This window comes from Protopterus annectens, chromosome 2.part0 (assembly GCF_019279795.1).
Source record: "Protopterus annectens isolate FY-2018-M chromosome 2.part0, PAN1.0, whole genome shotgun sequence".
In the NCBI taxonomy this organism is placed as follows: Eukaryota; Metazoa; Chordata; order Ceratodontiformes; family Protopteridae; genus Protopterus; species Protopterus annectens.
In genome coordinates, this window is record NC_056728.1 from 283,702,147 (window position 1) to 283,774,235 (window position 72,089).

Below are 72,089 nucleotides of genomic sequence, written 5' to 3' on the forward strand. Positions count from 1 at the left end.
TGCTATGTTGTGTTAGCAGACATGTGCATAGCACATGCAACCACACACATGCATGATGTGTCATGCACAGTGCTGACCGTGGAGATAGTAATGGCTAATGTGTATACCTTTGTGTAATGCCTTTACAGGTACGCCTGGCGGTCGCAAGGCCAAGGGTCTGTTGCAGGTAAGTCTGTTGCCAGTCAAACGCATGTTCTGCTGTATTGATATTCCCCATGTGTCTAGGCATGACATGCTCACCTGTGTGTGCCCCCGCCATGGTATACAGCTCGCACCACCCGACATACACACCACCCATGTACAGTAGATACACCCGCTATCGTAGAGTGGTATGACACCACACAACCAATTGGTGTGTTACGTGCATTCAGCTATGCATACAATGGTGTAGGTGTTACACAATGGCTGCATGTGTAGTATGCATTGGTATGCCAGTGCAGTATGGACACAGTACCACAGAGTGAGCTGTGATCTGGCCAGAGCACAGGTGTTACCAATGTGACCCATGCCCCTGCATCGGTGCACACGTGACATGGCGCATGCCATGTCCCATGCACGTGGATGTCTGGCTGCAGCATTGTCACACCATGATATGACCTATGCACAACATAGCAGACATACACACTGTCAGCATATCCAGAGAATGTGACATGCCACACTAGTATGGGTGTATGTCACATGGGCCACCACAGGGCCGTGTGCACAATGTCTACCACACACAATTGTCAATGAGTCAGACAGACAAGGCCATGGTTGATACCTACAGGCATGTTGCCACACAGCACATCCACAGTGGGTACTCACCATTGCACCCTGTACACACATAGTGGGTTCATCAATGTAGTGGACCCCCTGGACATCTGATGTAGTACACCAGTGACATGACATTCCTCTCCACAGCTACTACAGGTGCCTCCAATGTCCACCATATATGTGCTGCTGAGCAGCTGAACTGGCTTACAGACATGGCAATGTAATGCGCCCAGGTCACGCATCGCACAGACACATAGCTGTGTCCTGCTACTGTGCAGTGGCACAGAGCCCGCACCACACACCGTACAGCTATGCACACAGCTCACAGCAACGCATCTACACAGACATCACTGTTACACATACATTGTATCTGTACACTGTACACATAACACTGCACCATGACAGCCATCATGATGTGGTGCATGCGGTGGGACACCATCTTCACATCGCCCACATGATACCGCACATGTTTGCGGGCTACATTACCTACTGTTGGCAGGCATGGGTGGTCCCAACTGGCCCGCCGTCACACGGTGTATCACGCTGATGCATGCAAACTACCATGAATGTGTGTACTGCATGCCTACTAAATGACACCTGCCTGTTGTACTGTCCCCACCAGGGCAGTGTACATACTGCCACTATGAATGTCTGGTCTGCATTCACTGGTCTGTGTTGTGTGAATGCTGCATGCCACCTGCATAATCACATGCATGCTGTGTGTGTGTGTGTGTGTGTGTGTGTGTGTGTGTGTGTGTGTGTGTGTGTGTGTGTGTGTGTGTGTGTGTGTGTGTGTGTGTGTGTGTGTGTGTGTCTGTATTGTAACCGATGGTATGTCTTTGTATTGACAGGTGCTGTAGGTTCGCTCCTCCCGCGTCAATCTGATGCTAGTGTCCCCACAGATACTACTGGTGATGAGCATGTGCATGAGGCACAGGCAGGGTCGCCACAGGCAGAGACTGTGCCACTGGAGAACATCACACATACGTCCCTTTCATCCCTGCACACGGTTCAGATGCCGACACATACCCCATCACCGCTGCCCATAGATGACGGTCAGTCAGCCTGTTGTCCCCGAGCAGGAATGTGTGGTGGCTGCAGAAGGTGTGGGGACACACGATGTTGCCAGTGTAAGGACTGGTGCAGTGCCATGCAGGCATGTGGCAGGTGCTGCCCGTAGGGGAGCACCGCTAGACATACACCTGCCGTCCAGGTGCAGCAGCTGGTATAACCAGACGATGTTCCAGACTGTAATGGCGGCGCAGGCACGCGCCGAACGGCAGAACCAGGAGGGGCAGAGGCTGCAGAGGTCCGCAATCCGCACTTAAATGACAGCATCCAGGCATTGGCGAATGCACAACAGCATCTTGCCGATGTTCTGGATAGGAGATTGGGCGATATGGCTGGTCTCATCGACCGAGGCTTGGCCATCCTTGAGCGCGGCGCAGTCCGTGCAGGAACACCAGGTAGGTGAGGCATAGGGCACGCGTGCCAGCAACACCACCTGCTGCAGGTCAGCGCAGCGTGCCACCTCCCATGCCCACACAGACAGTGATGGTAGCAGTAGCACTGCAGCTGCTACCACACCATCCACACCAGGACAGAGCAGGCCACGTGGACGTGGCCCTGACGGCCCCGTGGGCACGCTTCCAGCGGACATGTGACATCGGAGAGTGGACAGTCTGTACCTCCACCCGGTCGCGTCTGCGCGACCCCAGGCAGGCGCTGGTCACTTCGCCGCCGCAGACACAGTGAGCCGTAACACCTGCACTGTACAGTCAGGGCTGCCAAGCATACCCCGTGTAGGCATCACAGATGACTGAACTGTGTACACACACACCCACACACAGCAGACACAACTGTAGGGCTCCACCACACCCACATGCAATCTACATAGTCATGCCCACTCAATGCACTGGCCCTTACACACACACATGATGTCATCCATTGGTACAGCCCATGCCTGTGGCACACATATCACCCTGTGCAAATGATTAAGTCTCTGCCAAGATAACTGTGAGCCACACCATCAATGCACGGTTAAGCTGACATATTATGATGCACAGGGTGGACACGATAGTGAGAGGTGTATGTGATACCTGTGTCCGCATAGTACGTGCTGTGTATGTTGTGGTGTGTGTGTATGGCTGGTGACAGGTGTGTATGTGATGTGTGTTGTGCACGGACATCATGCAGCAGACATACCATGCAGGACAGGTGCAGCATTCATTGATATGTGTACACAGTATGTGTGGTGGTTACATGTGTAGCACCATGTCGGTGCAGTTAACCCGTATGATACTGATGGTGTACTTGCACGGGCCTACTGGGAGCACTGTAATTAGTTCCCCACGTAGTCGTGGTGTACCCACAGGCATGTCTGGCAAAATCAGCATAGCACAGTTACCCACATCTGGCATGGACCCCTACATAGGTACATAGGCACACATGAACGTGACAGGATATGTGCCCTACGACATGTGTGGACCTAGCATGACTGTGTGTGGCATCTAACACCCCTCAGGATGGGGATGCCATATCCATCAGTCCCCAGTCCCTGGTCTAGCAGTGACACACAGAGGTTGACTGGCGATAACTATAGTCACACATCCACACGCCAGTAGCAGTCCTGGACAAAGGCAGTCAGGGCCTTTCCTTCACATGGCCTGGCACTCCTCCCCATGTTGTAGTGTGTGTCTGGCCGTTACCCTGTTCCCCAGCACGTCCCACTCATCTTTGGGTTGAGGTGTCTGACAGTCGCTTCTGTGCCCATGTTCGCATGGGGCCTGGGAGGTGGAATGTGCCCATGTCACCCAGGTCAGACATGGCCGTGTATGTCGGGCACAGATCACCACGGAGCAGCTGTGCTGTGCAGATCCACAGCCAGTGTCCCCTTGGCCGCACCTTGTGACACATGTCCTAGCACCATCATCCCCGCCTTGTGGAACGCTTATGTCCTTCCGAGTGCTGCAGGCGTCAGGTTAGCTACAGGCCACATGTGCCATTGTACGCAGTCATTGCACTGGTGTGTGATGTGTACAGGGGTACAATGAACACCCCTGATGTGGTTGCCATTCCATCCAGACCAGGAGGCCACAATGGAATGTCTTCACACCCACATTGCCATTGTGTGTGTTGACAGAGGTTGCCAACAGGTGTGGTAGCCATTACCCTGAACATGTCCACCATCTTTAATGGCATACCTACATGTGACATTGGGACGAACATGTTCTTCACACTGGGTAGGGCTGCACCTTCTCTGGCATTTGGTAGCAGGCCATGGCTCTGGCACCAGTCAGCCATGTCTATGACGCCCTAGGTGGATGTTCGTGTAACATGGGGTGCTGGGTATGTCGGCGCGTAGTCATCTGCATACCTTGTCTGCTACAATCCCCCTATGATTGCATGCACATTGGAAGGTCGGATGCCATATGGCAGGGTGCACAGGAGTGAGCCCTGTGGGCCTCCACTGGGTCCAGATATGAGTGTGACAAAGCACCTTCAGCACCAACCCTGTGTGGTGTGACCTCCAACCTGTGTGAGAAGCATCGGGTGACATATGTCCCCACATGTATGCTGGCGAGCCTTTACATGGGTCCCATGTGTAGTGTGCTCTGAACGCTCCCACCAGGTCATGGTACTGTGTGCAAACCCACATATCCCCATCAATGGCCTTGGTGAACACTCCAGACTGGACAAGCAGGTTCGGGAGGCAGGATCCGCCCTTGACTATGTAGTTGTGGGTATGTTCCGCATTGGCTGTACACCGCTATCTGTAACCATGACCACCTGTATGGACCTCCACACAGCTTTGCAGACAACACTTGTCAAGCGATAGGGTGTGGCTGTTGACAGTCCATAGGAGCACTACCCTGGCATAGTGGGACCACAGATGCCATATGGCATCCATTGGGGACATAGCCCATAGTAAGGCTAACATGACACAGTGGCCGCATGTGTGGGCCGAGGGCCTCAAAGAGGATGGGTAGCACACAGCCAGGGAAACCATCGGTGCCCATTGCTGACGTGTCAAACGCCATAGAGATATGGGATCACCCCAGGCCATATGACATGTTTGGGAGGATACACTCTGGTGGGATGGATATGTTCCCTGTTGGGGATGTATGCATGGAACATGTCCTGTGGTATGCAGACAATGTCTGTGGGTGCAGTGACTGTTGTACCATTCTGGACCATTTCCAGGCAGGTCTGTGTGCCCCAACCATGTCCTTACCACAGTTAGGGAAGGCCCTGTGGTTGTCTCATGTGCCCTCTGCAGTACCACTCCCACGAGCGGACCTGGATGTTGGTATGTGGGGCCGTATGGTGACGCCGGTATGAATGGGTGATGGTTTCCCTGGTACTGTCATTGCCCTGCCATGTAGTAGCTCCAACTGTTGATGTACAGGTAGTCAGTGGCTGCGTCCACCACGCCATGTGCCTGCCTGTGGTGGACAAGGCCCTGATGCCATCATGTTTGCCTGTTGCAGACATCGATGTGGGTGAGCCGGGAAGGCATTCGTAGGCTTCCGTCTGGCCTCTGTTCAACATTGGCATGGAGGACATGTAGCGTACCACACCGTACATATGATGTGTGTGGTGTTCTGAGTAGAGGTCAACACTGAGGACCCCATGCTGGTGTTGGTTACAGTGAGTGGATGACCAGTGGATCCACTATACGGTCTTGCATCACCATTGAGGGCTGTACATCCTGTGTGGCGCATATCCTCACCATGCGTGATGGGCAGAACTGTCAGACATCCCCCCCCCTGGTATGTATGGTGCATGGCTGTTTAACAGTGGCCAGGTGTGTGAACACCTGGGACTGCTGGTGTACTGTGTTGTGCCATGGGTAATGTTCCCAGGCTATGTATGGGTGGTTCATGTCACCCAAACGGTGCTGTTGTGAGAGCATGCCCACTCACCAGTGTCCTCAGGACATCTGTGAAGGTATCCTGTGTTTGTGAGGGTTGTCTGTAGCATGCAACAAACTGTAGGCCAGTCCTACACATGGTTAATTGCACCTACATATTCCCCGCAGCAACAACAACGCCTGTGGCATGACCGGTTACTGTTGTGTGGCCGGACACACAGGATGGTCCGCATTGCGCCACCCATGCCGGCGCACCATGTGTATGCATGTCTGATCTGTGCCGACTCTAAGTGTCTGAGCATGCCCAGTAGGCAGCTGTGTAGATAGACACACAGCACAGTGCACACCGCAGCCGCCTGCAGTAATACCGGTGCATGCCTCTTTCCCCACGAACGGCCACGCCTGTGGCATGGCCAGGTTTCTGTTGTGTGGCTGGACACACACGACGGTCCACATTACGCCACCCATGCCGCCGCAACATGTGTATGCATGTCTGCCCTGTGCCGAGTCTAAGTGTCTGAGCATGCCCAGTATGCAGTGATGTACTGATCAGTAGTTACTTGTTATTCTCGACTGCAGCACTAACGCAGTTAGTGTACGGCGACCTGGGATGGTAACAGACTGCGTGACTCGCGACTCTGTCCGAACACCCGAGGGCGATTGCCTTTGCAAATGATACCACTCACGAGGGGTATGCCTCCTGACAGCGCCTGCTCAGTAAACTCGTAGCTGCTCTGTAAATGCTTCATACTGTAGTGTGTTCATGTAGATAGGCGAGGTTCGCCCCCGCCCCTTCCGTGTGTGTGTGTGTGTGTGTGTGTGTGTGTGAGTGTATCCATCTGCCTCTGCGACTGCTTATGCTTTTAGACGCCCGCAACACATGCCTTGGCTATTGCCAACTATTGTCTTGCGGGTGCCGCCAGCAGCCTACAAGTATGCCTGTGACAGCTCTGTTTAGCAAACTCGGTAGCTGCTCTGTAAATGCTTCATACAGTAGTGTGTTCATGTAGATAGTCGAGGTTCGCCCCCGCCCTTCCATGTGTGTGTGTTTCCAGCTGCCTCTGCGACTGATGATGCTTTTAGACGCCTGCAACACATGCCTTGGCTATTGCCAACTATTGTCTTGCGGTTGACGCCAGCAGCCTACAAGTATGCCTGTGACAGCGCCTGTTTAGCAAACTCGGTAGCGCTCTGTAAATGCTTCATACAGTAGTGTGTTCATGTAGATAGTCGAGGTTCGCCCCGCCCCTTCCGCGTGTGTGTGTGTGTGTGTTTCCAGCTGCCTCTGCGACTGATTATGCTTTTAGACGCCCGCAACACATGCCTTGGCTATTGCCAACTATTGTCTTGGCGGGTGACGCCAGCAGCCTACAAGTATGCCTGTGACAGCCTGTTTAGCAAACTCGGTAGCTGCTCTGTAAATGCTTCATACAGTAGTGTGTTCATGTGGATAGTCGAGGTTCGCTCCCCGCCCTTCCGTGTGTGTGTGTCTCTGTGTGTGTGTGTTTCCAGCCGCGCCTGCGACTGATTATGCTTTTAGATGCTCCGCAACACATGCCTTGGCTATTGCCACCTATTGTCTTGGCGGCTGACGCCAGCAGCCTACAAGTATGCCTGTGACAGCGCCTGTTTAGCAAACTCGCTGCTCTGTAAATGCTTCATACAGTAGTGTGTTCATGTAGATAGTCGTAGGTTCGCCCCCGCCCTTCCGTGGTGCGTGTGTGTGTGTGTTTCCAGCTGCCTCTGCGACTGATTATGCTTTTAGACGCCCGCAACACATGCCTTGGCTATTTCCAACCATTGTCTTGCGGGTGACGGCACCAGCCAACAAGTATGCCCGTGACAGCGCCCGGTTTAGCAAACTCGTAGCGCTCTGTAAATGCTTCATACAGTAGTGTGTTCATGTGGATAGTCGAGGTTCGCTCCCCGCCCCTTCCGTGTGTGTGTCTCTGTGTGTGTGTGTTTCCAGCCGCGCCTGCGACTGATTATGCTTTTAGACGCCCGCAACACATGCCTTGGCTATTGCCACCTATTGTCTTGGCGGCTGACGCCAGCAGCCTACAAGTATGCCTGTGACAGCGCTCTGTTTAGCAAACTCGTAGCTGCTCTGTAAATGCTTCATACAGTAGTGTGTTCATGTAGATAGTCATAGGTTCGCCCCCGCCCCTTCCGTGTGTGTGTGTTTGTGTTCCCAGCTGCCTCTGCGACCGATTATGCTTTTAGACGCCCGCAACACATGCCTTGGCTATTGCCAACTATTGTCTTACGGGTGACGCCAGCAGCCTACAAGTATGCCTGTGACAGCTCTGTTTAGCAAACTCGGTAGCACGCTCTGTAAATGCTTCATACAGTAGTGTGTTCATGTGCATAGTCGTAGGTTCCCTCCCCGTCCCTTCCGTGTGTGTGTGTCTCTGTGTGTGTGTGTTTCCAGCCGCGTCTGCGACTGATTATGCTTTTAGACGCCCGCAACACATGCCTTGGCTATTGCCACCTATTGTCTTGCGGCTGACGCCAGCAGCCTACAAGTATGCCTGTGACAGCGCCTGTTTAGCAAACTCGGTAGCTGCTCTGTAAATGCTTCATACAGTAGTGTGTTCATGTGGATAGTCGAGGTTCGCTCCCGCCCCTTCCGTGTGTGTGTGTCTGTGTGTGTGTGTTTCCAGCTGCCTCTGCGACTGATTATGCTTTTAGACGCCCGCAACACATGCCTTGGCTATTGCCACCTATTGTCTTGCGGCTGACGTCAGCAGCCTACAAGTATGCCTGTGACAGCGCCCTGTTTAGCAAACTGGGTAGCGCGTTCTGTAAATGCTTCATACAGTAGTGTGTTCATGTAGATAGTCGTAGGTTCGTCCCTGTCCGTTCCGTGTGCGTGTGTGTGTGTGTTTCCAGCTGCCTCTGCGACTGATTATGCTTTTAGACGCTCCGCAACACATGCCTTGGCTATTGCCAACTATTGTCTTGCGGGTGACGCCAGCAGCCTACAAGTATGCCTGTGACAGCGCCTGTTTAGCAAACTCGGTAGCGCTCTGTAAATGCTTCATACAGTAGTGTGTTCATGTGGATAGTCGAGGTTCGCCCCCGCCCCTTCCGTGTGTGTATGTGTGTGTGTGTGTTTCCAGCTGCCCCTGCGACTGATTATGCTTTTAGACGCTTCGCAACACATGCCTTGGCTATTTCCAAATATTGTCTTGCGGGTGACGTCAGCAGCCTACATGTATGCCTTCGACAGCCACGCCAGTTAACTCGGTAGCGTTGTGTGATTGATTCATACTGTACTGAGTTCATGTAAATAGGCGAGGTTCATCTCCGCCCCTTCCGTGTGTGTGTGTTTCCGTTGCTTTCGACCATACATCTGAATAAGCAAATTGTTACAGTGTTCACAATCAACAGTGTGATATTTAAAATCATGTTAGGACTCACATTGTTGTTTGTGAACATTCGTAGACATAGCATATTTCCTGCACACGCTAGGAAACAACGAAAACGTTGTATGTTTTCATGAACTGTTCAAATGTTATGAAGACTTGTGTTGTGTCGAACTACGGTGACTATTCCTGCTGCAGGTTTCCGGTTTGTTTGTGTTGCATAGTACAATATCATGTAATACGTGTGTTCATAGTATGCTTTCTGTGATGTTGACATGTGTGTGTTTCGTTAGCAGTTCGTCTCTGCTTTCTATGCTGTGGCTACATCCCCATTGCTCGCATAGAAAGTGACAAATGGAAGTGTAAGGGTGGACATTTAAAGCCTGGATACTTCCATGTTATATGTAAGTCTCACGGGGCCAACGGGTGATAGCGCATACATGTCTATGAAGTACCTTTGGATACCATATGCGACCTGTCGTGGACGAAATGTTTATGTTGACTGTTCCATCTACCTATGTGTGACATTGTTTGGGGCCATAGGGTGCCAGCAAGTCTTCCCTGTTCATTGGGTGTTTGCCATGGTGTATTGACATCAATCCTATTAATTCACCGAAGGATGTCTTTCTTTGGTGTCAACGCCATAGTTTGACCATCCTATGTCATTCCCAGCAGACGGGAGATTGTGCCATTGGTATCTTTACACAGGTGACCCATCTGTTCCACTGTATGGAAGCGCAGATCCCCATAGATGTGCTGGCACATGGTGTTGTGTACGCCGGTATCTGCCCAGCGGTCTTTCTTTGAATGGGGTGTGTGTACTGTACACCGTATCTGTATTCCCTGGGTTATGCCTTGCAACAGCTGTGGGATTCCCCCAGGTTTGCAGCTATGGGTGCCATCTTGGCCGACGCTTGTCCATCCATGGGAACTGCCTACTGGACACTAGTATCGGGCTGTCAACATTTCACAGCTGCATTCTCCATTTCCGTGGATGATCGGTATTAGTATTGCGGAGTAACGATATGCCATGGCCACGCCCCGCACACGGGCGGACGATGAATCATCTGCCAATCCACACCGACACCCATATATGCATACCCACGATCCCATGTCTGAAACCGTCGACAGTACCCCTTGCACACCCTTCATGTGTGCGGAAATGGGATGTGGACGTACGTGTATGGATGCAGCAGCCTGGGGAGTCCTATTCATATGTCCTGCATTTCATGGACGGCTGTCATCACCCTTGAAGACACCTGTGGTGCACATATCTACCTGTGCCGTAGTCACGGCTGTCACCTCTTCCGGTTCACACTATGTTGCTCACACTCACTTAAGGAGTATTATTTGGGTCCTGCAATGGACACCGATGTGCATATGTAAAGTTTAGGACATGTTGGACTGTGTCCATTCGGCCAGTGGGTTTGACTGCCGCCGATGTTCCCATTCCCGGATGTCTGTCCGCCTACCCATATTATGTAGTGCTACGTAACCCGTGTCCTTCCACAATTTACCCATAGGGTGTTACTGTAGTCCTGCAGGTTGGCAACAGCTTTACATAATCCTCACAGGTACCATTGTGAACTATCCGCCACTGAATTGTCAGTATAACACAGCCGGTACATGTAGAACCTATGTATTCATGACAGTATGTCGGTTATGTGTGTGAACTCCATATTTTAGCGATAGTATGGCCTTCCTAGTTGACGCTGTTGGTGTGCCATTAATATGTGTTCCACAGGTCGCAGGTATGTTCCGCCGAGTGGAGGCGGGTGATCCCCACATACTGGATAGCACCTTCGCTGCTGTGTACGCTGGGATTCGCATGGCAGGATGGATGTCTACGGGGTGTATGTACTGCTGTTTCCATCTTTATGTCCTGTGTCATGCCCTACTACGGCTGTGTGATTCCACCAGGCTTGCTATTATGGGTGCCATCTTGTCCGTGACGCTTGTCCATCCTTGGGAAATGCCTACTGACACTGATGTAGGGCTGAACACATTTCACACATGCCTTTAGCATTACCCTATGGGTGCTTTGCATCCTTACTGGGGACTAAGGCACGCCCTGTACCCGCAGCCCTCCCACGGGCGGACAACGGATTATCAGCCAAACAACACCGAGACCCATTTTGCATACCCAGGATACCAGGGCTGCAACCCCCCACGGTACGCATGACACATCCTTCATGTGTGCGGAACTGGGATATGGACGCACATGTATGGACACGGCAGTCTGGGGACCTCTGTTCATATGTCCTGCATGTCATGGGCAGGTATCATCAACCTTAAACACGCTGGTGGTGCATATGTCTAGCGGTGCCGTAGTCACGGTATGTACTCGGATTGGCTTTTTCGGGCGCATACTGGCAAAAAAGTCAGAATTTTTGGAGTCCTACAATGGACACCGATGTGCATTTGTAAAGTGTAGAACGTGTTTGACTGTCCCCATCTGGCCAGTGGTATTGACTGCCGCTGTATGTTCCCCAGTCGTGGATGTCTGCTTGACTACCCATCGTTTGTATGACATGGCCTATCTATATCCACGTGCCAATATGCGTAAATACTGCAAACCTTGCGTCCTGCCCATCTTCATAAACGACATTATGGAACATATATCGGCTGAAACAGACACTGTCAAATACGATAGACTCCACAGTGAAAGGATACTGAGCTCTCTCAACTACTAACATGGGGCACCGTCGGAGTACGGATGTCATGACATAGCCGTCCCTAATTCACTTCCTTCAGAGTCGGTTTGAAGCGAATTAATCAATAAACCTGCTCATAGTTAGGTGGACAGTGCTCCAAGTCTTGATTATAACGTGACATATACATATCAGTGTTGCATACCTTACTTCATGGAAACAATAATACGGCAACAATGTGTTAATATATCTACAATATTGGTAAATACAATCAGTATCCGGACACATAGTTGATAATTGGTGAGAGGGCACCTTAGAATGTAGTGTGTTGATCAGGTTATTGTATATCGATGTGTATATTAGTAGCATTACGATAACAAAGCATGGAATCAATAGGTACTATTTAAGCATATATTTGACAATTATGAATGTAAACGTGTGGAGGAGACATCCGTAACCTTCCCTGGTTCCACTGGATCACACACGCACACGCATACCTCGCATGTCCGGATTGTGGTTACGCACGCCGCTATGCATATCCGTATTCCGCTTATATATGTTTACAGTGTCTGTGTGGTTACGTGTTTCGCTACTTGTGACTATTCCGTAACATATGTCTGATCCGTTGACGGACGTGTGCAGAAAGCACTTACAGCTTTATATATGTAACAGTCTTTGCAGCATGGACGCTTTACGCATACGCACATCTATATGTTCTATAGTCATAATTCCAACGTGACTGCAGTCACGCTTGACTCTTACTGTGACCAGTGCACGTTAGCTGTTCGTTGTCATTAATATGCATACCCGTGGTACCTATGTACATTTACATATCACCCCCCCCGCACACACGCACGTCACTCCATTCTCCTGCTGGGAAAGGTGCGGTACTGCATGTTGAACATTCCTAATTCCCCTCGCCATGGCCCAGGATGCATATGTCGTCACCACAGGGCTGTTCAGATGACAGCTGCTTATATCCCATATGCATACAGGCCTTCGATTGTCAGGGTGTTGCTGTGGTGCTTTGGGTTTGGTCTTGGCCGCCCACTGTACGGGACCGCCCTGACCCTGTACGAATGTTAGATGAGTCACATGGGCACGTTTTGTCCGTGTCCATGGTACCATGTCACGCCCCCAATTAGTCTTAACCGTGGGCCGATTGGCCGGTGTATCCGTTGTAGATCTCGTTATACTAATTGCACACGGGCTGATCGAACTAACCTACTGCCATTACTAACCCTCCGTATGTATGGCCTGTGTCGCAATATTACAAGGGTTTAACATTGCGTGACGACTTTCACTGAGCCACAGACATGTCCATTGCTTTGTTTGGCCCGGTTCGCTGTGCTACACATTTAACATGGCGTAACAGGTTGAACAGCTCAGACACGAGGACATCGGGTTGTCCATCGTTGTCTATTATTGAATGTCTCTGTGGAGTTTGTTTCACAAAGCGACACATTGTCGGCATTGTTAACGGACATCTCGCGCTGCAGTACGTCCGCTAACGACGCCGGGTGACGATGTCTGCCTTTGGCCGCGAACAGGCATTATGCTGTTCCATTATGTCTGGGGATATATGGTTTCCTTCCCTACGTAGATGATGTGCCATACTAGCAATGACCGTAGCGATGACCCGCCAGCGTCTGGGTGTGGGTACTGCTGTATTACCCACGGAAGAGTGGCCTTAGGGTAAGTGGTGACCTAGGCAGAGGTTGCCACCGACACGCCACCCGCTACCCTCCTGGTCTACCTACACCAAATAGAGTCTGGAAAGGTGCCCCGAGTAGAGCAACACCCTAGACGGCTACCTACTTGGCCTATGCCTAAGGCCGGCTATGTGTGTGGTCCCTTGGGCATCGGACTCGGGAACGTGGCACGCCTGCCGTTGGTATGTCCAGCATTACCCACATCCAGCCCCAAGGCAGTCAACACAACATCCATGGGTCCACATGGTGTCCCAGCTGTGCACTCGGGAACTCTATGGGGAATTTAACCCACACGGACAGCTGTGTAATCCTAGCCTCACCTCAGGATGCATCTGAGTAGTAGCACAGGGCGACTGTAGTCACACTCCACATAGATGGTGCCTCCACTGACCCTGGGTATTACCATACCATTAGTTTGACAAGCCTTATCTGCAAAGCCATGGAGATGGATCATAATGGGACACATAGATGAGGACATAGGGGACCGCATACTTTGGATACAACCCAGTTTAGCTTGGTCATAGTCAGATCATGCCCTTTACACGTGTTTCACTTTGTAGAATCAGTCACCAAGGCCATTGCTGAGGGTAAACCAGTCCATACAGCCTACCTCAACCCGGCAGAGGCCGACACAATACCCCTCGGTATACTTGATAAACCCATCATCTTGAATGTAAATCCATACATCGCCATATGGGTTGCAAACGGCTAGGTCACAGAACACACATGGCCATAGTTGCTGGCGCCATGTCATACTCACAGCCAGTCACAGGTGGTGTCCCATGGGGCTCAGTCCTGGGTCCACTATTTCCAGCATCTACGTTTCCAATGTACACGCACACACAGGGGGGTTATGGGTGACAATGTTTGCATACGACTGCAAACCGGATGCCAAGGTCAGACACACATCTGACACAGATATCCTTCAGGAGTGCCTCACAGATGTGGATAAGTGGTACCAGAGACATGTCCTACAGCTAAATGCCAGGAAATGCATAGGCATACCCTTCGGGATGAACAAGGTTACCCCGAGCTACCATATAGGTGGCAGTCCACTGAACACGGAGGGGGTTACCAGTGATCTGGGGACACGTGTTGTTAACCGTTCGTTAGACACACATGTTGCTAACATAGTTGGGTAGACCTTCCACATTGCCCACATCATCATGAAGGGATTCACATCTAGATCAGGGGAGGTCATTGTCCCCTTGTACTCATCACTCAATAGACCTATGATTGGGTACAATGCCCCGTTCAGAATGTATCTGACCCAACACCTGCAGCAGCTGGAAAGGCACCAACAGTTCTTCGACAAACGGATGCAGGGTCTCAGGTATATGTGTTATACTGACCGACTGAAAGGATTCCAGCTGTATACAGTTGCATACCACTTGCCCAGAGGTGACCCGTGCCTGGCATGCGGCTAGGTCGAACCCAGATCTGATGACTATGCTTCACGTAAATAAGGTAGATCCTCAGAACCACAAGGGCAGCTGACGACACCTTGACACTGTCATTAATCGAACGTGTTGTTGGGACGGATTCATCACCCAGACACTCACTATGCTGTGGAACGACATCCCAGTACATGTGAGGGCAAGCACCTCGCTGGCCTTCTGTTAGTATTTACACATGGATGTCTGGATTGATTTATTTCTGTAACCTTCTAAATGAATGTTACATTAGCACATTGTGAATCTTTACATTTCGTTGGTCTATTTTACAGTAGTCATATTCATACGGTTTATGTGTATATATTATGGTTCATTCATATTACTAGGTGTCTGCAGTTCTGTTAATATATTGGCACAATCCGTAGGACATATACATGTAGCTTTATAAGTCAGACAATTGGAAAACATTTTGTGTTGGTTCATGTTTCATATATGAACTTATATTTGCATTTTCCGATGAAGACTGTACCTTCAAGCAATGTCTGTTGTCCTCACTGTGTGGGATGTCTATTACAAGTAAGGTTTGTACTATTGTCTGCCTTTAAGGCATGTAATTAGTACCTAGCACATCTAATGTACCAACCAATTAATGCTTGTAAATGTAGTAGGTTGGACTACATTGTATGTAGTCTGAATAAGTCTGCTTATGAAGCAGACGGCGTGCTCCAATAGACTATGGTGACTGCCTTTAATTCTTGGTGTGCTCTGGTTGGTCACTGACGGTCCCTACAGTACCTCGTCTTTGCTTTGGACTTCATCGGCTGGTTGTCTGTGTTTCTTGTATGGGGAATGTCAACTGTAGTCCCTATGTGTATGACTTGTGTAATGCTTTACTACGGCAGTGTAATTCCACTGGGTTTGCATTTATGTGTGCCATCTTAGTCATACGCTTGTCCATCCATGTGAATTGCCTACTATACACTGGTATGGGGCTGTACACATTTCACACCTGCATTTTGCATTGCCCAGAGTATGGTGTGCATTATTAGCGGAGAGTGACGCATGTGTTACGCGACACGCCCCTCCCACGGGCGGGACAAAGGATTGCCTGCGAAACAACACCGAGGCCAGAATCTACATACCCAGTCTACCTTGACTGCAACAGTGGACAGTACCCATTACACATCCTTCATGTGTGCTGCAGTGTGATGTGGACGCAGCTGTATGGACCCGATACCCTGGGTATTTCTGTGCATGTGTGCTGCAGTTCATGGACAGCTATCATCAACATTGAACACGCTATGCCTATGTGTACCTGTGACGTGGTGACGACAATTAGATCACATGAGTAATGCAGGAAGCTAGCAGGCATTCTCTGAACAGAATTTTTGGGTCCTACAATGGACACCGATGTGCATATGTCAAGTTAGATGTTGCTGGACTGTGTCCACCTGCCCAGTGCTTTTCACTGCTGGTGTATGTTCCCCAATCGCGAGTGTCTGTTTGACTACCCATTCCACATGGTGCTACATAACCGGCTGCGTTAGTACTGTGAACAAATGACATACATCCAAAGATGGTGGTTACCAACTGCTTCATATAAACCTCAGACATCCCAATGGGACATATCCGTCACTATATTTCCAATATAACACCACCAGAACATGTTGCTTACCTATGCATTCATGTAACCATGTTGTCTTCGTAGGTGGGAATGCCATAGTTTACACATCCTACGTGACGCTGTGTGTGTGCCATTAGTATGTGTTCCACAGGTCGCACATCTGTTCCGCTGTACGGTAGCGGGTGCTCCTCAGTCTGTTGCTGGCAGACTGAGTGCTGTGTACGCCGGTGTTGGCACGAGAGTCCGCTCTGTACGTGGAATGTCAACTGTCGTCCCTATGTGTATGTCCTGTCTCATGCCTTACCGCGGCTATGTCATTTACCGGTTTGCAGTTGTGGGTGCCATCCTGGCCATACGGGTGTCCATCCATGACAATTGCCTACTGGACACTAGTATAGGGCTGTACACATTCCACACCTACATTTAGCATTCTCCGGAGTATGGTTTGCATTATTAGCGGAGAGTAAGGCAGGTGCTACGACAAATCCCTCCCACAGGGCGGAAGAAGGATTGCCTCATGAAACAACACCGAGCACAGAGTCTACATACCCAGAATCCCTTGACCGCAACAATTGCCAGTACCCATTACACATCCGTCATGTGTGTGGAAGTGTGATGTGGATGCAGTTCTATGGACCCGGTACCCTGGGTATTTCTGTGCATCTGTGCTGCATTACATGGAGAGCTATCAGCAACATTAAACACGCTATGTGCATATGTGTACCTGTGACTACAATGAGTTCCGTTAGGTGATTAAATAAGGCGGAAGAGCTGTCTTTAGACAAATTTTTGGGTCCTACAATGGACACCACTGTGCATATGTAAAGTGTAGAGCTTGTCGGACTGTGTCCTTGTGAGCATTGGATTTCACTGATACTGTGTGTTCAGGAATCGCGGATGTCTGTTTGACTACCCATTCCACATGGTGCTACATAACCAGCTGATTTAGTACTGTGAACAATTGACATACATCCAAAGATGCTGGTTACCAACTGCTTCATATAAACCGCAGACATCCCAATGGGACATATCCGTCACTGTATTTCCAATATAACACCACCGGAACATGTTGCTTACCTATGCATTCATTTAACCATGTTGTCTTCATAGGTGGGAATGCCATAGCTTACATATCCTACTTGACGTGTGTGTGCCATTAGTATGTGTTCCACAGGTCGTACATCTGTTCCGCTGTACGGTAGCGGGTGCTCCTCAGTCTGTTGCTGGCAGACTGAGTGCTGTGTACGCCGGTGTTGGCACGAGAGTCCGCCCTGTATGTGGAATGTCAACTGTGGTCCCTATGTGTATTTCCTGTGTCATGCCTTACCGCTGCTATGTCATTTACCCGGGTTTGCAGTTGTGGGTGCCATCCTGGCCATACGGGTGTCCATCCATGACAATTGCCTACTGGACACTAGTATAGGGCTGTACACATTCCACACCTACATTTAGCATTCTCCGGAGTATGGTTTGCATTATTAGCGGGAGTAAGGCAGGTGCTACGCACACATCCCTCCCACAGGGCGGAGGAAGGATTGCCTGCGAAACAACACCGAGCACAGAGTCTACATACCCAGAATCCCTTGACCGCGACAATTGACAGTACCCATTACACATCCGTCATGTGCGGAAGTGTGATGTGGATGCAGTGCTATGGACCCGGTACCCTGGGTATTTCTGTGCATCTGTGCTGCATTACATGGACAGCTATCAGCAACATTATACACGCTTATGTGCATATGTGTACCTGTGACGTCAATGAGTTAACTTAAGTGTTGAAAGAATGCGGCATTCCTGTCTTTAGACAAATTTTTGGGTCCTACATTGGACACCACTGTGCATATGTAAAGTGTAGAGCTTGTCGGACTGTGTCCTTGTGAGCAGTGGGTTTCACTGATACTGTGTGTTCAGGAATCGCGGATGTCTGTTGGACTACCCATTCCACATGGTGCTACATAACCAGGTGATTTACTACTGTGGACAAATTACATACATCCAAAGATGCTGGTTAGCAAATGCTCAATTTAAACCGCAGACGTCCCAATGGGACATATCCGTCACTGTATTTCCACTATAACACCACCAGAACATGTTGCTTACCTATGCATTCATTTAACCATGTTGTCTTCATAGGTGGGAAAGCCATAGTTTACATATCCTACTTGACGTTGTGTGTGCCATTAGTATGTGTTCCACAGGTCGCACATCTGTTACGCTGTACGGTAGCGGGTGCTCCTCAGTCTGTTGCTGGCAGATTGAGTGCTGTGTACGCCGGTGTTGGCACGACGGTCCTGCTTTGTCTGTGGAATGTCAACTGTAGTCCCTATGTGTATTTCCTGTGTTATGCCTTCCGCTGCTATGTCATTTACCGGGTTTGCAGTTGTGGGTGCCATTCTGGCCATACGGGTGTCCATCCATGACAATTGCCTACTGGACAGTAGTATGGGGCTGTACACATTACACACCTACATTTAGCATTCTCTGGAGTATGGTTTGCATTATTAGCGGAGACTGAGGCAGGTGATACGGACACATCCCTCCCACGGGCGGAGAAAGTATTGCCTGCGAAACAACACCGAGCACAGAGTCTACATACCCAGAATCCCTTGACTGCAACAATTGACAGTACCCATTACACATCCGTCATGTGCGGAGGTGTGATGTGGATGCAGTTCTATGGACCCGGTACCCTGGGTATTTCTGTGCATCTGTGCTGCATTACATGGACAGCTATCAGCAACATTAAACACGCTATGTGCATATGTGTACCTGTGACGACAATGAGTTCAGGTACGCGTTGGAATAACACATTATTCGATTCTTTCCACAATTTTTGGGTCCTACAATGGACACCACTGTGCATATGTAAAGTGTAGAGCTTGTCGGACTGTGTCCTTGTGGGCAGTGGGTCCTCTTTTATGCTACCATTTTGATATATATCTGGGTAATGTTTGTCCTGAGATATCAGGACATTTGACATGTGTTCGGTTTATTTACAGGACACGGCTGGCCAGAGAGGGCATATCCCTCTCAGGGTGGAACAGGTGTTTACCTTGGAACATATGCATCGGATTTTCAGCGATTACAATGTTTCAGTAACGGTATGTTGCCTAATATTCCATCAATGTCATATTTATTACCCCATTTTGCTGCGTAACTCACATTATGTGCTCTCTGCGATTGCATATTGTTCACGTCACCCGTCAGATGCGAATCACATGATCTGTTGCTTCAATAATCTCCCATATCCTCTACACGACTGCTACATACCCTTCTGTCATAACACGTGTGTCTCCTTCCCTGTATCCACTGTAGTGTCTACATTCACTATTTACTCTGCTGTGTGTTCCCCTGACCTATGTTCAGATTTAACAGTATGTGGGTAGGTCTTCGACCCGATATCACTACTGTTAACAGAAACACAATGTAGTCTGGTCCCTGATCTACAATAGACACAAAAAGGCAGACACTCCTTACCTGGGCCTCCTGTTTAAGGCTGCACGTTTTCTTCTTGGGATCCAGTTTTCGCTTTTCAGCCACAGATCAGACAGTAAACAGCCTCTTTACACACAACAATTCAGTCGGAGGTCTTTTCAGTCAAGAAGAACCATTTATGCATATTCTCGGTACATGTCTAACCAGCCATGCACTCTGACCTGTAGCTTCCCAAGGGAATTCCGGATTACAAGGATCACGATGTGAAATAAGTTGTTACAACCAGACTGTAGTTATCAGTAGACTTTTCTAAGTGACAGCCGATAACACAGGAGGCTCGGGTTCGGACAGTTTTAGTAGTGTACACAGGCAGGCTAAATAATGTACAGTCCAAGTATGGGAGATTTGTCTGACTCTATACAGTAAGCAGTTTCTTTATATAGTGTTTACAATCAGCATTTGCCCAACTTACTGACGTGGTCGGTCACAGGGCATTTCCATCACTATGGTCCGCAATAGTCTATACATACGTGGGTGCTGGGCTCGTGCTTTTAAATTGTTTTCTCATGGGAATAACACAGGCTTGCAAGGCACCTTGTACATTACAGTATCCTTTGTGATTGTAGCTGTTTCAAGGACCCTAGACTGTTACGATACAGTGGACAGTTAATTTCTTGATACGTTGCTTTGTCTGTGTGGTAGGGAGTTGTACTGCTATCTTCCATTGAGCTCACAAGGCCATCCTCCTCTAGGAAGGAGTGCTGTTATGCATGTACATACATTTATTGTTCTGTAACCCAGCAAATGATTAATGATGACAGACATGAGGCTGCTGTCCTGCTTACTGCCAGGTTCAGAATTCCATCACAGTACAGCTTAGCTTCACCAATTACATGCAGGCTTAGTTCTGCTGCCATATTGTACGGTACAATTCAATACATTATATAGTATTTCGAGTGTAAACTGGAACTTCATATGTGTTTCTATATATTTTACTTAACAACATCCATCCAGCCATATGCATGTTGTTCCATCCTTTACCTTGACCGTGTGTATTTGTCCGTCCAGCCACGCCATCTCCACATGTGATGTCCCAGTTTCCCTTCTTTGCCTGTAGCACCCTGTTAGGATGTCCTGTGTGTTGGGCACCTGTTCCGCTATATGTGATCGACTTCACTGCAGAGAGGATCGCCGATGCGGTGGTCCACCGACCAGACTTGTCCACATGTGTACACTTATGTGCACCGTGTCGTATGCAAACCTAGATGGTTTGGACGGGTACATACTACATGCCGGATGTACACATTCTGCTGACACATTCACATGCAGCCATTTACATATCTGTACCTGCGTGGGTTGCTGACATGTGGGTAATGATTTGCCCGCGTGGCATTGCCTAACACAAACATCTTACCACAGTTCAGGTATGCACATTGTGTGTGGTTGTATAGCTGCACACGGATGCTAGCAGGTTTGGGTGCAGGGGTATACATGGGTGTGACTGACATGTACAATGAGGCTATTGTGTAGTACATCCGAATGCATGTGTTCTGCTTCTGGATATTACACTTCATCATACACCATCCGGTGTATGCAACAGAGATGTTGCTGGGTCTGGGATATGTTGCTATGCACATGTTTGCCTGTGTTTGGGGTATCTTGCTTCCTTACTGTTGTTATGTCGGCACAGCTACCCGGCTATGTACTGTCACTACTGCTTGTGACCATTATGGTTGGCACCTTTTCCAATGCCCATGGTGGGGCATGTTATGTGGACACTTCGATATTTGCAGGACTACACATACCCAGGGCTAGTGCAGTAGACAGAACTTCACTTGTTTGCCATACTATGAGCCTATTCTGTTAGCGTTTGGGTTCCTTATTTATTTTCTTATGCCATGTCTGTGTTCCATACCGTAATGTATATGTTTTATGCTACTATTTACATGTATATTGCGGGAATTTGCGACCCAGGGGATCGCAGGTCATTTTCCATTTTTACGATTGTTGCAGGGACACCATTGTCCAATCAGGGTCTGTCCATGGCACTTTGGGACAGCAAGTAACCCTGGTGACCATGCCCATGTCGCTGCTGGGGTTTCCACCTTTTCCATTTTCCGATCTGGGATATTTCCGGGACTCACATCTGCCTTTACAGGCCGACACATACAAACGGTCACTATATAGCATAGACATTCACTTGTTTGCCTAAATAATTTGCTTATTATTGTGGCAATTTCCTTGCTTATTCTGTTTATAGTGTCATTTCGGTATTTCTGTTACAGAAATAACCAATTCATGCTACCATTACATTACATACGGGATATCATTGTGTCCTACATTCGTAGCACATCAGCCATTTCTAATACGTTTTTCGACACAACTGTCCATGGAGAGACTGCCCCAAACACAGTGGGACAGGTGGTGACCTTAGTCGCTGCTCCTATGTCGGTGCGGCGCGCTGACATGCGGCTGTACACCTTCTCTGAGTGTAAACACTGACAGTACATTGCTGGGCGGCGGCGATCTTATGCGTTTCCTTTGCTCCTTGAACGCGTACACTTATGCCTTGGTGGCTTCTATTTGCTTCTCCGTTGATTTGGAACGGGGACTATGTTGCGTACTGTCCGTGCGTTTCATTCTGCACGGGACCTGGCTGCTGCCATTACTATTGTGGGCGGACCGTGGCTGTCAGCACATTAGGTTGCTCACCTCCTGCCGGCTTTGACACGCCTCCAGACGCATCCTACCTGGGCTCGCTCACGTACACTACGCACGTGTCTGTGATTCCGGTGCACTCTCATTAATATGTATATGGTGCTACTGCGCCGGATATTCCATGCACCGCCGGCGCAGGCCTTACGCCGGCCTTGCGCCGAGCTTCATGAATCCCGGGGATTATCTAGTCAAGTATTCTCTGCATGGCAACAACAGAAAGGCTTTCAGTGTTGGCAATTCTTTAACAGTATGCTTATTAAAGCTTACTTGCATCTTACGATCTCAGACAAGCTTACCTTATGGTCATTAAAGCATTGCTACTTAAACACAGAGCAACAGGCACTTTGAGTAATAAGCATAAATCTGAGTAATAAGCATAAATCAACAGTACAAAAATATGACAGAAACCAGACCATTCTGCAAAATCAAGGACAGATGAAAAGCAACTGTAGTACTTATGCAGTGTGTCCTCCCCATCCAAGGTAGACACAACTACTCCTTGCCTTGCTTGGACACATTCAGAGTCACTACATGGGGGAGTGGGGTGCAACAAGTATGTCACAATTTGAAATGTCTCTGGCTGACTGTGATGGCCCTGACACATTTGTCATACCTCTCAACCTCAAGAGCAAGAAATCTGGACAAAGCCATACACAGAAGTGGGACAAAAGCCCCAAAATAAGGACAATTTTTAAATATTGCTCTAATAAACTTAGAAAGATAATAGAATAGGTCTTGCAGTAGTATGAATTTTCTGAAGGGTATAAAATCTGAAGGGTATAAAATCTGAAACTCAAATGTCTGTCATTTTCTAACTTCAGTCTTTAGTGATTTGTCACTAATTTGCCAAAAACACAATTTTATGAAAATGGACCAAAAATGTGATGCAAAAATATAAAATAGACACACAATACAGCTGGGAACCTGTCAAAGAAGGGACACTTTAATATTTGTACTGCTACCTTGAGCAGCTGACAAAATAAAATAATCTACATGCATTTCAAGTAATCTATAACTTTGATTATTACAGTTATTTCTTAATTGTAAACCCTCCATGTTTTCTTCCAAAATTGCTATTTTGTGGAGGGATTATTAGGGGGAAGAGCAACATTTTGAGCCAAAATCGGGGACAATTGAGAGGTTGGCTATGCCTAATTCTATAAAGCAATTTATTTGCATGTACCTCTCAACCTGTTAATGCAGTAAATCTGAACAAGGCCAAATATATTGGGGGCACATATAAACAGTACTAAAAATTGCTCTTGTATAAATTGAGACAGTTCTTTAACATGCATTTTTCTGAAGGTTATGAAGTCTGAAACTCAGTGTATCATTTTTTAGTGACTTAATTCCTAAATGATTTGCCAGAAAACTACAAATTTTATGAAGAACAAACCAAAAATAAGTAGCAAAAATCCATTCATTCTTTGAAAATCTGGACACTTGGGAGGGTTCAGCTGGGCCTGTCTGAGTTTGCTGCCCTTCCCCCCTGACAAAATCATGGTTGAATGGAGCCTCTGCAGCCATTCCAATGAACCATTACTTGGCTATTTCACTCCATTTACAATAAACACTAATGTGCATACTGCTTTACTTCTATGATGAGTTGGACTTCATTTGAAAGTTTTATTTTGTATTTTACAGCACAAACACTAAGTCATCTGCTAAACAAAGCAATGCAGTCTCACAATAAAAACTTAGCATTAAAACTTCTCTGCCCTTGAAACTCACATTCATTGAACAGCATTGAAACCCACATTCAAAGAAAATACATTTTGCCAGTGGCAGATAAAGATTAATTTTGGGCTGTTTTCAAATCATAGGCCCCTTGCATATGAAACATACATGTGCTCTTTGATACACCTTCCTCATTGTACTAAAATTATATTCCTTGTAGAATACAGTACAGTTGTTAGAGGGTGTTTTAAATTTGTTTTGAACATTTTTCCAGTAAGCAATGAAACAAAACGTATGCACCCATAATGGCAAAACTGCCCATTTCAGAACATTTATCATACAAAAGTCTACTCAGACTTCCACAGTCCACCATTATTAGTAAATATACACAATTCTACAGTCCGCCATTATCAGTAAATATGCACAATTCTACAGTCCACCTTTATCAGTAAATATGCACAATTCTACAGTCCATTATCAGTAAATATGCACAATCTCTGAAGTAAAAGTCATCTAAATAATTCCACATTAAAGAAATCTGTAACTAATGAAGAGGTTGCTGCTAGCAATCACCTTTATATTTCATGGTTTCATCGAAAAATAAAGTGTCTGTTGCCCCTCAGGAATAAATTGCCTATATTACATTAAAAAATTATAAGCTAGTAATAATATTGCAAGAGGAAATGGATGGCAAACTGATAGCAGACTCATAGTTAGTATCTTCACCAAGGAGAACATTCTCAGTACGGCAGCATCCACTCCTTGTGGGAGTAGAACCCACAGCCTTCTGCATCAAAAGCAAGTATATAACCTGTTGTGCTATTAACAAGGCAAAACGCTAAACTTCTGTTCCCCTGCAGCTCTCAGCTCCTTGTAAAATCTACTCAATACTCAACTGCATCTCAACTTCGCAGTACAAGAAAACTGGAAAAAGCCAAAATGTATTGGGGGGGGGTCAAAAGCCCCAAAACCAGGGACACATTAAACATTGCTTGTATAATCTTGGAAAGTTGCTAGAATAAAATGCCGTGTTACCACCATACATTTACTGCCAAGGTCTCTGAGCAAAACAGTCAGAGTAACATACCACTACGCCAAATCAGCTGCTTTGTAAAAGAGAGAAAGACTGAAACTTAAATGGCTATCATTTAGTGAATTCAGTTCTCACCATAGTTGTCAACCTCTTAGTACAAAACACCTGGACAAACCCAGTAATGAGGGAATACAGCCCTCAAACATATTCAGTGAATTCAGTTCTTGCCATAGCTGTCAACCTTAGCACAAAAACCTGGACAGAGCCAATAATGGGGGAATACAGTCCCAAAAATAGGGACAAATTTCAAATATTCATCTTATAAACTTAGAAAATTGCTAGAAAAAAAGGTTGTGTTACTATGTATTCTGAAGAACATGAAGTCTGAAATTCAAATGCCTGTCAATTTTACTGCTGACAGAACAAAAACAATTTTCAGCAGAGACCCAGGGATTAATACTGCAGACACGTCTTTGTAAAATGACAGGGCACCAGAGCAAATCCACACAAACACAGGGAGGAGATGCAGACTCCACACAGAAGGCACCCCAGCCAAGAATCAAACCAGAAAACCTATAGCTGTGAGGCAACAATACTACCACTGCACCATCAAATATGCAAGGAATTAAACATTCAGAAACCTGAAGTCTGAAATTCAAATGCCTGTCAATTTTATTTAACATTTGTTAATCAGGACAGTCTGACTTGGAACAAAAGAAAACAATTCTCAGCAGAGGCCCAGGAAGAAATAATGCAGACATGTCTTTGTAACATGGGAAGACACAAAAGCAAACCCACACAAACACAGGGAGAAGATACAGACCCCCCCCCACAAAGAAGGCACCCCAGCCAAGAACCAAACCCAAGAACCTACAGCTGTGAGGCATCAGTGCTATCACTGCACCATCAAATTTCAAGCAATACAACATTTAAAAAACACAGATATTATGAGGAATAGATCAGATCAAATATGAGGCAAAAATCTGCAATTTTTTTACAAATGGTGGTGGGTAGGGAATTCAGGTCTTTAACACCTGCATACAAGGTACAGGGTTCAAGCCTGAGGTATTCCCTACCACACCACCATGAGTCTAATCACCAGTACATCCCACCTGAGACATTTTCACACACACACACACACACATCCCTACCTGGTCCTGTAGTAAATCCAAATCACACACACACACCTGGTCCTGTAGTAAATCCAAATCACACACCTGGTCCTGTAGTAAATCCAAATCACACACACACACCTGGTCCTGTAGTAAATCCAAATCACACACACACACCTGGTCCTGTAGTAAATCCAAATCACACACACACACCTGGTCCTGTAGTAAATCCAAATCACACACACACACCTGGTCCTGTAGTAAATCCTTGTCCGCAAAACCACACACACACTCCACTTACCTGGTCCTGTAGTAAATCCCTGTCTGCAAAACCACCATACATCCAGTACGTAAATCCCGACGAGACTGCAGCCACCATACATCCAGTAAGTAAATCCCGTGCAAATCCGACCCTGCCCGTTGTGAACTCCAATCCAGATCCTTACCCTGCCCGTCGCGAGATCTTCCCCTGCAACAAACTCCAATCCGATCCTTCCCCTGACTGCCGACTTTGCAGTCCGACCCTGACGCGTTTCCCCAGCGAGTTCCCAGGCAGTTTAAAACTGTATAGACTTATGGGAGCGATCCTGTCCATGATTCTCAATCAGGACTGCCGTGCGCATGCTCCATACACTAGACTTTATCAGCAGCAGTGCGCATGCGCGAAGTCCGCGAAATTTAAAATTTTTTTTTCGTTTTATTTTTTATTTTATCAGTACTTTGAGGTTGAGGGGGCTGCAGTCCGGCAGTCCGATAGCACGGGCCGCCCCTGATGAATACCATCGTAAATAGTGAACAGTTATTAAAACCAACTATATTACTTTTTCAAGATGAATTAATGGACTGCAACTAGTTAAGAAAATTGCTGAACTTATTATAGGTATTGGTTTTATCATAAAACACATTCAATAGTACTGAAATATTCCTTTAGCAGCTGTCAGACTTAAAAATTTCACCAAACTTTATGCTAAAACGAAAGAGCACTTTAGGGTATACAAAAGGTTTTTATCTTTCCTTTATATTTGCATATTTATGGTTTTCTCTATCACCTTGAAAAACAAGGCCTTCTACTTTCACTATTCCAGTATGAGTAAGGGGTCTATATTACGTTATCAAAAACCTGTATCATCGAACACCACAACACCGACACACATAGCCCAAACCACAAATACGCCGAACACCCTAAACTGTAAATTTTCAAATCTCGAACCTTCATAGTCGGCCAACACCACCGCGTGCTACATACTACATACCCAAACATAATAAATAAAACACATACATACACAAACCAAACCCTACTTCTAACCCTGCACTAAACCTTACATACATTACTATCTATGCACTTACCTTAACCTGCACCCTAACCCTAAGGTCCATAACTATTGCAGACTTACCCTACAGACATATACCCAAACAAAACAAATAATCCACACACATATAGTTAACAAAACCCTACTTCTAACCCTACACTAAACCTTACATACATTACCTGTCTATGCACTTACCTTAAGGTCCATAACTATTGCAGACTTACCCTACAGACATATACCCAAACAAAACAAATAATCCACACACATATAGTTAACAAAACTCTACTTCTAACCCTACACTAAACCTTACATACATTACCTGTCTATGCACTTACCTTAACCCGCACACTAATCCTAAGGTCCGTAACTATCGCACACTTACCTTACAGAGCTATACCACAGACGGGCCAACCATGACACTTCGACATTTCGCATTTCACGGTTTTGTACATTCGCCGTTACCATAGTTCGTGCTATATATGTCGGTTTTCTAGTGTTCGATGATACGGGTTTTCGATAACGTGATATAGACCCTGAGTAAGGGATCTGTAAACAATATTGTCCTTTGACTTGACTACCTTCATTTAGAGTTATATGTAAAGTTCTAGATTATGAGATGGTTTATAGAAGGGAAATTTTCAGTTCAGATGAACCATTAACTTTTCCTATAAAGACTTTAGTTTGGCTACTTCTCAAAGATCAGTACTAGCTGTTGCTTTCTTATTTAATATATTCATAGCCTTGGTTTCAGGAGCTGATAAAGTCTGGTGTTCTTAATTTCCAGATGACTGCATACATGGTGTGGGAGTTATTTTCTTGAATGATCATCTTAATCAATACTATTATTTAATGACTAAGACATGTTTGACCATGCCATTTGATCAAAAGAAGGATCACACTGATAAGCTATTAAAATAACTATGTCTGGTACTCTGCATCACTAAACTGACCATTGTTGATAAATTCACCTTTAATCAAAAGTTTGATAGCATTGTCCAGTGACGTTTGCATATTAGTAGATATATTTTTAATTTTGGCATAATGTCTATGAAGGTCCCTCCTAATTACACTGCAGCAAATTTTAGTCCAATATATCACAGAGTGTTTTTTTTTATTTTACATCAGTTCAGTAAATGTCCTACAAAAGTTGTTAATAAAAATATACAATATTAGATGTATTTCTTGCTCTGTAAGCCTGCAACAATTGCAACTTTATTCTTTGTACTGCTGAATCTTCAAGGGGGGAATCTGTTTAACCTCTACAAAATCATTCCGAATTCTGAGATCCATGATTTCCTTGATCTTGTCCATTTATCAGAGCCAATAAAATGTGGAAAGTTCCAGAGTATAGAATAGAACTAGCTTATACTGAGACCCAACATAACTTCTTTCATTGCCATATGGTTAAGGATTGGAATTATTGTCTTTCCCCCTTCTTTCAGATAATTCACTCTCTGAGATTAGAGCTGCTTTTGATAAGTCAGATGATGAATTCAGGTTCAGCTTTAAAACCATCAAGATACAAGCTCTTTGATAGCTTACTACTGAAGCTCAGAACCTGTGATCTTAGTACTGTAGCATGTTAGCTTTCATCTAACTTTTGGTTTGGATTGTAGGGTCAGTGATGGAAGTGGAGGGATGAGAATAAATTAATTTAAAAGAAAAAAAAGCTATACTAACTTTTTGGCTTAAAGTAGGGCATATTCCCATTACTTCATATATAAAGACCCTGTGGACCCCAAGAATAAATAAAGTGAGAAAAATTAAATTTGGAATTGTTCACCTCACATTTACTAGTAAGTGTTGGCGTGGGTGTTTGTCGGTTGTGGGTAGACAGCTAGGGATTTCTTAAAGCTTTTAATTTTAGAAAATTATGAAAGTCGCTGGGCAGGATTCACGAAGCCTCCGTGTAAGAGTTAGCAAGTCTTACACGGAGGCTGCAGTTAAACGGGGTGATGTCAGTATGCCATGCATATTCATGAGGGCATGCTGAATCACACCCTAGGCTAACACGGTCCATGTAGCAAAGTAGAGGGCGTGTCCGCACGGCGAGTCCTGCAAAGGGACACGCCCCCAGAAGAATCACAGTCCCGAAAGGAAACTCCCACGAGCGAATCCGCGAAAATGTCAAGAAACACAACACCACACATGCCCCCACAGACTATAAACCCAACTGAAATGTAAAACGTAAAAATGAACAGTTTAATTTTTTTTTTCATAATTTCAAAAATGTTTGCCCGTAATTGCGCTCTTTTGCGCGGGTGTGCCCTTCACTCAGCCACAGTTAGCAGTCATTGAAAAAGCATATAAGATCTAAATATGCAAAATAAGCCAAGCAGCAATAGCGTAGCGGTAGAGACGTTGGCCAAAGAGGAGGTAGTCACGGTTCGAGCCCCAACAATATCATTTTTTATTTTTAGTGAAATAAGCACGAAACAATCCCCTGACATATATGTATATATATATATATATATATATATATATATATATATAAAACTATAATTTAAGTAAAATGTAATGAAATGGCCATGTTTTTATGAAGAAATCTGACACAATAAAAAAAAAAAATATTTTATAAGTGCCCATAGCTGAGCAGCGCTCTAACAAGCTGAGTATGTTTGCCCGTAGGTGACCAGTGGTTTAACAAGTGTAATATGAGTGCCCGGAGTTGAGCAGCACTTTAACACACTGAAACTGTGTGCCTTTAGTTGCGCAATATTTCTCACAGCATAATATGCGTGCTCATAGCCAAATAACACGTTAACCAGCCTAACCCGTTTGCGCAGAGCTGCGCAGCATGTCAACCAGCTTACCGGTGGGCAACGTTGAGCAACCTGTATCAAAGCCACCTTTAAACAGACACACCTCCTAGCCTGTCTAGACAGTAGTAAAATAAAAAAAAAACAATGTGTAGGCTCGAACCCGGGATACTGTGCATCATAGTCAAAGTACTGAACCACTAAGCCATGACAGCAGTACTGAGAAATGCAGTATTAGCATATATATAGGAATGAATGGAAATAGAAGCATGACAAAGCAGGTTTTTTCAAGCTGATACATTTCCAAAATGGCCAATCTCAGATAAGTGCGGGAAAAATGGCATATATAAGCCCCATAGGCAGGAATACACAGCATAACTGATTGTGGAACCTATTTGTAGTCAGGATTGCAGGTGCAGGAGAGGGTAGTCGATTCCGAGCACAGAGGTGGGGTGTTGAGGAGTCCAAATACATGGCTTGGCTCCTAGTCCACGATCATGAGGCTCAACTCATGCAGGGCCAGGTTCTGTGGGGAGCGTACAAGGCAGAGACGTGGAACCGGTTGGCACATGATCTCACCAGTGCCACAGGCATACCAAGGACTGGTGAACAGGTCCGTCACCATCATGCGGACCTGAAGAGACAAAAGCAGGACCAACTGAACCGTTGGATCCAGGTGGCCCGACAAATGCCCAATGCCCCACTACTGAGTAAGTATCCATGTAATTATGTATGTAAGGAATTATCCTAGCTGATATTATGGAGATGTATGTTCCAATATTACTTCATTTATATTACAACTACAGGTGTGCGTTCTGCAAATCGGCGAGCCTATGGTGATAGGCTGGAGCGGTTGCGCCGCCAGGCAGGTTAGTAATTATTTTTCTGTAATTGTTATACAATATAAGTGAGACAGCTTGTAAAAGAGTTCAGTGTAGTTACATATTAATAAAGTTCAAATAACACTAGAAGAAAGATTCTGCTAGTACTGTATGATTAGATAAGTGATGCAGCCTGTAATCCAGAAATAAAAATTAAACAAGTCTGAAATAGAGATTTCCCACCTGTATTGTAATATCAGATAACCTGCTGCAGCCTGAAAATTAGTGGTAAACAAGCTAAAGACAATAGACATATGTCAAATACATCCCCTTCGAAAATCTGCCATATGAAACAAGTGAGTCTGTGGGAAAGGATTGTTGTAACCAAGTATGACATGTTAATAACGCCTAGAATAAAGTACCATCTTGAATTGTAAAAATAAAACAAGTGAGAGTGTGAGAAAGAGGTATGAATCGACCAAGAAAGCTGTTATAACTTCTGAATAAAGTATACTGCAGTCAGTACATAATGAAATGAATGAGACAGCCACAACCAAACAGTGAAATGTTTGAAATAAAGTACTGAAGCTGGAATGTGTCTGTCCCACAATTTGGATATGTTGCTGTACCCTTGCAATATGGAGATAGTATGGTTGTATGAAATAATGAACATCCACAGTTGTCTAGAGCCATATAAATGAAATGTAGCAGGATGCTGTACCTGAACACAGACAGATATGAACGTGTATGAATAAAAATGCAATGTATATTAATGTAGAAGTAACAGTCCCATCACCAACATTCCTAAGGTTACATATAGGAAACTGTACTAAGACCTGTAGGGTATATATATCTGCAGCTACTAGAGATGTACAGCATATGTATAGGTAGTTGAAGTTGTTAATGAAATACTTCTTCACCCTACCCTGTATTCACAAATAATACCATTCCACAACAAACTGGGTATGTGTATTCACAATTAATTCCTATGGACATTTGTCCTGTTGGTTCAAACATACTTGCACGTACGTTGCTGCATGTGCCCTGTTCACATAACCAAACCTGATGGCCTGTTGCCATCAATCAACCCTGCATGCTGTTGGATTGTGTACTGTTGTTCAAAATATGCATGTGTTATGCTTGCTGTTCAATGTGTGGAATTCATGGGTGTTTGGTTAATGGGAATACTGATGCATGCTGTTACAATTAATTTTGAATGGTATTGTTTGTTACTAACCCAAAATGTCATAAAATATTACTAAACATAGGACAACAGGGAAGGCGGGTTCCAGCGGACCCACCTCTCCCACCTCAGCTGGCGAGTGCACCTGGCACTAGTGCCCGGGCCGGAACCTCCTCCGGTGGCCCTGTGCCACCTTCAGGTGGAAGCGCTGCAGGGGATGGGGCTACTCCCCCTTCTACAAGCGTGGCCGGAGGAGACCGTCCACTCACCCTCCAAAGTGTCCAGTCTGTGGTGCGTAGCGAGATCAGGCATTCTGTGCTTGAACCCCTATGCCAGCTTGAGGCTCAGGTGGCACAACTCACAGGTGTGCCTGCTGCCCATCCTACACAGCCCCCAGCACAGCCCCCTCCAGGGCTGTGAAGGCACAGTGGCAACTGCCCATGGGTGGGGATCTCAGTTCCACTGTTGCCATCTGTGGGCTCATGGGCTCGCGATATCCAAACATCCGTCCCCATCAATTGTGTTCCCCCCCACATGTGTCATACTCTGCCCCTGTATGCGTCTTGTTTGTCTTGTCTGTTAACCTCCCCTACCTACCTCCCCAAATATACCTACTTCCTGTAGCTCAGATTCCACTCTCACCTGAAAAAAAATAAAAAAGGGCACTCTGTTCCCACAAAAAAATTACGCCCCATACATAGCTGCCCATTTTGCAGACATGTCTGCTGGACATGTGAACTGGTAATTACAATTGGCTGTACAACATATTTTGTTGCCCTCACCCCTCTCTCAGGGGTGGAAGGTTTCAAATTTCACACCAAATTACACACATATGCACAGCTGTTGCTGATAAAGAAATGGGCAGCTATGGGCCTTTCCTGCATCCTTCCTGCAAATCCCGAGCTTGTTTTCCTACTGTCCTACCCTCTTTGTGCCCCCTTTTTCACCACTTTCCTATCTCCCCATTTTCTTTTCTTTCAAAGAAATTAGCTGGGTGTCTTGTGAGTAAGCACTTCTAAGTAGTTGTAAGCGGGTGTGCGCTTGTGTGCACTTAGCAAAGCATGTGTGCGCGAAGCTAAGCAACGGTGTGCATGCATGAGCTCCACGCAAACCAGCGCTAACCTGCTTACAAGTGCTTAAAAGTGCCTTAGTCACTCTGAATGACAAGGCCTGTAGTCTGCTCAGCAGCAAAATAAAATTCCTCTGTCAGTCTCAAACCCAGGACCTTGGAAACACTAGTCTGCATGACTTACCACTAAGCCATGACTGATATACAAGAACATTGTGCTGAAAGCAATATATCATGAAATAGTAGGACTGAATGTAAAGGGAATATAGGAAGGCTATTACACAAAGCTTTTCTTGTATCTTTACTGGCAATTCTTGTGGATTTGTATAACATTAGTGTGAGAAGAGAAACAGCCATGCTAGTCGGTAGCTAATAGGTAATAATGTGACAGTAGCACCTTGCAAACCACACACACTATCAGAGCAGGATAAACACTGCCATATTTGAATAGGTAAGAGGCCAGACCTCGCAACTGTGACTGATTTACAGGGATGTCCCTGATTTGAAAACAAATGTTAACTGTGCCCCACTGACTCCCTGTGAAATGTACTAACAGTAGGCAGAAAGGTGTTTTATCCCGTAATGGTAACTGTCAATTACTGAAAGTATGCACTACTTGCATGTCAGAAATGGTGTAGTAATACATATGCTCAAAATACCCCTCAGTCACAACTGCAGAATATCTGAAATATATCACGGGTGTATCCCACTGATATGTACCATTCCCTGAGGCTGATAAAAGATACACCTGAGAGTATCTGAGGCCTGCAAGTGTCACAAACTCACAGGCATATCATTCTGTCTGCTGTCACACACTCTGTGAATAGCTGTAGAATAGCTTCCACAAGCACACCCGCATGTAGGTGTACAACCCACAAATATCAAAGGATGTAGACAACTAATAAAATAAGGACAGTATAGCAGTTTACAAGTGCTGCATGTGCCTGCTATCCATAACTGTTAGTACAAAGTACAAGGCCCCACTACTGCTCAGCAGCAAAATAAAATACCCTTGTAGGTGTCAAGCTCCACACCTTGGCCAGACCAGACTGCATGCAGTACCACCAAACCACAACAAACATAAGGAATTGCTGCTGAAAGAAATATAGCAAGCATTACAAGGAGTGAATGTAAATGGAAAATAGGAAAGCCATAGCAACACATTCCAGTAAAGACACCTAGCAGGCATTCAAGGAGTGAATGTAAAGGCCAAATAGTGAAGCCATAGCAACAAATTGCAAGAGCCACTGCTGTATACCAGTTACTCCACAAGTCCCACAGGAAAGCACATACTCCCATTTAAACAGTATTAGTATTATTAGGTGTCAGTTAACATACACACTGAGAAGAATAAACTGGAGGAAGCAATAGTCAGGTGTCAGTACAACATGCATTTCAGTGCCTACAACACAGCCTGAAATATGAGAGACATACCAACCTTTACACTCACAGAACAGTCTCCACAGCATACCAGCATGGTCCCCACCTTGAAAATCTGAAAGGGCTATGCCTACCTAACCTAACATTTTATAGCACTGTCCTGAAATCACAGTGAGAACTACAATTACCACACAGCAGGCTGCATGCAATTAGTAAATACTGGCTAACAATTGGTGCAGAGGCCATCACATGCACATGTGCATATACCTACAAAAGCAGCCTGTACTCCCAGTCCACACATGCAATACTTTCATTGCAACATCTGGAGGGAGAGACAGAGACAGAGAGAGAGAAAGAGAGAGAAAAAAAAAAAACAGAAAACTGAAAAAGAGACACAGAGACAGCCACCAAAAAATAAAAGAATAAAAAACAGCAAGCTAACCAGCAGCAGGCCACCAAGCAGCAAGTCATCACAAACAGCAGTGACAAATAAAGGTAATGCAAACTAATAATCTAATAGTCTACATACTGTGAACCCTCCATATGTGTTAGCAGTCTGTATCTATATATATATATATATATATATATATATATATATATATATATATATATATATATTAAAGAGCACATGGTGGAGGTACAGGTTCCTACCCACAAATAAGCCATACCCTGGAGTAAACCACCCAGCATTAAGAAGCAAGGCTCCCCATTAGTAGATGTCAGACATACCCCTGTTGAATGTTATGCAGATAGGTAATATGCCATATGAGTCACCCTGTGTAACTGTTTGACAGGAGCAAGTACAATCACATTGCATGTGTCCCAAGGGGCAGGGTAGCATAACAGTATGCTGCTGTAGGCCCAGGGCCAGTAGCATACTACCTGCCTATGACACAATGCACACACACATGTACTCATTGCAATACCAACTATGTGAGGTGGAATGAGTGTGCCACTGACTGTGTGCAAGGTCAGTAATGGCGTGATTGCTCAGCATGACTTTGTGTCTGTCATGGTAGTGTGTGTCCTTGGTGTGAGGCCAGAGAAAGATGTGTCAGGTATTGGGATACAAACGTACTACATTGCCATATGCTGTGCTGTGGTTCCCTGTATGTGACTGTGGTGTAGGTATGGTTATGGCAACAAAGACTACGGTGCATTACCAGTGAAATTTGTACTGTGCATTGCATGCATTGCATGGGTTGACAATGTTCCCCATACATTACCTTGATACAAACCTCCAGTGTGAGGCTGTGCATTGGACCTCAAACAGTGTGCCGACTGCTGGAGTATACTAGTTTGTTGTATGGAGTGTGCCAGGCACTGTCACACAGTTGTTGGCTGAGCACTGATATGTGGTAATTTACATGTGTATCCCCCAATAGACAGACAGATGCTATATATGGCAGTTCAATGATATCACTACAGTAGAGTATTATGTGTGCCATATCACTTGCTCACATATTTTTCTTTTCCTTCCTGGGCGATGGTGCACCAGCACAACCCCACGTACTCTGCTGCAGAGGAAGAGGAGATACACCAGATCCTGGTGCGGGATTTTGCCACACTCTTTTCCCGCACCAGCCAGAACCAGCAGGAGAGGGCTGCACTGTGGCAAGACCTTGTCCGTCGGGTAAAAGACATAGGCATGCATAACCGGACATATGAGCAGGTACGCCATCACAGCAGTGATTTAATTAGAAATGTCCATCAGCGTGCATCTGATATCCACAGGCAACAGCTTGCCACAGGTGGTGGGGCGGCTATACACCCCCCTCACCAGACTGGAGGGGCTCCTCCTAAGTGTTGTGGCTCCAGCCCAACAACAACAACATCCACACACATGTGTAATGATGGAGGCTGGAGCCACCCAGCATGAGGACTTGGAGCGTGCAGGTAACATGCCATATCTATAGTTGACTGTTCTCTACACTGGTAGTTTATGCATGTGTGAGGTGTGTACTGTGTTTGTAGCTGTTATCCTGGTAATTATTGTGCAAGAGTGATATTCTCAATATCAGCAGTAGACCTGTGAAATCCAACTGTTGTACTACTAAACTGTATCATACTCACAGTATCAATGGCACAGTTGTGCCCAATGACAATAAATGTCTTATTTGTGCAGGTCCCTCTGGTGTAACAGCAAGGCAGCCAATCCATGCTGGTGAGTGTGTAATAACAATACCTTTAATACTAATGATAATAATAGTAATAATACCCTCAAACGGTATTGCTATATGTTTGATTGCAGGTGTGTTTGTGTCTGTGTGTTTGTATCTCATGTACTGAGGAGTGTGCATGTGTGCATGTGAGCATGTGTGCATGTGTGCATGTGCCCATGTGTGCATGTGCCCATGTGTGCATGTGTGCATGTGCCCATGTGTGCATGTGTGCATGTGTGCTGTGCCCATGTGTGCATGTGTGCATGTGCCCATGTGTGCATGTGCCCATGTGTGCATGTGTGCATGTGCCCATGTGTGCATGTGTGCATGTGCCCATGTGTGCATGTGCTCATGTGTGCATGTGTGCATGTGCCCATGTGTGCATGTGTGCATGTGCCCATGTGTGCATGTGCCCATGTGTGCATGTGTGCATGTGTGCATGTGAGCATGTGTGCATGTGTGCATGTGCCCATGTGTGCATGTGTGCATGTGCCCATGTGTGCATGTGTGCATGTGCCCATGTGTGCATGTGCCCATGTGTGCATGTGCGCATGCGCGCATGTGTGCATGTGTGCATGTGCCCATGTGTGCATGTGCATGTGCCCATGTGCATGTGCATGTGTGAGCATGTGTGCATGTGTGCATGTGCCCATGTGTGCATGTGCCCATGTGTGCATGTGTGCATGTGCCCATGTGTGCATGTGCCCATGTGTGCATGTGTGCATGTGTACATGTGTGTGTGTGTGCATGTGTGCATGTACCCGTGTGCATCTGTGGTAACATTGTGTACACATTGTAAACTGTGTTTCCTGTCTTCCTCTCACAGGTTCTGGTCTTGCTCTGGTGGTGTGCATCAGGGAACCTGAATCCGCTGCTGGGGATAGTGATAATGATGATACCTGTGTAATGGCACAGGGAGGTGTGCCAGGGTCCGTTGTTGGTCAGCCAATCGACAGTACACAGCTGTCAACCCCATCAATGCGCACAGTCATCCTGCCAATACAGCCAATGTCACCAATGTCCCTAGGTGATGGAAAACATACAGTGGGCATTGACCAGGGTAATGTGGTATCAGTGGCACATGCATCCCCTCACAGCAGCCATGGCCAGAGTCCTGACATGGTACCACACAGGCAGATGTCCAGGGGTTCTTGTGGGAGCATCCGTGGTTGTACTGCCCCTGTCAGATGTGCCACAGAGGTCTTTCAACCTCAGCTATGTTCCGGGCTGTAATGCAGGCACAGTCACGTATGGAACGGTACACCAGACAGGGTCTGAGGGAGCTGAGAGCACATCGCACTGCTATGAATGACACTATGCGTGACGTTGCGGCTGCCATCCGTAATTTCACTGAGGTCATTGACAGATGTTGGGGGGACACATTAGATCTGTTCCACAACTACATGTCCATGAGCCAGGGCAATGCAGGATGGTTGAGGCGTTGATGTGGACGTATGTCAGCAACAGCAGCAGCTGGCAGTCATCACGGATGACAACAAACCCGCGGTCGCTCCCATAGTGCCAGTACCAGCCCCAGCAATGCTGGATCTGTGCCATCATCAGACCGCCCTAGAAGACCACGTGCACGTGGTTCTGGATGGTCCCAGCAGGGACATGTCTCCAGTCATCAAGCAACCGCTTCTGATGACAGTACCCAGTCTGGCTTAGTACCTGATACTGTCCGTAGCACCCCTGCCAGGCACAGGTAAAGTGTCTGTGGCCAGAGACAGTGATCTGTATGACCTGGCAGGTACAGTCTGTGGCTGTCCACAAACACCCGTATATGGCAGCCATGAGGTGGAACTGTGTGCATGCATACACACATGCATAATGCTAACACCTAGGGCTAACACATACATGCACACACTGCATCAACATTGCCCCATCTTGTACTGTTGTCCCTCACTAACACACACACACACATACATGTCGATTGGTTGTATCAGTGGCAGACTCAGGCATACCAAGTACACACCCTGTGCATATGATGAAACTGTGCCACCTCCTGCAATCTGTAACATTGATGCAGGAACAGGTTAACATGGTGCTGATGCACAGGGTGACTACATAGAAGTGTAGTAATATTATCATGTTGTCAACAGTACAGTGTAATGATATCATTGTGGGTGTATCCCAGCATGCCTGATGCATTAACAGTATGATTGTCATTGTATTGTTTGATACACCCCTATTAATTACCATAGTGTAATGTCTGCACATCTTTGCATTCTGGTGATAAGGCTGTAAACAGATGGCCACCTACATAGGTAGCACAGGGGATAAGAAAATGGAAGTAATGATACTCAATGATGGACATGTAAACCGCAAGATGCATGCAGTCCAAACTCTACTCTGCATGGAGAATGATGATATCTGTGCAGTAATAGACAACAGGTTCAAGACTCCCAAGAGCACCCTAGCACTACCAGGTTACACCTCATACCATGCTTGACAGCCCCAAAACACAGAACTAACTATGACAGGAGGGTGAGTCTCATTAAATGTCAAGGATACTGTGGTGGCAGGACAGGTAGCATACATCCTACTAAGTTGGGAACTGCTGATTGAGGGCTCAGTGTCTGTTATTCTAAATGTGTATTAGTTCTGGTTTAAGCACTTGGGCTTTAGGCCAGTTATTTTACATTACAAATGTTCATGGTCTGCACTCTTGTGGGAGGAGAGGCTGGACTCTGCCCGTCTGAGCTGGGAATTTCTGGCTAAAGGCCTATAGTGCCTGCATATTTGAACTGTTTCTTACTGAAATTGGTACACCTTGTTTGCTGTAGCATAGACTAGATCCAGGCCTGCTGAATGTAGCTTTGTTTGTATGCTTGTTTGCTTGTTATTTCCCTGAAACACTAATTCCACCTGAAACGCAGCTTTACAGCGCCTCTGTGGATCCCCAGTGACATCTGCATTGCTTACTGTACATATTTCCTTGTTTCACTTGACAGAAAGTTACTGTTTGTCATTTTTGCATTTAAGTTACCTGTAACACATTGCATTTGAGTTACCTGGCACTTGCTGACTAAAGCATTTATATATGCCAGCACTAACAAATTAAAAGCACTACACCCTCACAAACTCACCTTGAGTACCTTGTTCCCCATTGGCCCTTTTTGTTGTTAATTATAAAGGAATTCCCAATACTATTCTAGCATGTCCAAAGGTCAGTTGTCAATCTCCGCTCCGGTCCAGCTGGTGAATCTGGGAATCTAGAGGCAATGTTACAACTGCTTCATGTACACAGACAACCCTCTCCTCCTCCCAACAAATTCCAACACATGTGAGAGATGCAACCATATAGCCAAACTGGAGGCTAAGCTCTCTCAACTCAGTACTGGCGAAACCTGTCAGGAGGAGAAGGAAACCACAGCCGCTACAATTCCAGTCTCACATAGACCTACCACGACAGCAATCCAAACACATAAACACACGAAAACATACTCGGAGTCTCTAAATAAAATTCTGCCTAAGCAGCAGACACCTCCAAAGCAGACACACAAGCAACTGCTACCCCAGAACAGAACACATGCAACACATAGCTCATAAAGCCAGTGTGCCGAACAGTCACAGCCCTTAAGGCTAAACAATACACCTGATACACTTTAATAGGTGCCTCTATTGTCAGGTACACTGACATCCCGCTCACCAGGCTGAACAAGGAGAAGGTCACGGTGAGATGCCTGTCGGGCGCTATGATCCGCCACATAACACAAGCACACAGGTCACTCCAAGGCATGTACAAATATGACTCAATCAGTGTCCATGCCAGTGTGAATGACCTGAGAAGTACCTCCTTGGACTACATGATAAGAGACATAGAGGAGCTCTCTGAGCATGTGGCCCAGGCTGCTATGACCCTGACCTTGAGTAGCATCTTACCCTCACCAAGAATTATGCCACAATATGAAGACAAGATGATCAATTTCACCAATTGGCTTACGTTTCGGTGTCATTCAAAGGGGATCCAATGCCTGTCAGCCTAGGATGACATGCTCGACAAGCCACGATGCTTTGCTAGGGACGGCTTGCACCTGTCACCCATGGGCTTTCGGATATTGGCAAAGACTCTTGCTACCCCCATAGTGCCTTTCTGAGGCAAGGCTCAAAAGACAAAACCACCTCCATAGGTATCACAAGGGATAGGAGACTAATAGTAATGCTACTCAACGCCAGCAGTGTAAACCTCAAGATGCATGCACTGGAAACTGTCCTTAGCATGGGAAACATCAATATCTGTGCAGTAACAGAATCCTGGTTCAAGGCTCCCAAAAGCACCCCAGCACTGCCAGGTTATACCTCATACCATGCTTGTCGGCCCCAAAGCTTGCACCGAACCAGAACAGGAGGGGGAGTATCAATATTCATCAAAGATACACACACCTCCCGGTTGGTGGCACAGCACGAAGCATCAGAGACTATCCATGTGCAACTAACAGTGGGTAAAACTGCCTTCCAGTTCATAGCCTGGCACACACCACCCTCCCAAACCCAGGAACCCCACTTGGCCTTCCTGAGAACACTGGAAATATGAAGGTCTCTCCAAACATCATTATATTGGTGGACTGCAACTACCCAAACATAGACTGGGAGCATTACTCTAGCTCCAACATCCTAGCTCAAAGGTTCCTTGCATTTATACACTCAAATGCTAAGGAACAACTTGTTACCACTCCCACAAGAGGGGGAAACATCCAGGACCTGTTCATCACCAACATGGGGACTCTATGCTCCAGACCAGAAGTGTACCCCTCACTGGTAAGATCAAACCATAAACTAATCTCACTGGATATTCACATCCCAACCCCACCCCTGCCCACAAAACCACAGTGTAAAACTTCTCTACAGAAAATTCCATGCCCCTCAAAACTGAGGTGGAATCCTTCAAAGTCCCCAGGCCTGTGGAAAATATGGCCCAGACCACAGAATCCTTTATAAACGCATTCTATGAACACCTTCAGGAATGCATGGATCATGCAATCCCAAATAAAAACAAGACCGAATCCTACAAAGGGAGACGTCCTGTCTGGTGGACCACAGCCATAACCAAACTATACAATAGAAGGAGGAAGCTACTACATGATAGAGAAAAACCCCAAAAAGGGGAGGCATCTCTGTTCAGTGTTAACACAATACTACGGGAACTCATAAAATCGTCTAAGGACAGCTTTGAGAGATGAAATGCACAGGACACTAAGAATAATCACAAGGCTTTCTTTAGTTATGTTAGGAACCTGGGTGAGAATTCCCAGATATGCTCAGAATTAGTCCAAAATGACAAAAGACTACACCGAACCCACAGACATTGCTAACATCCTAGCTGACAGGTTCAGTGCAAACTTCTCCCCCCCTCCCCACCAGAAGGGCAAATATCTATCCCAGCAGAGTGCTGCCCCCCTGACATCTCAGATGCTCAGGTAAGAGCCACCCTCTCCAAAGCAAATAACACAGCATCAATGGGACCAGACGGTGTCCCGGGCTGCATCCTACATGAACTCCAAGATGAGCTACACCCAAACATAAAACTACTGTTCAATCTCAGCCTTACCACAGGTTATGTACCCAAAGAGTGGCGTACAGCAACAGTGGTCCCTCTCCACAAAGGTGGTGCCTCAACAGATCCTGGAAACTATCACCCCATAAGCCTGACTAGCTTGGTCTGCAAAGCTATGGAAAGAATCATCATGGACCTCATACATAAAGATATTGCGGACCTACAGACACTGGATCCTACCCAGTGTGACTTTAAGGGCAGATCCTGCCTCTTACACCTGGTTGATTTCTTTAAAACAGTCACCAAGGCCATTGACAAGGGGAAGGTGGTCCACACAGCCTACCTGGACCTCGCAAAAGCCTGCGATACAATACCCCACTCGGGCATTATAGATAAGCTCACCAGCTTAAATATACACCCCTATGTCACTAGATAGGTTGCAAACTGGATCAAGGATAGAACCCACATGGTTAGAATTGCTGGAGCCATGTCAGACTCCAAACCAGTTACAAGTGGTGTCCCACAAGGCTCAGTCCTGGGACCTCTCTTGTTCGGTATATATGTCTCGGAGGTACAGGCCAACACGGAAGGACTGTGGCTGACCAACTTCGCGGATGACTGCAAACTGGGCACTATAATTGACGCTCCAGCCGACACAACCATCCTCCAAAAGGGCCTTATAGAAACAGACAAATGGTGCCAGAGCCATGGCCTCAAGCTAAATGCCACAAAGTGTATAGTCATCCCCTTTGGCAAAAACAAAGGGGCCACAAATGACCACATAGGTGGTAATCCATTACGTACGGAAGAAGTAATTAGGGACATGGGGACCGAAGTTGATAGCAATCTATCATTTGATGACCACGTGGCCAAAGTGGTTAGAAAAACATTTTATATAGCCCACCTAATCATGACAGGATTCACATCTAGATCAGGGGAGGTCATCATGCCTCTTTACTCATCCCTCATCAGGACCATAATTGAGTACAATGCCCCTTTTGGGATTTACCTTACCAGACACCTGCAGCAACTAGAAAGACCACAAACGTACCTCACCAAGAGGATCAAAGGGCTCAAACAGATGCCATATGCTGCCCGGTTAACATAACTCCATACTCAGTGGTATACAGCCTGCTCAGAGGCGATCTGTGCCAGACGTATAATGCCATGTCCAACCCGGAAGTAATGCACATGCTACACCTCAGAAAATCAAACTCCCATTGAGCTTTGCGCTCGAGAGACTTGAACATCAGCACTGACATCAATAGGACATGCTGGAGGGACAGATTCATAACCCAGAGGCTCCCTTCACTCTGGAATAAAATCCCAGTCCAGGTTAAGCAGAGTCCCTCATTGACTCTCTTCAAGAGGAATCACGATGAGTGGATGGGGGATTGTAGGTGTACCCCGGGTATCACTTCTGTGTCAATGTTAGACAGAGGCACAGTATACTAACCTCAGAAAAGGGCATAGCAACATTAATCTACAATGGGTGGCGAAAGCCAAACACACTCTGGCTTGGCTTATAAATGCCCTAGGTCAGATAGCCTAGTATGAACCTATGAACCTATACCCATACCCCCAGGTTGTTGCCACAGTGTGATGCATCACAGACTATCCACATGCAATTAACAGTGGGTTAAACTGACTTCCAGTTCATAGCCTGCTATGGACCACCCTCCTAAACCCAGGTAACCCACTTGGCCTACTTAAGAATACATGAATATCTGCAGGTGTCTCCAAACAACAATATGATGGGCAGCTTCATTTACCCACACATAGACTGGGAGCATTACTGTAGCTCCAACACCCTAGGTGTAAGTTTTCTAGAATCCATACACTAACAACTTGTTACCACTCCCACAAGAGGGAAAAACATGCTGCACCTGATCATCACCAACACGTGGACTATATGCTCCAGACCAGACATGTATCCCTCACTGGTAAGATGACACCATAGACTACTCTCACTGTATATTCACATACCAAATACCCCTGCACAGAAAACCACAGTCATTAAGTTGTGTAATGCAAATTCCATGTATTCACATGAGGCAGGCTTCAGACATGGGAACTATTTAAGGTCACACGTACATATGTCTATGTGGCACACACATACCTCATGTGTGCATTGACATTACTGATATAATCTATGTCATACAATATTAAGAGCAACACCCCACACACATGGACAAATTGTGTGAAAAAAACACACATGGCATTTGTAGGATTCAAACCCCTGCCTCTCTATGACACTTGAGAAAGACGCATTAGAGGAAAACGCTATTTGCATTACTGGGAGGTTTCCCTTCTCCTGCTATACTTATAGGGTGCTGACATCATCAGTGTTTAGAAAGAGGAATGTGCATCATGTAGTGTGTTCTTCTAGTTGCCAAAAGGGACATTTTCTTCACACAGAATTGCACACACACTAACCCCCTCACCCAAACTGAGCATTTGCAGGATTCAAACCCCTACCTAACTATGTTATGACACTTGAGAGTGACGCATTAGCAGAGCATGCTATTCACATTACGGGGAGGTTTCTCTTCTCCTGCTTTACTTATAGGGTGCTGACATCATCAGTGTTTAGACAGAGGAATGTGCATCATGTAGTGTGTGCTTCTAGTTGTCAAAAGGGACATTGCTTTCACACACACTAATCATCCTCATCCAAACACACACACAGAGCATTTACAGGTTTCAAACCCCTACCTAACTATGCTATGACACTTGAGAAAGACGCACTAGCGGAGCATGCTATTTGCATTGCTACAAGGTTTTCCTTCTCCTGCTGAACTTATAGGGTGCTGACATCATCAGTGTTTAGAAAGAGGAATGTGCATCATGTAGTGTGTTCTTCTAGTTGCCAAAAGGGACATTTCTTTCACACAGAACTGCACACACACTAACCCCCCTCACCCAAACACACACCCTCAGCATTTGCAGGATTCAAACCCCTACCTAACTATATTACGACACTTGAGAGAGACGCATTAGCAGAGCACACTATTAAAATTACTGGGTATCTGTTCTTCTCCTGCAGTATTTATAGGGTGCTGACATCATTATTTATAAAGAAGTATGTACATCTATTACTATCTGTCAGTTAGGGGGATAGCATATATATGCATTAACAGCCGCCAACTTCAGGGTCAGATATGCACATCAGCACTGCCAGGTTATGTTTTATACCACGCTTCATGACCACAGGACCTGTAACACACAACACAACAAGTTCAGACCACCCCTCCCATATCCAGGACACACACTTTGCTTCCCTGGGAACAGTGTAGGATATGAAGGTGTTCACATACACCATTACAGTGGTTAACATCAGGTACAGGTATATTGTGTGGGGGAACTACTCCGGCCTGAACAACATCACCCTACAGCCACTACAATTTGTGAATCCATGTGCTATGGCAGGACCACTCACCACAGCCACAAGGGGGAATACATATTGGACCTGACCATCTGCAACATGAGGACTCTATGTTCCATACCAGAGGTAGACCACCACTGTTAATATCTGACCATACCCAACTTTCCCTGGACATCCATATCCCATCCCCACCCCCAGGCAAGGAAGTCACTGCAAACAAAGTATTTATCAAAAGCAGACTTTGCACTTGTGAAGACTGGGGTGGAAGACTTCAAAGGACCCATGCTGGGGGATTATACAGGCCACTCTGCATAATCCTTGACAATTGCATTCTATGAGCATCTGGAAGGTTTGCGTTGATAATGCTATCCCAAATAAACCTAAGACTCCTCCACAACAGGAGACCTGTCTGGTGTACACCAGCCATATATAAGCTGTACAACAGAAGGGGGGAGCTAATACATTACAGAGCAATATCCCACAGAGGGAGGACGTCTCTGAACAGTATTGGCACGACACTTCAATCCCTCAAACTCATGACGTCAAAGTGTTGACAGTGAAATTGTCCAGACACTGCTGATAAGGCTCCCCTCAGTCTGTAATTGATGCCCAATTACTGTTATAAGTCCTCACCAACCCTCTTCCAGCAAACACCAGCCACATAGATGTGACATTGCAAATTCAACCCCTGGGATCTCCACTGTGTCCCTGCTTGATAGAGGCACAGCACACTAGCCTTAAACGGTGCCTTCTGTGACCTACTTTACAGAGGCACAGTAGCCTACTGTACTGGGGAGGCAGATGCCAAGCACACTCTGGCTAAGCTTCTATTCCCTAGGGAAAACAGCCTAGTATTGACCTCTACACCCATATGTTTAATTTTCAGATGCACAATATTTGTTGCTGATAAACTGTTTGCATGTCTTTATTGCCATAGCTTTCCCTGTTTCTATGAACAACTTGTGTATCTTTGGAAGATGTTTGAATATGAGAGGGATCCACTATTTAACTTATGTCTCTGTAGTCATTTAACTGTGTGCACTGGGCAGATTGCTGTATTGTGGTTGGTTCCTGGATTAACACATACAAATACCAGATATGTGTGGCCAACTGCTAAACTGAGACATGGCCTAAGTGTGTGAGCATGCCCAGTTCAGGCTTTCCATGGCTTGTTGCCTGACATATGTCTCATTTATCAAAGTGTGCGAGCATGCCCAGTGTGAGCTTTCCATATGTTGAAATCTGCAGTCCACCACATTTGTGGTTGTGTGTGAACTTCAACAATATTTCACATTTACAGTTGTGTGTTGGGAGTCATGTTGTGTACTTACTGCCCAACTGCTTTGTGTCTGAACCCAACAGGGATTATACTGTGCCTGCAGGGTTTCCATGGGATAGTTTGCATACAGTTGCCAACATCCTTTCATACTGACCAAACACTGTAATATCGTATAGTGTACTGGTTCAGTACTTTCACTGTGGTGGACAGTATCCTGGGATTCAATCCTATCACTGCTTTAAATATTCATAGTGGGCACACCAGACTGGTTAAGGGCCAGTTGTGCACATATGACCATGTTGCATTTTGTTCAGATATGGACTACTTAAACCAGGCTTGTCCAACATTGGTAGTGTATTCCGCAACTTGGATGGACATTGACAAACACTAGCGATGTGCCCTAGACCATTTCTACTGCTAGTCAGAGAGTGTGTTTGTCCTTCAACACACATTGAAACTGGATTTTGCCATGACATATTTCAAGGTTAGTATACTGTTCCTCTGTCTACCAGTGACATAACAGTGATACCCAGGGTAAACCTACCATCTCCCATCCACTAATCAAGATTCCTCTTGAGGAGAGTCAATGAGGGACTCTCTGGCTAACCTGTACTGGGAGTTTACTCAAGAGTGGAGGGAGCTTCTGGGTTATGGATCAATCACTACAACATGTCCTATGTATGTCAGTACTGGGGTTCAGGTCTCTCATGTGCATAGCTCACTGGCATTCAGATTGTACAAGGTGCAGCATGTTCATTGATTCCAGCTTGGACATGGCTTTATACATATGAGGAGGCAGTATGGCACTGTGTGGAGCTGCAGTTTGTTTAATCAGGCAACACATGGCATCTGTTTGAGCTCTTTGATCCTCCTGGTGAGGTACTTTTGGGGTCTTTCCAGTTGATGGAGGTGTCTGCTGAGGTACATCCCACAGGGGCCATTGTACTCAATTGTGAGGCTGATGAAGGATGACTGAAAAGGCACGATGACCTCCCCTGATCTAGATCTGACTACCTTCATGATTAGGTGGGTATATGGTATGTTTCTGTAACCACTACAGCCACATGGTTGTCAAATGCAAGATATCTATCAACTTGTGTCCCTAGGTCTCTTATTACTTCTAAAGTACTTAATGGGTTAACACCTATGTGGTAAATGGTGGGCACTTACTGTTTATCCACAGGGGATGACTATACACTTTTCTGCAATTAGCTTGATGACATGGCTCTGGCACCAGTTGTCTGTTTCTATGTGGCCCTTTTGTAGGATGCTTGTGTCAGCTGGAGGGTCAGATATGGTGCCCAGTTTGTAGTCCTCTGCAAACTTGTTCAGACACAGTCCTTCCATGTTGGCTTGTACCTATGGGAAATATATACCAAACAAGGGAGGTCCCAGGACCGAGCCTTGTGGGATGCCAGTTGTAGCTGGTTTGTAGTCTGACATGGCTGCAGCATTTCTGACCATGTCAGTTCTGTCCTTGGCCTGGTTTGCAACCCATCTACTGACACAGGAGTTTATATTTAAGCTGGTGAGCTTATCTGTAATGAACACGTGGGGTATTGTATGGAAGGCTTTTGCAAGTTCCAGATAGTCTGTGTGGACCACATTCCCCTCATCAATGGCCTTGATGACTGTTTCAAATGAGTCAAACATGTTTAAGGGGCAGGATCTGCCCTGAAGAAAGCCATGCTGGGTAGGGTCCAGTGTCTGTAGGTCCCCAATATCTTTATTTCTGGGTCCATGATGATCCTTTCCATAGCTTTGCAGACCAAGCTTGTCAGGATTCTGGGGTGATAGTTTGCAGTATCCATTCAGGCACCGCCTTTGTGGAGAGGGACCACTGTTGCTGTACACTGCTCTTTGGATACATATCCTGTGGTAAGGCTGAAAATGAGCAGTAGTGTTATTTGGCATTCCATTCTTCTTGGAGTTCATGTTGGACATAGCCCAGGACACCATCTCGTACCATTGATGCTGTGTGTTTTGCTTTGAAGATGCTGGCTGTTACCTCAGCATCTGCAATGTCAGGGGGCCAGCACTCTGCTGGGATAGATATTTGGCATTTTGGGGGGGGGGTTTGCACTCAACCTGTCAGGTTGGATGTTGGCAATGTGTGTGGGTTTGGTGTATTGTTTGTAATATTTGGTAATTCAGAGCATATCTGTGAATTCCCAACAAGGTTCCTACCATCAGTTAAGAAAGCCTTGTGATTATCCTTAGTGTCCTGTACAATTTGTATCTTCATAGGTTCATAGGTTCATACTAGGCCATCTGCCCTAGGGCATTTATAAGCCTAGCCAGAGTGTGTGTGACTTTTGCCACCCCTTGCTATGTGAATATTATGCCCATTTAGGGTTTACTTTACTGTGCCTCTGTCTAGACATGACACAGTAAAGACCTGCAGTGTAAATCTATGATCTCCCATCCACTTGGCAAGATTCCTGTTGAAGAGAGTCAGTGGGGGGCTCTGGCTCACATGGAGTGGGATTCTGTTCCAGAGTGTAGGGAGCCTCTGGGTTATGAATCTGTCCCTCCAGCACATCCTATTTATTTATGTGTTGAGGTTGACATCTCTCGCTCTCGTGGCTCTGATGGATTTGGATTTTCTGAGGTGGAGTATGTCCATTAATTCTGTATTGGACATGGCCTTGTATATTGGGCATACGTCGCCTCTGAGTAGGCAGTATGTGACTGCATACAGCTGGGGTGTCTTCAGCCAGGCAGCATATGACAAATGTTTGAGACCCTTTATCCTCTTGGTGAGGTACTTTTGAGGTCTTTCTAACTGCTGCAGGTGTCGGGTAAGGTACATCCCAAATGGGGCATTGTACTCAATTATGGGCCTGATAAGAGAAGAGTATAGGGGCACAATGACCTCTCTTGATGTAGATGTGAATCCTTTCATGATAAGGTGGCCAATATAGAAGGTCTTCCTAGCCACATTGGCAATGTGAGTGTCACATGAGAGGTTACTGTCCACTTGTGTCCCTAGATCCCTGATTACTTCTTCCATACGTAATGGATTACCACCTATGTGGTAATTTGTGAGTACCTTGTTTGGTATTTGGGGAGACATTCATACTCTCCAGTGTCTTCAGTAAGGCTGAGTGGGGTTCCTGGGTTTGAGAGGGTGGTCTGTAGCATGCTACAAACTGTACAGCAGTTTTGCCTATGGTTAGTTGCACATGGATGGTCTCCGATGCTTCGTGCATTGTCAGTAACCTGGACGTGTGGGTATCTTTGCTGAATATGGATACTCCCCCTCCTTTTGTGGTTTGGTCCAGGTTTTGGGGCCGAAAAGCATGATATGAGGTATAACCTGGTAGTGCTGGGATGCTCTCAGGAGCCTTGATGCAGGTTTCCATCACTGCACAGACATCGATGTTCTCCATACTGGGGAGGGCCTCGAGAGCGTGCATCTTGAGGTTTAGACTTCTGGCATTGAGCAGCATTACCCTTATGTTTTTTCCACTTATGTTTTCTAGGGAGGTGGGTTTGTCTTTTCAGCCTTGCCTACAAAAAGCGCTATGGACATGGCAAGAGCCTTAGCCAATATCCAGACGCCCAGGGGTGACAGGTGCAAGCCATCCCTGGCAAAGCAGTGTGGCTTGTCAAGCTTGACATCCCAAGCAGACAGACATTGGATCCCCTTGGAATGACACCAGTAATTGAGCCAATTGTTAAAGCTGATCATTCTGTGTTTGTACTGTGGCATCATTCTTGTTGAGGGTAGGATGCTGCTCAGGGTCAGATTCATACCGGCCTGGCCTACATAATCGGAGAGCTCCTCTATGTCTATTTTCATGTAGTCCAGGGAGGTACGTCTCAGGTCATTCACACCAGCATGGACAATGACTGAGTCATATTTGTACTTGCTTTGGAGTGACCTGCGTGCTTGTGTTATGTGGCAGATTGTAGCAGCCTACAGGCAGCTTACTGTACCCTTTTCCTTGTTCAGTCTGGTGAGCGGGACATCAGTGTGTCTGACTATGGAGTCACCTATTACAAGTGTATCAGGCATGTTGTTTGTCCTTACGGGCTGTGACTGTTTGGCACACCGACTTTGTGTACTATGTGTTGCATGTGCTATGTTTGGAGGTAGTGGTTGCTTGGGTGTCTGCTTTGGAGGATTTGGTGGATTTTTAATTAGAGCCTCCAGGAATGTTTTTGTGTGTTTATGTCTTTGGTTTGCAGTTGTGATAGGTCTATGTGAGACTGGGTTTGTGGTGTGTGTGGTTACTTTCTCCTCCTGACTAGTTGTGACAGTACTGAGTTGAGAGAGCTCAGCCTCCAGTTTGGATAAATGGTTGCATCTCTCACATATATTTGTATTTCTTGGGGGGAGGAGGGGCTTGTCTGTGTACATGGGGCAGGTGTAACATTGCCCAAGATTCACAGATGTAACTTGTTGTAGCTGGCCTTAGTGGATTTTATGAGTGGCCATATTTTATTGCCATAATACTGATCAGAGATTACTTCCCTTTTTGGGTTTGCTCTATCATGTAGTAGCTTCCTCATTCTCTTGCATGGTTTGGTAATGGCTGGGGTCCACCATGCCAGATGCCTGCGTGTATGGAATTGGGCCTTGGTTTTATTTGGGATTGCATAATCCATGCATTCCTGAAAGTGTTCATAGAATGCATGTATAAAGGGTTCTGAGGTGTGGCCCATATTTTCCACAGGCACAGGGCCTTTAATGGATTCCACATCAGTTTGGAGGAGTGCAACATTTCCTTTACACATGTTTTTCACTGTGGTTTTCTGGCCAGGGACTGTGGTCAGGATGTGAATATCCAGTGTGATTACTCTATGGTCTGATCTTACCAGTGAGGGATACACTTCTCATCTGGCCATAGAGTACCCATGTTGCTGATTATCACATCCAGTATGCTTACCCCTCTTGTGGGAGTGGTACATTGTTCCTGAGCATTTTGGTTTATGGATTCTAGGAACCTTTGGCCTAGGGTGTTGGAGCTGGAATAATGCACCCAGTCTATGTTTGAGTATTTTCAGTCACCCAATATAATGTTGTTTGGAGAGCTTGATATTTCCATGTGTTCCAATGTAGGCCAAGTGCAGTTCCTGGCATTAGGAGGGTAGTCTGTAACAGGCTACAAACTGGGAAGCAGTTTTAGCCACTGTTACTTGACCATGGATAGTCCATGCTGCTTCTTGTTGTGGTACCAACATGGGGGTGTGGTTATCCTTGACAATTATTGCTAGTCACCCTCCTTGTGTAGTATGTTCCATGTTTTGGGGCTGTAAAGCATGGTATGAGGTGTAACCTGGTAGTGTTAGGGTGCTCCTGTGAGCCTTGACCCAGTTTTCTGTTACAGAACAGATATCAACATTCTCCATGCTGAGGGGAGTTTAAACTGCATGCATCTTGCAGTTTAGACTTCTGGCATTGGGTAGCATTACATCTAGGTTCTTATCCCTTGTGATACCTATGGAGGTGGGTTTGTGTTTTGAGCTTTACCTATTCAAGGCACAATCGGGGTGACAACAGCCTTTGCCAGTATCCAAAAGGCCAGGACTGATAGGTGCACGCCATCCCTAGCAGGTGGTGCATCATGTCTTGCTCAGCATGTCATCCCAGGCTGGCACACATTGGATCCCCTTTGACTAACGGCAATACTTAAGCCAATTATTGTAATTGATCATCTCGTCTTCATATTGTGGCATCATGCTTGGTGAGGGTAGGATGTTAGTCAGGGTCATCAAGTTTGCATATACTACATGGTGTTACATTGCTTAACACATGGCAATCATGCCTCAGGTGGTGCTGCAGGGCTGTCTATGTTGGATGCACATACTACACTCCCTGTACATGTTTGAAAGCAGGTTGTGTCAACTTAGGCATCCCTTTTACTATATGTGTGAGTCAGAGAGGTATAATTTCCAGGGTTCCTACTGAGCCAGTGTATGTGCTATGCATTGCCGCTTTGCCAAGGCCAAGGCATACTGGGCATGCCTCCTTCTGCCTACTGGGGCAGGCTCAGGTTGTTCCTCCTCTGAGTCACGCTCTGCCTGTGATTGGCTTGGCAATGGTGGGGGGCTGTTTGGCCCAGCCCTATGCTGGTCCTGCTGCAGCTGTTTTCACAGAATCATATTATGTAGCATAGCACATACCATGACAATTTGGGTACATGTAGTTGGTGAGTACTGCAAGGCTCCACCAGATGTGTCCAGGCACCGGAACCGTGACTTGAGCAGCCCAAACACACGCTCGATTACATTTCGTGTTTGTGCGTGTGCCTCATTATGGCGTTCTTGTTCAGGTGTGTGTGCATTTCTGATGGGTGTCATCAGCCACAGCTCCAGTGCATAGCCAGCATCCCCCACTAAGTGACCATGTGGGATGTATCCATTGGCAAATGTCTGGTACAGCTGCGTCAGATGCCAGATATGGGAATCATGGTAGCTTCCAGGGCAGCCAGCACACACATTCATTATTATGCCCTGGGCATCACACACAACCTGGAAGTTGATGGAGGGGAAGCCCTTGTGGTTAATGTAGGCACTACCCCACTCACTGGCTGGTGCTTTGATGCATATATGTGTGCAGTCTATTGCACCCACTACCTCAGGGTATTCTGCTATTTGCTGGAAGAGATGCATATTGCTGGCCAATACTTAACAGGAATTGGGGAAATATACATGCTCACCGACATGTGCTGACATGGCATCCAGGAACTGGTGCAGTATCCTGGATGCTGATGCCTGTGATATCCCCATCATATCACCAGTTGGTCTCTGGAAGGTACCTGTTGCTAGTATTCTTAGGCCAACACATACCTTGGTTTCCACTGGGATGGGTTCCCCTCTGTTGGTTCTGTGTGTGAGGTGTGGCCTGCACAGCTCAAAAATTTGCTGTAGGAGGTTTCTGTCCACTCTATAGTGCTCCACTATCTCAAGCTCATGTAACCCCTGGTAGGTGACCCTGGGCCTGTACACTCTTCTCCGTCTCCTCACTGTGGGTTGTCCAGCAGCATTTGCATAGTCACCACCCTCAGCAAGTTGCATATGTCTCCTTATAATAGCTATGGCAGCCCCTAGCATTTTTGGTCTGAATGAAGCTTTTTCAGTTTTCACTTCTAATAGCTTACTCCTCTGTTGCAGTGTCTCTTGAGATAAACATTCTGCACTGTTGTTTGCAGAGTTTTAAGTGCTGGGCTGGGCTACTGTTCTGCCTGTGTAATTGCCTGCTTCTGATTGTTTTCACCTGCTAGCTCTGCCAGTAATCCCTGCTAGCTTCCTACTATTTCTCATGCTTCCTTTTTCCCTTCTGTTTCCTCAGGGGGGAGCGACGCGCATACCAGCCAAAACATGCTCACAACGGCTAACATGTGCACACACATGCTTAGATGGACTAGAATCTGCTTATTTGGGTTAAAAAGCACGCACACCAGCGCAAACAAGCTTACAGGTGTTTAAACAGGCTCCTACATGCGTATTCTGCCTTAAACGCACGCACTCACACTTACACGCGTGCACTCTAGCTGACTCGTGCCTACTAGCGTGCACACGCATGCATGCACGCCCTGCAAGAAACTTTGGTGTTATCCATAGTGTACACCTTCCATTTCTTGGCTTTCCCATGCCTACTTGTTGACACTCCTCTTTCCATGATGTGTGACTGACAGCTTTCACATGCCAATTTACTCCAATGAGCTGCATTCCTTTCATACATTCCCCCCTGTGATGTCACCTATCTCCTACTCTGTTACTCCCCCTTATCCTACACTGTACGGAATGTGCTCATTTCCAATGTAACAGTACGATTCACTATCCTACCACTCATTTACATAGGATTGCCTACTAATGCTTAGTTACATGTCTTACACTCAGCTTCCCCCCTTAGTAACCCCTACTCGATGGCCATGTTGATTTAGCCTGCTATTCCCTTCCATTGTAAATTCATGCTTTGCATAAACCCACGTTTGGGGGTTTGATTTTTTTATTTTTCTGTTTTTTATAGCGCAACCCGTTTGCGCGGCACTGTGCTACGTTTAAACATTGGCGATCGCCGAAAAGAAAAAAACATTTTTATTTTTTGTTTGCATCGGGGTACGTTGCCAGTGGCCACATATTTGGCCATTGGCATGCTGCTGCCTGGGACATTTGCAATCTTTATTTGGAGTTGACAAGGCTCCATTGTGTTATTTGCAGAACGGTACTCAGTTATCAACTGAGTACATTTCTGCAGATAACATGGCTCTTACACGGGCAGGTTTCTGCTTCCTGGATCGCAAAATTACCTCATTTGCATGCCTTTCGGCTGCAAGTGATGTAATTAGCATATCCACGCCCTGTCCGTGTAAGAGCCATTTTAGGTGCTCTCTTACACGCACATTCAGGCTGTTCCTGGATCGCGATGGCTGCATGGAGTCTTACACTACTCTTAGACTCTGTGCAAGCCATCGTGAATCCTGCCCACTGTGTTTATGACTGCTGTCCATACCAAAATAAGTATCATGTACATTGGGGCTGAGAAAGAATAATCAGGAGGCCAAACTAATATTAAAGAGGCAATATGGGATTCCTGTTAACAGGTGAACTATGAGGTGCAGTGACTTTACAAGTTTTGCAATGGTCATACCCTGAAATCTGTCTTCTGATGCACTATAAAAATCAACTTCATTTGATTGCTATGACAAGGAAACATAAAAAAAATTGATCTTTTTGTGATGTTGTTTTATTCATTTCCTCATTGTAGTGTGCTACTGGCCACCAATCAAAAATCTTTCAGAATACTGTTTTTTTTTCTTTTGGGAACATTAACATATTATGACGCACAGGATGTGAAACATGTTTTTTAATGCTTTAACATATATTCTGCCCTATTTGTATCATAGCTGGTCACCACATTCATTACTGAAGCAGAAGAGGTACAGTAAACGTTAACACAAATGAAAGCCATTTCCAAACTGGTGGTGGTGGTGGTAGCATTCTGAGAGACTGTAATTACATTATATCCCTAGAATTGTGGTTTGCTGTAGTGATAGGGAATATTATTTTTGACACATTCTGCTTGCCAACACTGGAAAGGAATGTACACCAGTGACTTAGCTGCAATTCCTCATAAAGGCAATGGATTAATGTTTTTTTTTTAAACACCTTTATTGAATTATCACTTGTGACATATGCAAATTTACATTTATACAAAAGTAACCAAACTGTATGAAATTAACATAACAAACATTATACTTCACATATATTGCTATATATCATATAACCTAAGCAACATTACATAAACTACTGAATTCCTACCCCTTTTTGTAAACAAGAAACATCTTTATTAAACCATCAGTTATGAGATAAGCAATCATACATTTATTTAAATGAAAATTAACCACACCGACACAATCCTAGTTGCAAGCATTTTACCTCACAAACCATACTGACACACTCCCAGTTGCAAATATTATGCATCACTTATAATCTACCTAATTATTTTCAGTCAAGCATTACATAGCTTATTTAAGTCCTGCTTTCTCTTAAACATAATTCCTTCCCTGTATGTATTGTTCTCACAATTTCCGTTTTTTCCTGTGTAGTTTGCTCCTACCCTTTTCTAAACTTCTCAATTACAGTTGTTTTATCTCTGTTGCTATATTCACTACTTCTAATATAGTTGGTTTAGACTTTCATTTCCATTTTCTACTAATCGCTTTTTGACATCCACCATAATTAGACAAACCAAGGTCTTACCATGTCTAGACAATGTTGTTAAGTGAAAATAAACTGAATCCCAAAGAGCTTTGATAATCAAGCATGAGACAGCAGAGAAAAATATAAACAGAATCCAATGAGTTCTTAAATAAGTTGAAAGTGAACATGAGAATGCATTTCTCTCCCGCATGGAAATTGCTAATAATTTGGGGAATAAACAAAATACATGTAATAAAGTATCTCCCATGTTGAACAGATGTTATGCTTTCATTACTCTGTTTATCCGGCAGCATAATCCAATGTATTGTCTGAAACAATTTGTTTCTAAATTATTTCAAAATCTCCAGACTTAGAATGTGTCCATCAGCCCTCTTACCTATAGTAAAGCTTTGAATTCATTATTACTGTACCATGTCATTTAAAGTTTATTTTTGCATACAAGCAGAAACAGGGAAATGTAATGTTCCAGAGAAAAAACAAATGCATGTACGATAGGATTACAATGCCATATCATCTGGCATGAAATGTCAAGAGTGAAGATTTTTATTAACTATGAAATGATTCCAGTTTTTTTTTTTTTTTTTTATAATTTATTAGATAGCCATTCTCTGAAAATGAACATAGCATAGTATAGATAAAAGTATTGAAATGAAATATGTCTTTCCTATCCAAGATGAAAAACACATCTATATGTATTTTTCTAGCTTTAAAATAAAACAGGTTTTATATCAGAATGTAGTGATTTGTAGTTGTTATTAAAAGAGTTGGTTCATTATAAGATAATATATTGTCCCGGCCCCCCTTTAAATAACTCACACCAACACCGAAAGACAGTTGACGACCTTTATTAATATAACCAGTTATTAACTTTATTCACATAAACAACTGGAAACTTCACATTATTTCAAACAACCTCAGGGGAGCATAACCACTCACCCTGGCCGAGTCATTCATCAGGGCAGTGTACCCACTCACCCTGTTCAATCATCTATCATGGCAGCGTACCTACTCACCCTAAACATTACACGGGCAGCGTACCTGCTCACCCCTTTCAAATTAAACAGCATCCAAATAAACTCAATTATCAAGCAGAATCCATCCACTCACTTGATCCCCAAATTCAAAGACGTCAACACCCTTACCTAGAGGGGGAATAGAAGAGGACAATCCTGTCTCTCTTCTCCACCCACCAGCCTGCTCCCAGGCTGTTCTCCCTTTCATCCCCTAACCTTCACCATACCCTCTAGAAAAATTTCAAGTGAACATTAAACAAATCCAAGCCCACATCATTCAAATGCACCCCATCCGATTGAAACCAAACAACATCACTATCTCTGAAATCCCTATGTTCTATAGTATACATACCTAAATCCCCCAATTGCTTGGCCAACCTCTGATTAACAAACCTCTGAACCCTCTCAATAGCCTGATAACTGACTGCATTCCTCCACGTCAAATGCGGAATTATCTCTGACCATGCTATACACATACCAGGGCACAAAGTCCGCAATCTAAACAAATCCTTTATTATGACATCCACCAACTGCTCCTTTGAAAGGATATCCAGGTCATTACCCCCCCCCACAATGCACCACTAGTATTTGTGGATAACCTACTCTCAGCCTTACCACCTCAAACTCATGCATCAATTGCTCCCATCTAAGCCCTCTAACCCCATGCCAAGTAACTGTCCAACCTAACTGAGACAAACCCAAATTCTGCCCATCCACCCTAACTGCTGCCCGTTTCTCTGCCCAATGAATGTGAGAATGATCCAGGATGACTCTGCTTTCCTAAAAGAAAAGAAAAGAAAATTAATAACATACACAATGCAAACCTTATCTAATATATGACAAAAATGCATTAGAAGACCACCTCTCCACTCTTTTAATTACCTTAGTGGAACTGCCATCCCTAGCCAGATCTGAAGCCCTACCAATATAAAAGGACTGAGATGCAAACCTCTCCATTGGAAAACACATACAACGAAAAACCCTCCTGAAGACATGCACTAGCCTACCACTTGTCACCCTCCTGCCATCCACCGAATGGAAAACCAATTCACCCAGGCTCCCCACCTGAAATCATCTTAATTGCATAGCCCACCTTACTGGGCAAAGCCTAACATTCCTATCTTTTTTGAGCACTATTGATGCACCTCTCCCCTGATCTGTCTTAGTCTTCTGTAACCCAGTAATAATCGTCCCAGGGCCTATCATTACGTCCCTCCAAAGTAATGATCCTAACAGCTCAGACATGCAGAATGCACCAAAATATAACCATACACACAATGTAACCCACATAATATAATCCAAAGAGTTACCTTCCAGCAAAGTTAAACCCTTTAACAAAACCTTCAACAATGCCCTCGTCAATGGCCAATGCATATCACAATGCTCCCCTGCCACTCTTCCCCATCCCTTCAACATACGCCCAACTGTCCAAGACTTTGTAAAGTCATGTAACCCTGATACCTGTGCAAATATACTAATTGCAGCTAAATCTACCCTAACCGTTTGTAAGGCTTTACCTAAACCCCAGGCTCCAGCTAAATAATGAAGGAGTAACTCCTTGGACCAAACCACTTCATCTTCTGGCAATTGTAAATCAAACTGCTCAAATTCACAAAGATCCCTACTGTAAGCCTTCCTTGTAGACACCGCCCTTGACTGAAGCACCAACCTCCTGGTTACCTTGACCCAAGGTTCCATACCTCCTGTGGCAAGGGTACCGGCACTTACTCTGCCTCTGGCGCCAACAGCCGAAACCTGTGAAACTGAAATCAGGACAAGCTATCAGCAATGGCATTACTCACCCCAGGCACATGCACCCCTGTAAATGAAAAGATAATTATCAGCTTATGCAAAAGTAATAATAATTCAGACCTGGCCATCTTCTTCTGTAATACCCACACCACTGCCATGTTATCTGAATGAAAAATGACCCACTTCCCCCACAAATGCTCCTTCCAAACTACCGAAGCTGCCCAAATTGACATCAATTCCAAAAATGCGACCTCCCTTTTCCATTCATCCTTCCAAAACAGAGGCCAGCCCATCCCCTGCTGCATCTGTGAATAATTGAAGTTCTTCTTGCCCCACCCAGTCTGCTTGCCAAAAAGAAATCCCATTGAACTGATCCACAAAACACAACCAAAGCAACAAATCCCCTCAAACCTACTTATTCATCCTAACCCAGTGGTGTTTGCTCTTACCCCATTTCAACAAAAAGGTCACTGTCCTACAGAAAGTACAACTGGGTGCACTGTCCGACATGCGAAATTCAACAATCCTAACAGCTCCATAACTGTCCAAATCCATACCTTATTTTTATCCACAACCAACCCATGCACAACTACCACCATTAAAGGCCCAACACACACCGACCCCTTCTCCCCCTTTTCCTCCCTCTACTAATTCCCCTCATAACTGTCCATCATGGTAGCCAGCCAGATGTTGGGATGCCACACTTCCCAGCAAAGAGAAGGATCCACTGCTTTTCGCTTCCGGAACCTCTGATCATACCATAACCAAGCGTTCCCTGGCCATAAACACTGCACCTCCCGAATCATGCGAAAATAACCCAAAAGTGGCAAAGCCAAAGTTCCGCCCTTTTCCAGCTGCACCGCCATGTAATAAACTAAACCTACAACCCAGTTATCCCATGTTCTAGGGTGAATTCTACCTACTCTCTTCCTCTTCATGCAGCCAAGGCAGCCAGCAAATCCTTAGTATTAGCCGACTCCTCTTCAACCAGATGCCGCACCCCCTCTGCATCAATTCACTCAAAGACATACACATACTCCCCTTTCCAAATTTTTTCATTGACTGCCGAAGGAATGTGTGGTGGCAAAATGACTGCACCCGCTTTCTGACTAAGGGCCTGTGTAGTTAACCAGTCACCAGGGCAAAGGCCAAAATCAGAACCTTGTTCCGAGACCCATCCTGTGCTACCACTCTAACTGCCTCCCACTGGACTCAAAACCCCCAACAGCCTCCGTAACTGCACCCCCCACCGTATTCCATTCACTGCCAAAAGCCATCCCTCAAGACTCCCTGTCCTCCCCAGCTACCCCCACATTCTTAGCACCTATCCCACCCATCAATACAGCTGAAGTAAGATCATTACCTGATCCTCCATCTTGCATCTCGCCTGGCACTGATGGGCCAGCTGGAACCACACGTACGATACTCACTGCCTCTTGCCATGTGCTGCCTCCCTTGAAGTGGGTTACCCCCTCTTCTGACTGGATTCCTTCACCTGGTTTGGCACCACCCATCGGCAGTAGACACCCCTCAGAAAAGTTCTTCTGCCTGTGCCACTATCGCCTCCCAATGCTTCTGAAGTCTTTGCATGTTAGACATCTAGTGAGAGAGAGATAAAAAAAAAAAAAAAACACATTAGTCCATGATTACAGCCATGAAATTTTAGCTCTCTCAATCCCCTACCCCATTACTGACTTACTGTCTCTTCCTTCAGTGGTCACTACAAGATAGTGCAGAAGCCCACTAAGACAACTCAGCTCTGTCTTATCAATCTACACCCCTGCCAAGTAGTGAAGCCAGTATGTCAAGTATTGCACCAAGCACCCTGTCACCTGCAGCATAGGGCTTTAGCCCACTAAGACACTCCACAGCTCTCAATAGTACTTTAGCCCAATAGGATACTCAACAGCTCTCAAATCTACCAAACTCAGGGACAAGCAGAGACACTTTTAACATGGTAGCCCCATTCTTAATCTATCTGCTGACCCAGCGATCACATCAAAACTCTCTCACCCATCCCACTCCCCCAGAACCCGACTGAATGGTGAAAGTCCCCATTTCAGTTTAATCCTTTTTCCCTTTTTTTGTTTTTTTTTTGTTTTGTGGACTAATAGCTCCTTCTTTGCTATTGTACTCATCCAATTTGCTTCAGTAAGGTGCACCTTACCACACTTTCCAGCCTACAAGCTGTTGGCCAGCATAAAACCATGCTCATAAAGAGTAGCACCTAGCATCATCCATGGCCTTTATGGAAGCCCTCCCCTTATGTGTGCCTACCCCTTTATACATCAGTGAAATTCTTTGTTTTTTTCATTTTCTTTTATACATCATATTTCCCCTGGTAGAGCTCTGAGACTGCAAAGCAAGGCTCTCCAGTCTGCTGAGGTGAAATAACAGCTCAGTATGTAACAGCACATGTGCAGAGCCTCAACCCTTGTGAAGGAATGGTTCCTGACCCGGAAAATGACTGCAAAACCTGTACTCAGAGGCCGAACCTCTGAGCAGATAAACACTTGTCAAGTTCAAATCTCCCACCCCTGGTCAAGCCAAAAACAGCCTTGAATGCTGTATAGCGATGACGAAAACTCATAATGCAGGGAAAAAACAGAACAGTAACTACACTCCCCAGCCATCCTTACTAAACCATCACTGATGCACACCATCCCTTGCACACATCATCTGAGGCCTACCTTCCATTGAAGTACCTACAGGTCATCCTGGATGTGGGTTAGCTTAAACAACTCACTCCAAAATGTGACCCCCCCTTCCTCTGCTGCTAAACAATAAAAGCAAAGTCCCTCCCTAAAACTACATCACTTTCTCTAACTCTCCAAACAGATTAACCCTTTAATACACAAAACCCAGCTACCTATCTACCAACACCAAACACCGAACCCCACTCTTTCACCATTCCTCCTATACTACCACACTCCCCCCCACTGCATTCTCCCCCAAAGAGGGTTCTGGACAAATTGGTTTGTCCCAAAGCTCATTTGTAAACCAAATTTGTAGTAATAAACTTACAGGACTGTTCCCTTTGATTCTAATGAGCTCCAAAAAGTTAGTCTCTCATTGGTTCTACAACTTGATCAAGTAAAAGAGCAGAAATTGGAGCCATTTCAGGTTATAACAGAACAAAAGTGCTGATGTACTTTTTAAGACTAAAATTGGGGAGATCTACCAAACTTTGAGAGGTTAAAACATATGAGTGTAACCAAATGGTCTGAACTGGATTAAATAATCACTTTATATTTAATCTTCTTATAGTAGCTAAAATATGTTGATATTTGCACTACACTAAATTTCATTGGCTGATTTATATCACTTGACTTTATATCCAGTATTAAAATATTTGTTTTATAATAAACATCAACATTCACTGAAGAAAAGTGTTTAATTCAAAGCTTTTAGATATGATTTGTTTTCAGTATATTATTTTTATTCACTTTCTCTTTGAAAATTCATAAATCGTTGAATACGTTTCAGATTTACTATTTTGCTAATACTATATAACTGGTTATGTCATGTATCGAATGCATACATTTATATACAGTACATAGGGACTGTGTGTTTTTTTTTGAGAAACAGCTATATCAGAAACTCAGTGAAACTCCTGATTACACTGCCAAGAAGCAAGCACTAACACTGGTCATGCAGTAGTATGCACGTTTATAAGCTTTCACTTTACTCCTTTCTAAACATTGACTGGTTGCATTCAGTGGTTTCATGGTATTGATTTACAGCTTTGATAATATGTGACTTTACAAATTACAGGACTCCATAAATATGTGTATATGTATGCATATCCACCTATCTATATCTATCCATCTATATATCTACATATATAAACATATCTATATAGAGATATATATCTATAGTTAGATTTATATATGCATGCTATTATCATGTAAAATTAAAAACTACTTCTGTTTCTGGCCCCTTGCTACAATTTTGCTTATATATAGTTTTATTTCTGTATTTTAATTAACTAACCTGTGTAGAACACTTATCAGTCTGGACCATTTTTATCTCTTTACTGGGAATAGAACAAAATATAAGATTGTACATTTATTAAGCATATATAACACCCATTTAGGTCAAAATGATTATGAATATGTTATAAAATAATTATGTGTAGGTACAAAGTTATATATAGGTAGACTATTCATGGTAAATTAAATACAACTGATTCAGTAGAAAGCAGAAAATTATATCAAAGTCTGATAATGTATATTTAAATGCGATGCATATTGCTGATTGCAGTGAGTAAAACTTTTTGAAGAAAAAATACTAAGAAACAGGGTTTGGTAACAGATCGATTTCTCTCAGGACATCTTCAAGTGGGGCTAGATAAATATAGTAGCAGAAATTAAGAGGATGGGGAGGATAGGATTAAATGTGGATGAGGGATGATTGGGTGGAAATGAGGTAAGGATAGGCAGGGGCTTAAAGGGTTTTAGGCAAGTGCAACTGGTGTAGGAATCACATTTTTGGTGTGAACTTGCTAGTGTTAGTTTATGACCAGGACGACATGTAGGTACTATGGTGCAGGTAGGCCATGGATTAACAATGGTTGATATGGGGGATTAAGTTACCATATATATAAGTAGTAGTATTATATATATAGCAAGAGTGCAGTAGGTGCAGTTATTATTTTTTTGTACCTTCAGTTAACTGTTCAGACTGTTAGACTGTTTAAGTTCTTTGGCGGCGAGGCTTACAGCGCAGGTATAGGTAACTTTGGCTGTTAGAGGGAGACAGAGATAGTATAGGTATGGCTGCAGAATGTTGGTTGGCTCTCAATTTCATTTCATACACTTTTCCAGTTTTTCTGTGGGAGAGATTTTTGGCTAACAACCTTGTGATCTGGGAACTATCAAAAAAAAAGTTCCGGGCTACAAGCCATGTGCTGGGAGTGCTGAAAGGACTAGATTAATGATGATTTTCATTGTCTTGTTTAGGCTACAAGACTGAGGGAACAGCAGATGGCTATGGAATATGGCTCTTGCTAAAAGTAAAGAGTTTACAGTAAGTTTTTCTTAACTTAAGGGTACAGACTTATGATTGTAGACTTTTTCTGCCTTTTCAGTTTCTGCAAGTAAGTGCTGTTTGTGGTGGTAGTGGCTTCATCCTTTGGTACTCTGACACTTGTGAGAGGTGTAGTTTAGCTGGTGGAGGCCTTTTCATGGGCTGTTGGCTGGTTTGGCATCATGGCTATGATCTGTGCATATGCAGCGTGGTACCAGCCAGCCAGAGGTTCATGTGTGCACAATCCTTGGTTGCGGGCCTCAATCTCGTATAGCATTCCCTTTTCTTTTGTCAAACAATAATAAAAAAAAAATTCCCTTTTCCTCTGTCAAATAAAAAAAAACAAACAAACAAAAAAAGCTATTCTACTTCCTTTCACTATTGGGATTAGTGCAAAGCCATATTAAGGACTCTTACCTCTCAACTGTTCAGTTACGCATGTGGTGGTTATAGTGGGCTTATTTGGTTAATCCATGGTGTGTGTCTTTTGTGTGCTTTTTTCTCTTGCTAGTCGGTTTGGGGAGAGGCCTTCATTTTATTGGTGTCTGCTTGGGTCGGAGTCTTTAGTCGCTTGTGGTTTCACGGGCTTTTCCTAGTGTCTGCTTGGGTTGGAATTGTTTGTGGTTTATTGTTCATGGGAGGTGTCTATCATAATGCTCAGCTATCCAGGTTTTACGGAGGTCCACATTTCTGCCTTACATCTTTTATGGTCCCTTGAAAGAGTGGAGAGAATCAAGGCATCAGGAGTAAATTATTTTTCCCCTCATTAAAGTGCAAATTGAGAAATGATGGTTTGTTACCAAACCTCATTTATCAGCAATTGTTAGACAAGGCAATACTTAATGGGAGGGTTCTCTAAACTCTTGGTTGAAAAGAGAGCAGCTATGATGCATTTTTGGAAGTAAGGAACAAATCTGGTAAGATGAGAATTGATGGGATGGAAGCAAAGAATGTGTGGAAGGGGGGTCTGCAGGAAAATGAAAGGGTTACTCTGGTCAGAGATAAGCTGAGGAATAGAAAGCAGAAGAAGCAGTTTTAAAACAGGTAGGGCAGGTAGTGTTATAAAAGGTACCAGATGAACTGTATTATTGCAGCTGGAATGTCTGTAAGATTTTGTGCAAAATGTTTCTGTAATTTTTGTGGGATTCATAGAGGAAGATAGTAAACAGCAGGATGGAGACTACCATACCCCTCAACATTTTACAACAAGAAATAAGTGGGACAAAGGCCCAACAATAGGGATCATTTCTAAATATTGCTCTTACAAACTTAGAAAGTTGGTGGAATAATGGGTTGTGTATTAACATGAATAACCAGGGTATGGAGTCTGAAACTCAAATGTCCAAAATTATTTCAACTTCAGTCTTTAATGATTTGCCATTAGTTTGCCAGAAAACCACAAATTTACGGAAAACAGACCAAAATATGAGGCAAATATCTGGACATTCTGTGAAAATCTGTACAGTTGAAGAGAATAACATTTTCAAGTAATTGAGATGTTTGAATTTTACGAGAAGCAATTTATAATAATTGTTGGTTTATCAGTATGACACTTAAGAAGTTTTCAGTTCTAATTTTGTGAAGCAAAACACTCATGCACAGTAAAAGGGGAGCTTGTTCATATTTTACTTTTATTTAATAAAGCCTGCAGTAAAGAAGTGAACAGATATAACAGTTGTAGAGAAATAAAAGGCTTTGTTATGATACCTTGGTAAAAGGTACAAATAAGTACAGATAGTTTAAAGGTTGCCGTAAAGGTGTCAGAGTTGTTAAAAGAAAATTTCTATGTATCTTTTGTATGATCTCATTGTAATTAATGTCTAGCAATTAGTGCAGAGAATTAAGGCTTTGAACTGCTTCTTGTGGTCCAGTTTTAATTTTCCCTCAGCCTACTTTTGCTTAATTGTGTGACTGTGAGCAAGTCGATTAACTGAACAGCCCCCCTGGACTAACTCAGAAGAATGGCTGACGATAGGAGGATACTTCTTCAGGTTGACCTTTGAGATATTTGATTTACTGTATAGTGAAATTTGTTTCACAGTAAGAATAATTTGATAGAGTCAGAATAATTGAAGCTTGTTCTTTCAATAACATGGTTTGTACAGACTGTTTGTAATTCATGTGAAATCAGGGGCGGCTTGTGCTATTGGGCTGCAGGACTGCAGCCCCCAGCTGTTAAAAAAAGAAAATAAACAGAAATAAACAAAAAGGAAAAGAAAATAACAAAATAAAAGCAAATGTGAGTCCTGGAGCATTGCCCATGCACACTCGTGGCATTTCCAATATCCGGACTGCTGGTGAACCAGTCTGGAGCATGCGCACAGAATACAGACTGTCTCACCAGCAGTCCAGATTAAGAAGACAATATTCAACTCCAAATATCCCAGAATTTTATACAGTTGTAACTGCAAGGACTGGAAGGGGATCAAACTGCAACATCTGCAGGCTGGTGCTCTCGCTGGAAGTACTAGGATGAGAGGGAAGGACTTGCTTACTACAGGGATGGATTTTACGGCTGCTCTGGATGATTTCTCTCATCGTCACGGGCTTTTATATGGATGGATTATTGACTGCTGCAGGGACTTTGGGCTCAGGTAGTGTGTGTCTGTGTGTGTGTGTGTGTGTGTGTGTGTGTGTGTGTGTGTGTGTGTGTGTGTGTGTGTGTGTGTGTGTGTAAGTAAAATGCCCTAGCTGCTACATGGTGGTGGGTAGAGAATAAGGCTTGAACCCTGCACCTTGGGCCCAAGTGGCAAGAGCCTGAATTCCCTACCCACCACCATTTGCCAAAAGTTTGCAGATTTTTGCCTCATATTTGTTCTGTTCTTTTCCTCATAAAATCTGTGGTTTCTATATTGCTGTTTAGTGGTACAGTGGTAACATTGTTGCTTAGTAACTATAGGGTCTCTGGTTTGATTCTTGGGTGGGGTGCTTTCTGTGTGGAGTCTGCATGTTCTCCGTGGGTTAGGTCTAGTGTCCTCCCATCTTCCAAAGATGTGTCTGGGGTGTTTCTCCCTGTGTCTCTGCTGAAAATTGGCTTTTGTTCCAAGCCAGACTTTCCTGGTTAACAAATGTTAAATAAATAAAAATGACAAGCATTTGAATTTCAGACTTCATATTCTTCAGAAAGTACATGGTAACACAAAACCATTTATTCTGGCAATTTTCTAAGTTTATAAGATGGATATTTGAAATTTGTCTCTATTTTTGGGACTGTATTCCCCCATTATTGGCTTCATCCAGGTTTCTTGTGCTAAGGTTGAGAGTTATGGAGAGAACTGAATTCATTGAATATGTTTGGGGGCTGTATTCCCCATTACTGGCTTTCTCTACGTGTTTTTTGCTAAGAGGTTGAGAGGTATGGTGAGAACTGAATTCACTGAATATTTTGGGGGCTGTATTCCCCCGTTATTGGCTTTCTTCAGGTGTTTTGTGCTAAGAGGTTGACAGCTATGGTGAGGACTGAATTCACTAAATGGTAGTCATTTACATTTCAGTCTTCCCCTCTTTCCCAAAACAGATGATTTGGCATAGTGATATATCACTCTGACTATTTTGCACAGGGTCCTGGGTTCAGTACTTGGTAGTGAAATGTATGGCAATAACATAGCATTTTATTCTAGCAACTTTCCAACATTATACAAGCTATGTTTAAAATGTGTCCCTGGTTTTTGGGCTTTTGTCCCCCCCCAATACATTTTGGCTTTTTCCAGATTTCTTGTGCTGCAAAGTTCAGAGATACAGCTGAGTGTCAAGAAGATTTTACAAGAAGCTGAGAGCTGCAGGTGAACAAAGGTTTAGTGCTACTTATGTTGAGTCTGCTTGTATTGTTACTAGCACAACAGATAGTACCCTTGGCTGTGATGCAGAAGGATGTGGGTTCTACTCCCACAGTAAGTAAATGCATTGCTGATACTATACTGTGTTGTAAAGGGGGTGGATGCTGCAGTCCTTTTTGGCGAAGATACCTAGTAACTATGAACATGTTATCAGTTTGCCATCCATTCCCTATTGCAATATTACTAGCGTATCATTGTTTTTAATGCAACATATGCAATTTAATCCTCAAGGGCAAGAGGCACTTTATTTGTAGATGAAACAATGAAATATAAAGTTGTTTGCTAGCAGCAACCTCTTCATTAGTTACAGATTTCTTTAATGTGGAATTATTTAGATGACTTTTACTTCTTCAGAGATTGTGCATATTTACTTATACTGGTGGACTGCAGAAGTTTGAGTAGACTTTTATGATGGAAATGTTCTGAATTAGGCAGTTTTGTCATTATTGGTGCATACATTTTGTTTCATTGTTTACTGGAAAAATGTTCTGAATTGGGCAGTTTTGTCATTATTGGTGCATGCATTTTGTTTCATTGTTTACTGGAAAAATGTTCAAAACAATAAATTTAAAACACCCTCTAACAACTGTACTGTATTGTACAAGGAATATAATTTAATACAATCAGGAAGGTGTATCAAAGAGCATGTGTATGTTTCATGTGCAAGGGGCCTATGATTTGAAAACAGCCCAAAGTTAATCTTTATCTGCCACTGGTAAAATGTATTTTCTTTGAATGTGGTTTTCAATGCTGTTTCAATGAATGTGAGTTTCAAGGGGAGAGAAGTTTTAATGCTAAGTCTGTTTTCATTGTGAGACTGCATTGCTTTGTTTAGCAGATGTCTTAGTGTTTGCACTGTAAAATGCAAAATAAAACTTTCAAATGAAGTCCAAATCATCGCAGAAGTAAAGCAGAATGCACATTTATGTTTATGGTAAATGGGGTGAAATAGCCAAGTAATGGTTCATTGGAATGGCTGCAGGGGGGAGGCTCCATTCAACCATGATTTTGTGAAGGGGAAGGGCAGCAAACTCAGACAGCCCCGGCTGAATGATACCTCTCAACTGTCCAGATTTACACAGAATGAATAGATTTTTGCTTCTTATTTTTGGTTTGTTCCTCATAAAATTTGTGGTTTTCTGGCAAATCATTTAGGAATTAAGTCAGTAAATAATGACATACACTGAGTTTCAGACTTCATAACCTTCAGAAAAAAATGCATGCTAAAGCAAGACCTGTTATTCTATCAACTGTCTCAGTTTATACAACAGCAATTTTTAGTAGTGTTTATATGTTCCCCCAATATATTTGGCCTTGTCCAGATTTCCTGCATTAACAGCTTGAGAGGTACGTGCAAATAAAATGTGGAGTGATTACAATTAATAAATAACTGTAATAATCAGAGTTATAGATTACTTTTATTTCAGAAATGCATGTAGATTCTTTTATTTTGTCAGCTGCTCAAGTTAGTAGTACTAATATTAAAAAAGTGTCTCTTCTTTGACAAATTCCCAGCTGTATTGTGTGGCTATTTTATATTTTTGCATCACATTTTTGGTCCATTTTCATAAAACTGTGTTTTTTGGCAAATTAGTGGCAAATCATTAAAGACTGAAGTTAGAAAATAATGACAGACATTTGTGTTTCAGATTTCATATCCTTCAGAAAATTCATATTAATGCAATAACTGCTATTCTATTATCTTTCTAAGTTTATAAGAGCAATATTTAAAAATTGTCCTTAGTTTTGGGCATTTGTCCCACTTCTATGTATGGCTTTGTCCAGATTTCTTGCTCTGAGGTTGAGAGGTATAACAAATGTGTCAGAGTCATCACAGTCAGCCAGAGACATTTCACATTGTGACATACTTGTTACACCCCACTCCCCCATGTAGTGACTGAATGTGTCCAAGCAAGGCAAGGGGCAGTTATGCAGTGTAAATGTGCAAAGTATCCCCCCATCCAATGTAGAAACAAGTACTACAGTGGCTTTTCATCTGTCCTTGATTTTGCAGAATGTTCTGGTTTCTGTCATATTTTTATACTATTGATTTATGCTTATTATTATTCAGAAAGTGCCTGTTGCTCTGTGTTTAAGTAGCAATGCTTTAATGACCATCAGGTAAGCTTGTCTGAGATTGTAAGATGCAAGTAAGCTTTAATAGGCATACTGTTAAAGAATTGCCAACATTGAAAGCCTTTCTGTTGTTGCCATGCAGAGAATACTTATACAACTAGATAACGTATAAGCCTTGGGTACTGAAATGCATATAACAGTATTTGTAATAAAGGGCAGGATATTCCATTATTTTAAGAAGCTCATTACATTTGCTGAAGACTTGCAGTCATCTTTTCAGGCTTTACTTGAAAACTAAACAGAATGCCAATCTATCATGTGTGGCCCATAACCTGTACAGTAATCCTTTAAGCAATGTATTTTGAGCTTTTTTCTTTGCTTTTCATTTTTTACTTAGTCATGTTTTCCCCATGAAACAAGTAGATAGCTGTTGTCAGGCAGCAGGTCTGTTTTGGATAAGAAACAGTTTTACAAGCGGGGGTATCACAGAGATTGCTACTTTCAGCATGTTACTTAGTACTTTAATAAAGCTGAATATAAATTATAATTAGAACTGCAGTGCAAGGAGAAGTGGTTTGAGTTGAGTGCTGCTTGTTTTTTTTATACTTGATTTTGACTAGCATTCCAGTAATGTATTTAAAAAGTAATTTATTTTTTCATGCCTCACAACCTTTTTGTTTCCATCTAGATATTAAGTAAGCTGTCACGCAGCCAATGCATTGAAATATATTTTTCTTTTACACTTCATTTTGTCTTGATTGGACTCTCATAATGATGGTTTGGCACCCAGGCAGTGTATTTAATTAAAGTTACAGTTTTTGTGGTTTTGAGCATAGCTCCTCCCCTTTCTAGTTGCTTGCACCTCTTCCCATTGACCCCACCCATTCACTTGTCTCCTGCAGTCCCCCTTTGATTTGAAATCACCAGCCGCCATTGTGTGAAAGGAGTAAGCAACTGCAAAGGTTATGGAATTTGTCTAGTTTTTTTTTTTTTGCTTGTTTTTTTTTTTTTTTCAGAGGATTTCTGTGAAAAGTAGGCAAAGGACTGGATTTTAACACAGCTAGGTGGGACTTGGGTGTTGAGGTAGAAATTAGGGAGACGTTTGAGGAGAAAATACTGCAGGGAAGCATATTTTAAATGTCAGAGAGAGAAGAAATTGTAGGATATGTCAAAACTAAAAAAAAATAATAATAATTAACGTTGGTTTGCCTGTGTGCATATGGGTGCACTTGAGTGTGTGCATGTTGGTGCACATTATCTTCCACAATGTTTTCTTAGTATGATTTAATTTGTTGCAGTTTTTGTCGAATATGGGAACCTATGCTCAACCTAATTAAAGAGTGTTCTTAAGGGAACATTAAAGAGTGTTCTTAAGGGAACATTTAGTAAATTCTGTTAAATTGGAGGGACAGAGCACGGGTTATGTGGGCTGGTTGTGTTGTGTTTTTTGTAGTGGGCCTTTGCCCTGCTTTTAATTTTAGTTTTTCACAGAGTTTGGCTCAAAGTGGCTGAGG